Raw genomic sequence first — 72089 nt, 5'->3', positions numbered from 1 at the left:
GTTTAACTTAAGCCCCAAGATACTAAAACCCGATCGAATTTTAATTTTGCTGTTTTAACAACATCAAATCAATGAGACGATTTGACGCTTTGGGGGATAAAAAGCAGGCATTTTGAAAAATTAGCCAGAGAGACTAAAGAGTACCTACTGTCATACAGACTTGCTGACCCTCTCTCAAAAAGGTACCTTTTTCATATGAAACATTGTTGGAGCAGAAGACAGAGATCAATCCAGGAGAAATCTACAGGCAGAGAAAATTCAATATCCGAAGACAGCAACTGGTCTTGAAAGTTGATTTGCTGTAAATTTTATAGGGGCTTTATCGGATCAGTACATTGTTACAGAAGGGGAGGTAGATAACAAACTTTAAGAGAAAGGAGGCTTACACTGTAGATAGTTGTGTAATGTTCTCTTTTGGAATTAAGGAATAAATTGTTAATTGTTTCTTTAAATATTGGAATTTGGGTAGTTCTCTGTTACTCATACTTTAACAGATTACGAGGCGAGGTGAGCTTTTTTGTGTGTTTGTTTTAAATTAGCAGAAGGGTTTTCCCCGTGTTGTAACAGTTTGGGTGCTCATCCGGGACGAAACCAGGACCTCTCACATAGTTTGAAACCACTGCAATTATTCAGAAGCCACAGATTACATTAACTTAGTGCAAGCCAAATCATTATCTTTTCTGACAACAGTAAGCGAAGAATATTTTTCTGTTGATCCATGAAGTTTCTGGTAGATCATCAATGAAAATAAATCACTACTTGCTTTATCCTTTTTGGTTATATCCGAATAAAATATTTTATAAACCAGAAATACTATAAAACATTCATGATGGATAATTTCAAAAGGAATAACAACACAATGAGTACCTGTAAAAAGATTTTATTAAAAATACTAAAAGACATATGCAATATGCAAAAAGCATCATTCAAAATGCAGAAATATCATTGCCTGATGATAGCCAACATTGTAACAAATAATATTTTAAAAACTTCTTTAAAAAAGTACCAATGGCTCTTTTATGTTAATGAAAGTCAAGTTCAATTGACATTTTAAATCACAGAATTTATAAAGCAGAAATAAAACTGTATCATAGGCAGGAAAGACATTGGGTCAGGTGATTGTTGGACAGACAAACTGTTCAAATGTAGCCACTAATGGAACAAAAACAGATCCAAAACCTTAATCTATTTATATGTATGGATATTGACCTCTCATCAGCCAACAGCATTATTGCTAAGGAAGATCCACCTAATACATTCTCTCAGCCGAATCACAGAGACAGGGAAAGTTACAGATTATTTGTCAGAACAGCATGCTTGAGTCTATTTAAAGAATATACATGGAATTATGAAAGGAGACTGAATGGAATATAAAAACAGCAAAGAATGACTGGAAAGAAACTAAGGAGGGAAAAATTAGAGAATAGTAAAAACTCGTTATTTAAAAAAAAATTGTTAATTTTAAAAATACCTAGTGACGAAGTCAGCAATGATCCTAAAGAAAGGTGAGTCTGGAGAATTAATAATAGAAAATAAGATGACAGCAAATGAATTGAACAGGTATTCTGTATCTGTCTTTATTATAGAGAATGCAGGCAACTTGCAGAAATTGCTGCAAAGTATGAAATTAGTTAGAAACAAAAAAAACTGTAGATGCTGGAACCCAAAGTAGACAAGCAGGAGGCTGGATGAACACAGCAAGGAACACAGCACGAGGAGGTGGAGATGTTCAAAGTTCGCATAAAGATTAGCTTGGGTGCCGGTTTCCATAGTTGTGGGCATGTTTGCCAAGCTGGGAAGTTGATTTGCAGATGTTTTGACCCTATCTACGTAATAACTTCAGTGCTTTGGAGCCTCCTGTGAAACACATACGAGACACAGTACAGCAGCACTCTACAGGTGGCTCCAAAGCAATGAAGATGTCACCTAGACAGGGAACGAAATGTCTGCAAATCAACTTCCCAGCTCAACAAACAAGTAAGGTGGAGAAGTCGACGTTTCAGGTATAAGCCTTCTTTAGGAATGGAGGTAGGAGTAAGAGGAGGTGCAGGTAAAGAGGGAAGGGATGAAGGATTTTGGGTAGGAACAGGGGTGGAATGGTGAGGTAGTGATAAGTGAACACAGGCAGCAGGGAGGACTTTGGTCAATGGGTGGGATGAATCAGATTGGTAGCTGGAAGGAAGGGTTGGTAGGTGGAATGGAAGGGAGGAGGTGGGGCTGGAAAGGGAGCTGGGGAATGGGTGGAAAGGTTATTTGAAATTGGAGTACTCAGGGTTGAGCCCTCCAGACTGTAGGCTGCCCAGGTGGATGATGGGTGTTGTTCCTCAAATTTGTAGTCTGATTCATTACAGCAATGAAAGAGGCCGAGGATGGAAATATCAAAGAAGGAATGAGAAGGGAAACTGAAATCGGTGGTGACCGGGAGGTCAAGCTGGCCCTAAAGGCCCCAGCTGAGATGCTCAGTGAAATATTCCCCGAGTTTACGTTTGGTCTTACCGATGTAGGGAAGACTACATTGGGAATACTGGATGAAGTCAACTAGGTTAGAGGTGAGGAAGGTGAACCTCTGTTTCACCTGGAATGATTGTTTGGGGCCCTGGATGGAGGTGAGGGAGGTGGTGTGTTTGCAGGTTTCGCTTTTTTTACGGTTGCAGGGGAAGGTACCAGGAGGGGTTGGGGTTGGTAGGGAGAGTGACGCAAACTAAGGAGTGATGAGAGGAATGGTCCTTGTGGAAGACAGAGAGGTGGGAGGGGAAGATCTTTTGGGTACAGGGTCTAACTGGAGTCAGCAAAGTGTTTTAGGATGATTGGATTCAGAGACGAGTGAGGTGATAAGTGAGGACAAGGGAGACCCTGTCTTTATTATGTTTGGGGGGAGGCTGTAAAGCAGTGGAGCAGGGAGTGGATGAGGTACAGTGGAGGTCTGTCTGGATGATGGTTGGTGGGGTGAAACATGTTGTTTAAATAAGTGGACATCTGGGATGCTTGGGGGTGCAACATCTCCTCATCAGAGCGGATGTGACAGAGACAGAGGAATTTGGAATTGGCAGGGCTGAAGGAACCTAAGGTTACCAATCACCATGAGAATGACACTAAGCAAACTGTTGGAGTTATGAGCTGAAAAGTTCTTGCCTCCCAATGGATATCATCCTATGATCTTAAAAGTGGCTACTGAGATATTGGTTTTAATTTTACCAAATTCCCTAGGATCAAGGATGATTATATTGGAAAATTGCAAACATAATAAGATTAGATTCCCTACTGTGTGGAAACAGGCCCTTCGGACCAACAAATCCACACTGGCCCTCTGATGAGGGTCCCATTTCCTTCTTACTAATGCACCTAACACTATAGGCAATTTAGCATTTACCTAACCTGCACATCTTTGGACTGTGGGAGGAAACTGGAGCACCCGGAGGAAACCCATGCAGAGAATGTGCAAACTCCACACAGATGGTCACCTGAGGCTGGAATCAAACCAGGGACCCTGGTGCTGTGAGGCAGCAGTGCTAACCACTGAGCCACTGTGCCACTCCTTAGAGTCATAGAGATTTACAGTATGGAAATAGACATTGCTATCCAACCTGTCCATGCCAACCAAATATCCCAACCCAATCTAGTCCCACCTGCCAGCACCTGGCCCAAATCCCTTAAAACCCTTCCTATTCATATACCCATCCAGATGCCTTTTAAATATTGCAGTTGTACTAGCCTCCACCATTTCCTCTGGCATCTCATTCCATACACGTACCACCCTCTGTGTGAAAACGTTGCCTCTTGAGTCTCTTTTATATCTTTCCCCTCTCACCCTAAACATATGCCCTCTAGTTCTAGACAACCCCACCCCAGGGAAAATACTTTGTCTATTTATCCTATCCATGCCCCTCATGATTTTATAAACCTCTATAAGGTCACCCCTCAGCCTCCGAAGCTCTAGGAAAACAGCCTTAGCCTATTCAACCTCTCCCTATAGCTCAAATCCTCCAACCCTGGCAACATCCTTGTAAATCTTTTCTGATCCCTTTCAAGTTTCACAACATCTTTCCGATAGGAAGGAGATCAGAACTGCAAGCAATATTCAAACAGTGGCCTACCCAATGTCCTGTACAGCCGCAACATGACCTTCCAACTCTTGTACTCAATACTCTGACCAATAAAGGAAAGCATACCAAATGCTTTCTTTGCTATGCTACCTACCAGCGACTCCACTTTCAAGGAGCTATGAACCTACACTCCAAGGTCTCTTTGTTCAGTAACACTCCAGAGGACCTTACCATTAAGTGTATAAGTCCTGCTATGATTTACTTTCCCAAAATGCAGCACCTCGCATTTACCTAAATTAAACTCCATCTGCCACTTTTCAGCCCATTGGCCCACTGATCAAGATCCTGTTGTAATCTGAGATAACCTTCTTCGCTATCCATTACACTTGTAATTTTGGTGTTATCTGCAAACTTACTAACTATGCCTCTTACATTCACATCCAAGTAATTTATATAAATGACGTAGAGGACCCAGCACCGACCCTTGTGGCACTCCGCTGGTCACAGGCCTCCAGTCTGAAAACAACCCTTTATGTTTACGGGATGTTAAGGGAATCAGAACAATTCCTTAATTAAGTTGCTGTGTCAGGTCAATTAGCTTTCCAATAGTTTAAGTTATTCTAAATTCCATTTTCTTTTGCTCGTGTTTCACTACAGTGTTTAAATAAACACTTTTGCTTAAAGCTGATTGATTTGACCAGCTGCATCACACCTGGAATATCCACTTCACTTCTGTCTTTACAAGTAAGAAAAAGTTAGGGTCTAGGCTGCTTTCTTAAAGATTTTAGGAGGTCTGGCCTGGCCCATAACAGTAAGTACATGTGGCATTTTGGAAGGAGCTACAGCTCCTAGCTGAGATCATCTCTCTCCCACTTTTTCTGCTGTGAAATTCCAGTAAAGCTTTGTACTTTCAATCAGTCTCAGACCTAGACACAGGGAAAGGCAGCATGTCTGCAGTCCTTTTGAAGGATTGCTGTAATTAAGATACTCGTAGGGCTGGTGAGTGGATGAGGCTAAAATGTGGTGATGTCAGCAACTGCATGTGGATGTGGTCAAATCACCAAATGGGTCAAGGATCATCTTCAAATGGGTTGGGAATTAGAGAAGACGAGAGATGGAAGGAGAATCTCCAAGTTTCAAAAGAAAAGAATAACACCTTCCCATGCAGCCACCTGTCCTCTACCACACTGAGGTAGAGCCCACTAGGAAGCAGGCAAGTCTGGATTTAGTGATGTTTAATGAGACAGACTTGTTTAGGGAGTTAAGGTGAAGGACCCGAGATGGTAATGACTGTAACCTGATAGGATTCACCCTGCAGTTTGAGAGAAGCTTGAATCAGATGTCACCGTACTACAATTGAGTAAAAGGTAATGACAAAGGGAGGAACTGGCCAAAGTTGATTAGAAGAGATGCCCCGTAGGGAAGATGGTGGAGCAGTAATTGCAAGAGTTTCTGGGAATAAATCAGGAGACTTGGCAGGAATTCATCTCAAGGAAGAAGAAACATATTAAGCGATGGATGAGGCAACCATGGCTGACAAGGGAAATCAAGGACAGCTAAAACCATACAATTTGTTTAAGATTAGTGGGAAGTCAGATGATTAGGAAGCCTTTGAATACCCAGCAGGGGACAACTAAAAAAGTAATAAGGGGAAGAAGATAGAATATGCCAGCAAGCTAGCTAGTGATATAAAAGAAGATTGCACGTAATTTTTATAGATACCTGAAAGGTAAGAGAGAGGCAATAGTCAATATTGAAGCACTAGAAAATGAGGTTGGAGAAGTCGTAATGGGGGATAAAGAAATGGCAGAGGTATTTGAATAGGTATTTTGTATTACTCTTCACAGAAGCCACTAGTAGGATACTAGAACTTCAAGAGAGGCTGGCAGTAACTGCAGTGGCCATCACTTAGGAAAAAGTACTGGGGAGGCTGAAGGATTTGAAAGTAAGCAAATCATCTGGAGTGGATGGACTTTATCCCAAAGTTCTGAGATAGCTGAGGAGTTTGTGGAGGCATTTGTGATGATCTTTCAGGAATCACTAGAGTCAGGGAGGCTTCCAGAGGACAGGAAATTATACACTTGTTAGCCTGACTTCAGTCGCTGGTAAGATTTTAGAATCCATTACAGGTACTAAGGACAAAATTGCAATGTACTTAGAAGTGTATTGTAAAGTAAGGTTGGGTTAGAAGAGTTTTGTCAAGGGGACATCATGCCTGACAAATCTGTTTGAGTTCTTTGAGGAGGTATTGAACAAGTTAGACAAAGGAGAGGCTGTGGACATGAACTATTCGGATTTCCAAAAGGCCTTTGACAAGTTGCTGGGCAGGAGGCTGCTAAATAAGATTGCAGCCCATGATGTTAGGGGCAAAGTACTGGCATAGATAGACAAGATCTCTCCTGCACAAAGCCATACTGACTATTCCTAATTAGTCCACTCTTTTCCAAATGCAAAAAGATCCTGTCCCTACGAATCGTCTCCAATAATTCCCTTATCACTGACATAGGACTCATCAACCAGTAATTTCCTGGATTATCTCTGTTGCCCTGACAGAAAGTGAGGACTGCAAATGCTGAAGATCAGAAACAAGAACTGTGCCACTGGAAAAGCACAGCCAGTCAGGCAGCATCCAAGGAGCAGGAGAGTCGACGTTTCCAGCATAGCTTATTCTCAAAATGTTGACTCTCCTACTAATTGGATGTTGTCTGATTGGCTGTCCTTTTCCAGCACCACACTTGTTGACAAAGAAATAACACTGATTATTCTCCAGTCTTCTGGGACCTTGCCTGTGGCTAAGAAGGATACAAAGATCTCTGTCAAGCGCCAACCAATTCCTGCTTTCATCCTTTGTACCCTGAGATAGATCCCAACACATCCTGAGATATTACCTACTCAATGCTTTTGAAAATACCCAACAGTTTCTTCTTCTTAATATTAACATACCCTAGAATATCAACATACCCGTCCCTAATCTGACAATCATCCATTTCCTTCTCTTTGGTGAATTCTGAGCTGAAGTACTCATTTCTGCCTCCACACAAATGTTCCCCTTTGTCCTTCAGTGAATCTCCCCTCTACCTAGCTACTCTCTTGCTCCTAATAGCATATAAAATGCCTTAGGATTCTCCTTAATCCTACTTGCCAAAAACATTTCACGGCCCTTTTTAGATCTTTTAATTCCTTGTTTAAGTTTTTGCTGCTTCAATGCTATCCCTTCAAGGGATTTGTCTAATTTCAGTTTCCGAAGCTTCCTTTCTCTTTTTAATTCTACTTTCAAAGTCTCTTGTTATCCAGGGTTCGCAAACTTTGCTATCCTTATCTTTCATCCTTGCAGGAACATGCCGGTCAAGTTTAAAATACTTCATGTCAAACGCGAATTTACCCTCAAACAGCTGTCCCAAGCGAATTTCTCCAGTACCTGCAAAATACTGTTGTAATTAGTCTTTCCCCATTTCAGTGCTTTCGCTCAAAGACCAGTCTTATCCTTCTCCATAACTATTGTAAAACTTGTGAAATGACTCGGCAAGGTGGCAACGATTAAGTAGAAATGCCGTGGACAGCTCTGCCTAACAGCCAAGGCATATTGGTGTTTTTTACCATCCCTGGCCAACTTATATGGAGGAATTATTAATTTAAAAACTTGAAGAACACATATTTGTTGATAATTTGGAGTGGGAAGGATGCCAAAAGAGAAAGAAGGGAGCAAACAGCAACAAGGAAGACACTCACCTGCAGCACCGGGCACGCCAGAGGCCACAGCAGCGGCCTCTCATGAACATAGAACATTACAGCGCAGTACAGACCCTTCGGCCCGCAATGTTGCGTCCACCAGTCACACCAATCTGAAGCCCATCTAACCCACACTATTCCACATACGTCCATATGTTTGTCCAATGGAGGGTCAAACCACAGCTTGGAAGCGGCGATCGGGTCCTCATCCAGACGGATCCAGGTACTGCAGCAGGAAGCGTGGGCCTTGCAAGATCAGATCGACGACCTCAAAAGTCAAGGTCAGAAGACAAATCTTCGGATTGTCGGGTTCCCGGAGGATGAAGAAGGTGGGCAGTCAGTCAGCTTCTTTGAAAACTAGCTGTCAAAGTTTCTGGGCTTTCAAATTGAATCGGAACAGCTGCATATTGAAAGGGCCTATTGGGTGGCAGTGCGCGGGTCTGGGCCAGTACAGCGCCCTCCCGCCCAGGCCGAGGCCACTTCCTAACATACAGAGACAAGCAAAGAGTGATAGAAACCTCCAGATTACTGGGGAAAGATCCACAGGCACTGCTGTACAAGGAGTCAAAAGTCATGTTTTTCTAGGATTTCTCAACAGCTATAATTCCTTCATTAAGTTAAAAAGAGGCTGAGGAACCTGGGCATCCAGTATTCCATGAGGCACCCTGTGGTGCTCTACTTCAGCCACAAGGACTCAGTTTATATGTTTGTCTCGGTGGATAAAGCCAAGAACTTTGTAGACACTTTAAAATTGACCGATTGGTCTGAGGAATATGGTTACTGTTCGTCCTCTTTTCCTCCTTTCCCTGCATTTTCCCTTTTATTCTTTCCCAAAAAAAACAAAACTTTTGGAATATGCTGTTGCTATTATATTTTTATAATTGGATTTTATCTTGGAAAAGTTTGTGGGTGCCCTTTGTTGTTTTCCCTTTTTTTGTTCTTTTTTTCTTTTAGTCACAAGTAGGGGTGACATGGAGCTGGGGATAGATTAGATTAGATTAGATTACTTACAGTGTGGAAACAGGCCCTTCGGATAGGTGGAGTGCTTCTCCTGACTTTATTTCTTTTGCTGACTGAAGGATCATCTCCTTGTTTTTTTATTGCCAAAGGCTAGGGCACAGTCCAGGACTGAAGGAGCTGTACAGGAGGAGATGGGTAGGGTGAGTGCCCCTATGGGCAGGGGGAGAAGAGTCTCCGGTTTAAGGTTTTATAGTTGGTTTTCTTTGTAGCTTTTTGTTAACAACTGTTGTTTGTAGTTATAATATAGTAGTTTTTGTATACACAATTTTGCAACTCTGAGTCTCCATTTACTTGTGCTCGGCACATGGCAAGCAGGTTTCTCCCTCCCGGGGGTTCATGGGTGTCTGAGAGGGGATATGGCTAAGTGTCTTGTTAAATGATGCACCTGGGACATCAAGGAAAGTCATTTGCCTGTTAAAAGGGAAAAAAGTGCTTTCTAGCCTTAAGAAGGAAAGGGTTGATATCATCCTGTTGCAGGAAACCCATCTTGACAATGGGGAACACCTGAAGTTACAACAGGGGGGTTATGATTGGGTATTCTTTTCATCCTTTACTACTAATGTTAGGGGAGTGGCTGTACTTATCTAGAAAAATCTTTCGTTCACATTATTAGAGGAAGTGAAAGATGTGCAAGGGTGATTTGTGATACTTAAGGCCCTGATATATGGGGAGGAATGTGGCATTTTAAATGTCTACTGTCCTCCAGCACATCCTCTCAAATTTTTGATTAGTATCTTTTCTAAGTTGAATGCCTTTGGATCAGGGCACATTATTATAGGGGGTATTTCAATGGCCTTTTGGATCCAACAGTGGACAGGATGCCTAGTGGGCTCACAAATTTCTTTGCAGGCCAAGCAGGTGGCTGACTTATGCGAGGAGTTGGGGCTGGTGGACATTTGGAATTGTCTTCATCCTACCGGCAGGGACTTCACCTTTTTTTCAAACCCATATAAATGCCACACAAGGATTGATCTTTTTTGGCTCCCTCAACCCTACTGGATTCGATTATGGGTTGTAAAATTGGGAACATGGCTATCTCTGATCATGCAGCGGTATATTTGGAGGTTAAGGCCAAAAGAGTGAAGGGCCAGGTTTGCGGCACTGGCGACTAGACCCTTTCTCTTAAGGATTCCAAATTTGTGTAATACTTTTTGAGGGACTTTCAGAAGTTCTTGACGATCAACTCAGGCTAGTTGTCCATCTATACTATGGGAGACCACTAACGCCTGTGTTAGGGATTAGCTATATCCTATTCGGCTAGCCAGAAATGACAGAAGGGGGAGTAGCAGCGTCTACTTGAGACACGGCTGAAGCGGCACATTTTGCGAGGCCTTCGTGACCAAACTACAGTGGATCACAGCCCTTCGGGCTGCCTTGAATTCAATTATACAAACCGCAAAGAAAGAACTTGCTTTTGCTAGACAAAGGCTGTTACAGTATGGGGACAACCCAGGGATGTATTTAGCATATCTGACTAGGAAAAAGCATGATTCCCCAATCCATTACTGCAGTTAGACATAGTTCTGGGGTCCTTACATGCAATGCCAAAAGGATTAATAAGGCTTTTCAGAGTTTTCACTCTGAATTGTATTGATCTGAAGGCTGCGAGGATAGGACAGTCAAGATGGAAGCCTTTTTTGAGAGCCTGGACTTCCTGGTAACCCAGGAACAGGCCTCTTTTCTTCATACCCCTTTGAAAGTTCAAGACATACAGGAGGCAGCTGGGCAACTACAAAGTGGGAAAGTGGCTGGCTCTGGTGGTCTCCAAGGTGAGTTTTACAAGGAGTTTATAGGGATTCTGTCAGGGCCGATGATGGAAATATACAATCACTCCTATATGCATGAATGCCTACCACCATCTTTGACAGAAGCGAATATTTCCCTCATTCTTAAGAAGGATAAGGTTCCTCATCTATTTAATTCAGATTTTGAGATTCTGTCTATGATTTTGGTGCTGATATTGGAGAAGGTGTTGCCCTATATAGTCAAAGAGGACCAGATTGGTTTTATAAGGGCCATAGGTCTTCTAATAATGTTAGAAGGTGGCTAAATATGATCCAAGCATGTCAGCAACAATCGATCCAGGGGTTGTTGATTTCCTTAGATGCAGAGATTTGACAGGGTGGAATGGTTGTATCTCTTTTATGTCTTCGAGTGGGTGGGGTCTTTGCTAGGTGGGAGGAGATTTTACATCACTACCCTCTTGCTGCAGTCATCACCAAAGGGGTGAAGTCGGGGAAATTTAGGATTGGCAGGAGTTGTCGTCAAGGCTGCCCCCTCTCTCTGTCGTTCTTTACATTGGTGATAGAGCTGCTGGCAGAGGCCATTCATCAGAATGTCAACATAACTTCTCCGGAAGTGGGATTGAAATACACAAGATTATAAGATGATGTCCTTCTGTTTTTAATTGGATCCGATGACCTCCATGTCCCATCTGATACGTATTAATTCATTTGGGACGATAAGATCAACTTTGCAAAGTTGTAGGCTATGCTTTTGGGGGACCTCAAGGAAGTGCCAGAGGTTGAAGGTGGTTGTAGGTTCCCCTCTAAGTGGTCATGGGCGGGTTTCCAACATCTAGGTATCTTTACTGCCCCCATGTTTGATTGGTTATTTTGGACTAACTTTGTTCACCTGCTTGACAATATTAGGCAGGATCTTAAGAGATGGGAGGCTCTTCCAATTTCGTGGTTGGGCCAAATAGCCCTTATTAAGATGAATGTCCTCCCTCGCTTGCTTTATGTCATGCGTCTACTCCCTATAATGTTTCCCAGGTCAACGCTGCAGAATCTTATGGGTTTGTTTAGTTCCTTCGTCTGGCGTCGTGAGCAGCACCTCATAAAACTTGCTAAATTGCAACTGCCTCAACAGTAAAAAATGAGGTCTGCAGATGCTGGAGATCACAGCTGCAAATGTGTTGCTGGTCAAAGCACAGCAGGTTAGGCAGCATCTCAGGAATAGAGAATTCGACGTTTCGAGCATAAGCCCTTCATCAGGAATACCTATTTTATAAGATATGGCAGCCCTTTTTGAGTTATTTGGACACAGATCTGTCTGCTATCTTAACTAGGGTGTTCGTTTAACCAGGTTGGTGAGGTTTGCTGAGCCCTGGAGTGGGAACTCCTGAGTTAATACAGGTATATATACAACACTCCCGTTTTTTGTTTGGGAGCTTTGCACCAAGCATTTTTTTAATGTTCTTGTGTGTTCTTTTGTTGTTTCTTTTATTTTATTAGTCACTTACTTATTTATTGGTATTGTTTTGCACAGTTGAAAAATGTGATGCTGGAAAAACACAGCAGGCCAGGCAGCATCTGAGGAGTAGGAGAATCGATGTTTCGGGTATAAGCCCTTCTACAGGACTTATGCCCAACACGTCGATTCTCCTACTCCTCGGATGCTGCCTGGCCTGCTGTGTTTTTCCAGCATCACATTTTTCAACTCTGGTCTCCAGCATCTCCAGTCCTCACTTTCTCCTAATTGTTTTGCACAGTGTTTGGTTTCATTTTGTATTATATAGGTTAGTAGTTAGTAGACAGTAGTTGTATTGTAATTTGCATTTTTTTTGTTATACTGGTATTTGTTATAATTTCAATAACTTTATAATTTTGTTAAATCAAAAAAATTTTTTTGCTAATAAATATATTTTCACAAAAACTTACAAAATTATGATCACTGTTCCCAAAACGTGCCCCCATTGAACCTTTTCTGTCTATTTAAGATAGACATAGACAAGTTCTTGATTCATAAGGGGATCAAAGGTTAGGGGGAGAAGGAAGGAGAATGGGGCTAACAAGAATATTCAGGAGTTCTCCTACTTACACTCACCTTGCAGCCCTAAGTCCTACATACCTTTTGGAATATGCATGCTGCCTAAAAATCCAGAATACCTGGTCAACACAAAAGCTAGTTGGGTATTAAAATGTTATGCTTCACCAACCATAACAGGAACTTGCTTGCTTCAAACCTGCCTGGGTGGCATTCAAAAGGACGAGTTAATGACAGAATGCCAAGCATATTTTGCGCATGTGTGAGAGAGAAAATGAGCGCGTGAGAATGAATGTGTGCATGGTCATGTTTGAGTGTGCACGCCAGTGAGTGAGCATATGCGAGAATGTGAGAGAATGAACGTGAGAGTTTGAATGTGCATGTCTGTGAATGTGAGTGGGTATGTGACTAAGTTAGAATATGTGAGAAACCCAGAAGTAGCCTGATTAACAAGTTAGAGTATTTACAGGTCAGAAGTTTGCTTCTCAGGGTCAAAACCTGCAAGAGCAGATGAGTGTAATGAAGGTGAAATACAGATTGTAGCAAAGGGTTAGGATTAGTGGGCTCGCTTTTCAAACCTGGAGGAAACACTCCTACCCATCCTAGCCCAAAAGTAGTACAGCAAAGGCACTTAGCACATGAATTCTATTCCTCTCCCTTAAGGGCTATTCATTGCCATAGAGCATGTATACCAGTTAGCAGAGAAGAGGCATTTCTATGCATAGAGATCCCACCAGCATGCATGGAGACCATTATGCATCGAGCCTCCATGACTCAGGAGGGAAAAGTATGATGGGAAGTCAAAAAAAATCACAATTGTAATTGAAAGATGAAGAGTAATTCAAAAAAGAACAATGAAAACCAGATGTGGAAAGGAATGAGCACAGGTCTCTGTCAGTACAAAATACCAGGTAAAGCCATTCAGTGCCAGGCTAAAAACTGGGCTATAAAACCAGATAAGTGAACCAAACTCTTTTTTTTAAAACTGCTGTAATTTCCCCAAAATAGTTGTTGCAGCCGTCCATGATTAAAGTTAACACAAAATAGCCCACCTGGGGCTTTTTAGCCGACATAAGAAATAGCAGCTACATATAGCAGATTTTCATAGCTAGACTTGTGGTCTCCATACAGAGTTAGTGGATAAAACAACGAAAGGTCTGGAGAATAATAGGGTCCCAGTGAGAAATGACAAGGGAATTTAATTAATTTCTGTAGACAGGTAGCTCTAAGCACGGATGTATCTTCAATAACCTAGATAAGACACACCCAGGCACTAACCCAGTCCCAAGTTTGTTATTTAAAAAATATAGAATAAAAAGTCTGATCTTACAGTATTTATAACTTTTTAGGTAATTATAAATAGAAATGCAAACCTACAAACTAACATTAAAGGGATGTAACTGAATTCCTTTAAGCGGATACTTGTAGGCAGTAAAGGAAGTTCCTGCTCTGTCAACCTGGATGGGAACAGCAAATGGTGTAAGCAAATTACTTCATAAAAGGGATAGTTAGCATGGTAGGTGGTATAAAGAGACTGTAAAACATAGTCAGCGTGACTTCAAAAGTAACAATAAATTTTACAGCTTAGCAAACAGCCTAGTAGAGCTGGAGATAATCTCGGCAGATCCTTGCATCCAAAAATCAAGGGAAAAGAATGACAGAGATAAATTATATGACAAGGGTGAGAGGGAGGTTATGTCCTATTGTACCTGGAGAATCTAAATAAATTTCTTTTAATGATTTGATAAAGCTGTGCATTTGTTGAATTTCACAGTAATCAATGGAATTTGAATAGATGCAATCTTATTAAGTAAAGAAAACTAGTATGGAAAGTATTCAGAACAGAGGTAGGTAGTAAAGATCATCCAAAAATCAAATTTCTGTTTGATCTCCCAAGCTTGAGTGAAAGAGAAGCTGCTCCCCAATTTCTCAGCTTTATTAAAGGATTATAACATTAAATGTGACTACATAACTTTATATTGTAATTAAAATTACAAATTTTTATCAATTTGTATAAATTAGCATTCTTTTGTATCTCTTCTAAGGAGGAATACGGAATATAAACTGTAACAGAATTAGAAAACATCGTTAGACAAGCAAATGGCCAGTTTATTGGCAATTAATATGATACAACTAGCAATTATCTAGGAAGAAGTATAACTATCAATATTGCAATATGATTGAACAAAATACATTGTAAGATCCAAACATATGTGATAGACATATCTAGTAAACGTCATGAAATCATGGTTCTGGATTAGTGGTGCTGGAAGAACACAGCAGTTCAGGCAGCATTCCAAGGAGCAGTAAAATTGACGTTTCGGGCAAAAGCTCTTCATCAGGAGTAGTAAAATTGATGCCCAAAACATCAATTTTACTACTCCGCGGATGCTGCCTGAACTGCTGTGTTCTTCCAGCACCACTAATCCAGAATCTGGTTTCCAGCATCTGCAGTCATTATTTTTACCTCATGAGATCATGGGAGGACCTAGGGCTATCCATGGAGTTGTCCATCAAAGACCACGTGCTGTCAGGATTAGATGTGTTAGGGGAATGTGGCTAACAATGACATCAATGTAGCAAGTAATGATTGTAATGTGAAATGCTGAAATTGGCTGAGAAAGGCATAGTATTCAGTGAAATCTGTTTCTAAGAACCTTTCCCACACTGCACTGGTGAAGAGCTCTGAATAAAGACTGACTTGTGCTGCTAGATACAAGACTCAAGATTTATCTTGATATTTCTCCCTCCAACAACGTTCAACTGCTACTGAAAAAAAAGAATTATTTTATGTAAATTTCTCTGCTCGGTGATTTATTGTAGTAGGGTTAGGGTTGCTTCCAATAACTGATCATGGGGCCAAACTGCCTGTGAGATAAACAGCAAGGAAACAGAAACATCAACCACGAGTTAACTATAGGGGCAAGTAGATTCCATTTCCAGCAGGTTTTTGAATTAAATATAAGGTTGGCTACAGAGTAGGGAAAATCTCTTTCCAGCAGAATTGAATTAAATTCTGTGTACTGACTATGAGAGTTTAAAATTCTTGTTAATTGAATGACTTAACTAACAGAGAGAAAATGAGATAGACAAAAACTGTTCTGGATGCAAATTTCAAGAAGTAAAGAGCATTAGAACCAGAAGAGTGCTGAACAAAGGTGGCTGTGCTCAGGATGCTGGAGATTACTATGTTGAATCAGGTCCAGAATCATGAAATGGTTGAAGGATTTTTAAAGGGATGATCTTGCTGAAATTTAAGCAGAAAAACAGAGAAATGTTGGGCCCTTCTGAATCTTACAAAGTATACTTATGCCAAGTCGTTAATCTTTTAATTTCTGAGAAGTCTCTGACTTGAATTTTTAGCTGTGTAAATCAAATGGATGGAGAAGGAAATTAATAAGCTTGCTTTAGATAACTATGTTAATTGTATGCTTTAACATTGTTAACACAATTGATTACCTAAGGTAGACTGTAGCTATTAGTGGTCATGCTCTTTGAATTTTGCACAGTAATTTTTGCTTTAAATTATGAACCTTGTGGTTTTATTATTTTAGTAAATACCTGAGATTTTTGGATTAAAAATTCATATTAACAATTCATTGGTCTCTACCAAGATCACAACAATTGAATGATTGATAAAAATGAATACATTGCCATAATATTTATTGCAGTTAATATTTTATAATCATAATTAAGGCCAATTATGTATAACTCTGTTCAAAATATGGATCCAATCATATACTTCAAGCCCTTAAATACTACAAACACTGAGCTTATCATGTATAGTACTGACAAATCTTATGTTGCTGCATATTAATTGCTGCTGTAATTTTAAATTCAGTAATGTTTTATAAACAGTCCTTTAGTAGTTGGCTACGATTGATGCTGTTTATATGGTGGTACCATTACAGCAGTTAACACATGATTTTGGAAAACAAAAAGCTTGATTTTCTTGAAAACCCAGAGAAAAATGAAGAGAATGCTGACATACTGAATCCAAGCAATCTTAATCATTTCCCAGAAACCAGGTCGATAAGTAATTATCACATAATTAAGGAAAAGATAAAAGGAAGTTAATCCCCAACAAGAGAAAATATTTTCATGTAAATTGACTTTATCAAATGCACATATCATTTCAAATCACTTAAACATATCAATCCTAAAACTTGCCTGCAGAAGTGAACATGCACTAACTTCATGCATGCACTAACTCCATTCTCATAATTTAATTCTCAAACCCAGGATTTGTTTTGCTGAGAGCATTTACAGCCTAGTAAAGATTATCTGGCTAGGTCAATGGACTATTATCATTAAAATATCTCCAGAGCTAACCAACAAAGAAGCAAAACAATAAAATAAAATAACTTTGAAAAATCTTTCGAACATAATTAATTGAAGGTTGGGATATACAAATGGGGTGAAGATAGAAGGTAGAATTAAATTTTTAATAAAGAATCATTTAATATTAAAATCTAAACTAATCATTTTACCACCCTCCAAAAATATTCCAGGCCAAATTCAATTGTACATCAAATTCGATCATTACATTGCTGTTGAAAATCAATTCACAACTTACTAAACAAGGCAAAACTTCATTTTTAAAAAAAATAGGATTTCAAATGATGGGCCAAGGAAAGATCGTTAAAATGCTCATTATTTTCATGATTGCATCCTATCCCCAAAAGGTACAGCACAGTCTGTGACAGAATCCTATTTTACTCATTATTTTGAATTTTAAAAAGGATATGTGATTACTTCCACGGGATATCTGATGACAGCATTAAAGACAAATGGGGCATCAGCAGCTCTCCCTACTGTCCACACAGGATACTGATTGGTGAATATCGTTGTTACTAAAACAAGACAGTTAGTGACCAAATTAGGTTTAGAGAAAAAAAAATTGTTCTATGAGAAATATTTTATATTGATATAAATGACATAGTAATGAAAATCTCACCATTTCTATCTTGATATGATGAAATGATTTGTGCCAGGTCAAAGGCACTAGCAAATGGACTGTTATCATTAAATATTGAAACCTGTGGAATAAAAATGATATTTATAAAAGTCTTTGAGTTATTTGTCCACCTAGTAAAAGGTAAAATCACCGTAGTCCCCGAGGATCACTGTGCTGCTTTGTTCATCTATCTGACTGATATCTCATTGATCAATCATCAGCCACATGGTGGTAATCGACAGTACCCTGTACACTGCAATACTACCCCATTATTAATTAGCATACTTCAGAATATGACAGGCCTTGAGTTTACATTTATTTATCCGGTTCCTCTGATTGATTTTAAGGTTGAGCTATTAAATGTTTACTTCATTCTCCAACATTCCACTATTGATACTTAAGTGTTCACATCTATCTAACATGAAGTTACACTTTGAGATTCCGGCATTTAGTATATTTAATTATTCCAACTTCTGTTTTACACATGCTCTATTAATGCTCTCCACTTTTTCAGCCTGTGTACATATCTATAAACCTCCTTCAGTCAATGGACTGTAGCTCATCAACATGCCCCTAAATCCATGCCCCCACCATAACTCCACAATGAAATGTCTACATGCAAACAAGATCACAAGGCTAATATTGTGATCCATCAAAAAAACAAAGAACATACAATATACCAACTTGCTTTTTCTTCAAAGATTCTAAGGAATTTTAACTCCATGATTCACAAGGAAGTATTCTAAAATATTAACTTTCTTTTAGTAAAGAAGAAATTCCTTATAGCAGTCTATACTAATTTGATCTTCTTTTCACCTGATATTCTAATTTTGTTGAAATAACATTCCAGATTTTTTTGTAATTATTTACTATCTAAAATGTGCCTCTCAGTAACTCTTCACAAAGCATAAAATTCTTGTTTCTCACATTTATCTTCATAAAGGAATCCTTGGAGATTGGCTTAAGAATTATGTAGTTACTTTGTGTCGCACCACATGACTAAGTCCAGAAAAGGAAGTTGTTTGGTCCATCTGAATTCACCCTGCCAAACAATTCCGACATTTCTCTCCAATCACATTTAACTGTCTACAGAATTTTTTTTCCCTCAGATTACTATTAAAGCAGAATGTAAGTACCTGTTCCTTAGAATCTTTGAAGAAAAAGCAAGTTGGTATACAAAGGACATTTGCAACACAAAAGTTTTGGTTAGATCATGTACCATTTCATTTTAGAATGCTTCTATCCAGCACCAACCTAAGTAAAATCCTGAGATAAGCACCTAACTGGTGGTGGAAGGTCACTTGAAGTATACAAATTTGGGTGCTACAAGAGATACAAGAATCCAAAGTGCAATTCTGACATATATCAGGTTTAGTGTGTGCCATGCAATATTTGCCTGCTTTTGCAGTGTTACATGGCTTGACCAGCAATCTAGGCAAGACTATTTGGACCACTGTGCTGAAATTTCTATTCATAGTCCAGTCCTTTGAAGATCAATATTCTCCTTTTCAGCATGTAGGAATGCCACTTAATCCTCAGTTCTGACAGTTAGCCAGTTCTGCATTGAACTGTGTCAATTTTCAGCATTCCCCAAATGGAAAGCTACCTCAACGTTTGGTACCTGCAGTTTTGTGATGACAAGGCTAAAGTCAGAATCTTACTTTTGTAAGCTTGAACCATTATTTAACAAACTTCACCCACTGACATCCGGTTGTGTACCTCAAATTAAAATCATCAACTGCTACATGTTCAACATATGATATGTACAGATCATAATATGACCTTCTTCATTGGGAATTTCACAATGAATTAAATACAACTTAGTAAAATATTATTTTTAAACTGTTGATTTTCCACATTCTTTATGAAGACATGAAACTGCAACAAGTGAACATTTTCAGATGTTGCGACTTACAATTGGGACAATTTAGAAATTTAGTTGTAATTATCATAGCAACAATTAGTGTTCATAATCAGCTTCAAAGCAGGAACCCCATGTTCCTCCTCTTTTAAAAAAAGAGATACACTTACATTGTAACGTGTGTCAAGACCTTTGTGTCGAAGTGGCTCTCGCTGATGTAGCTTTAAGTCACCATTCACACTAAGCTGAGACCCAGCTATGGAGGATGAGAAGTAGGTATATGCCATACACTGCATTATAAATGTCGACATTCTCTGCAAACAACATCGTGAAATACTTAAGCAAATAGCATCATCACTGTACAGTTCATGGAGTTGGAAGTAATACTGTTTTGAGGGAATTATCAAATGCAAGGAAAATGCAGCACATTTCCAATGTAAGATTTTAATTATGACTCATTTGTTGGCAACAGCACTTCTTGTTGACACAATGGCTGCATAGATATGCAGTGCCAAGTGACAACAAAATGACAGAACGGCAGAATGGTGAATGACATTGAAACACTACTTCCCAACTTTCACCGGTCTGAGCAGCCCTTCTTTACAGCCTGCAAAAGATGGGATGGGAGTTGAAATCTGATCTTCTGTTTTGTCACCAGTCCATCATCTAGTCCAGGTCAGATCAGAGTGGTGCTGGAAAAGCACAGCAGATCAGGCAGCATCTGAGGAGCAGGAAATCGATGTTTCGGGCAAAAGCCCTTCATTTAGTCCAGTCTATCTGATGTACAAGATAAGACACACCGGGCTGTGTGCAAATGGAGGAGTTGGTCCATTGCTTTCTAGGATTTGCTACCAACGCATTTCCAAAGCAGCCCCATTCAGCTGCTCCCTCGGCCCAGCCAAAATAACAACTGGCAATTCCCAGAACTCACATGGCATGGTCTGATCATTGTTATGCACTGCAACTATGCACAGCTTTCCAAACGGCAAATGGTGGGTCATCTGCAAATGCACCTTGTTATAACCCTGGCCAGACACCCTCAAAACATTTCAAGATAGTAGCCCAGATCTATTTGCTAGTTGCTTTAAGCAGGTGTAATGTGGATATTCCAGGAGGGATGTAGTTGGCCCAACCACTTACTTTTAAACAAAACAGAATTTATTTGCAAGAGTGTCGAAGGCTGACTTTACAGAGGTTTATAAGATTATGAGGGACATGGATAGGGTAAATAGACAAGGTCTTTTCCCTGGGGTGGGGGAGTCCAGAACTAGTGGGAGCATAGGTTTAGAGTGAGAGGGGAAAGATATAAAAGAGATCTAAGGGGCAACCTTTTCACACAAATGGTGGTACATGCATGGAATGAGCTGCCAGAGGAAGTGGTGGAGGCTGGTACAATTGCAACATGTAAAAGGCATCTGGATTGATATATGAATAGGAAGGGTTTGGAAGGATATGGGGCGGGTACTGGCAAGTGGGACTAGATTTGGTTGGAGTATCTGGTCAGCATGGACAGATTGTACCGAAGGGTCTGTTTCCATGCTGTACATCTCTATGACTCTATTATCGAATGAACAAACAAAAAACAGAATACAGAATAACTTAACCTATCCGAACACCCAACAGATTATCCTAACATAATGATGCTGTTCCAAATACTTGCAACAATCACCACAAACACTCCTTGGAATAAAATGTAAAATGAAACACTGGGTCTTACAGAAGAGATGTCAGAGACATTCAGAATGGAACACCTTCTTCCATGTAGCTGTGTACTGTACCAGCAGCCTCAAAACTGACCGACTGCTTGCTCTGGCAGTCAGACTGCTAAAATCCCAAACCAAACCAGGCCAGAGAAAAGTTGAACTGGGAGAACTGGCCACTCACTTCCATTGAAAATGTTTTTTTTAAACTTAAAAGCTTCTACAAGTTGATCAACCCCAGGCATTTCGGAGCCTGTGTCTTTATGACCTCCTGAAAAAAAAACAAACCAAGGACACCTAACCTTGGTAGGAGCACCATCATCACAGCGTAGTGAAAAAGGCTATGTCACGGAGACGAGCATCACCTATGACATCTGCACAAGTGCACGCTGCCATCTTTGCCACCAAAACAATCATATGGAAAATGATAGAGAATTTCAAGAAGTAGCAGACAGTAAACAGAATCTCAGCTATGCATCAATAAAAAAGATTAGACATTGGAGATAACAAAATGCTAAACTAATTGGGTGGCATGTGGCACAGTGGTTAGCATTGCTGCCTCACAGCGCCAGAGACCCGGGTTCAATTCCCACCTCGGGCAACAGTCTGTGTAGAGTTTTCACATTCTCCCCGTGTCTCCACAATTCCTCCCACAATCCAAAGATGTGCAGGTTAGGTGAATTGGCTGTGCTAAATTGCCCATAGTGTTAGGTGAAGGGGTAAATGTAGTGGAATGGGTCTGGGTGGGTTGCTCTTCGGAGGGTTGGTGTGGACTTGTTGGGCCAAAGGGCCTGTTTCCACACTGTAAGTAATCTAATCTCATGGCTCTGTGTATAACAAAGTAAACAAATTGATGATGCATGTTGAAATAAATAAGTACAATGTTATAGCCCATTGCAGAAATCTGGTTTCAGGATTGAGTCCTAAATACTGAGGGACATAAAACATTGAAGTGAAATAGTAAGTTAGATAAATGTGGAGGGTTAGCACTTAATTCAGGATGGTATTTGTGCAATAGAGATGATCTTGGCTCAGGCGATCAGGATATGCAATTTATTTGAATAGAAATTAAGAATAGCAGGGAAAATAAGTCACTTAGGGACTACAACTACAAAGTGGGACAAAGTTTACAAGAAGGGAACATTAGGTGCTTGCGACAAAGGGCTGGCAATAGTCATGGATGACTTTAATCTCGATGTAAACTAGAAAAGTCAGTTTGGCTGTAATAGCCTGGATGAGTTCATAGAATACTTGAGGTAGTTTCTTAAAGAGGTTATTTTGGCCTCAACTTATATTAGAAAAGTTCATACAACCATAGAGTTTTACAGTACAGAAAGAGGCCTTTGGTACATCATGTCCAGGCCAGCCATCAGCACCTATCTACTCTAGCCCCATTTTCCAGCACCTTTGCCCATAGCCTTGAATGCTATCGTCCTTCAAGTGATCAAGTACTTGCCAGCATAAATATTCTGAAGCCCCTTTCACATTGATGGGAAGACAGGGTTGCACTGGAGAACCAACATGCCGTTCAAGGACCTGCATTTGTACCTCACTCTTGTCTGGTTCCACCTTCTCCAGCACTAAAAATCCTGCCAATGGTTTGTTATTTTACTCATGGTGGATAAGCATTTAAACATGATGAAGGGCTCTGGTCCGAAACGTCGAATTTCCTGTTCCTTGGATGCTGCCTAACCTGCTGTGCTTTAACCAGCAACACATTTTCAGCTCTGATCTCCAGCATCTGCAGACCTCACTTTTTACTCAAACATGTATAATCGGCTTGATATATCTCTTCTTCTACAGATAATAAAATAACGTATAATTTTTAAGCCTCACTGCTTGACAGAGCAGTTTACTAGCTATTGTTAAACACTTCTAACGTTATACTCAACAGAATATTGATGAACTGAAAATTAGGCAGGTCCTTCAACAGGCAGGCAATGCATAACAACTGTCCACCACCCAAATAATAGAGCAACTTTAGCACTTTCATATCCCATTAAGTAAACACATTTCTGATTGTGATGTGGACCAGTTGTGCTTTGCACCTGTTAAGGGTGTGCCTTTTTTTAAGTTAAGGTAATTTCACCAGCGTTAGACCTTCTTTACCAACAACATCTTGTGTTAAGCAGACTTTCTACCTGAAAAATATTTAGCTTTACAATTACTTGGTTGGTAGAAAGGGAGACAGTTGTGTCCATGTATTCCTTAAATCCCATGGAGGAGAAAGTGAGGACTGCAGATGCTGGAGATCACAGCTGAAAGTGTGTTGCTGGAAAAGCGCAGCAGGTCAGACAGCATCCAAGGAGCAGGAGAATCGACATTTCAGACATGAGCCCTTCTTCAGGAATGAGGAAAGTGTGCCCAGCAGGCTAAGATAAAAGGTAGGGAGGAGGGACTTGGGGGAGGGGCGTTGGAAATGCGATAGGTGGAAGGAAGTTAAGATGAGGGTGAGAAGCCGGAGTAGGGATGGGGGCGGAGAGGTCAGGAAGAAGATTGCAGGTTAGGAAGGTGGTGCTGAGTTCGAGGGTTGGGACATACCATGGTCATCAGTCTTGCTAACAAGTCTATTATATGGTACTTCTTCAACACATGTTCCAAATCTACTTTTTATAAAACAACCACCCTACACTTAGGCACTCTCGCCAATATTCAGAGAACCCATCCTAGGTAATCAAATAAAATTCAGTGAGAACAAATTTGCTGTCTGTCATTTATTAACCCATATTTTCTCCAACTGTCATGGATTTGGTTCTGGATTAATGCCTCTATATCTCTGCATGTCAACAATCTTGTCAGTACTTGCCAGCAGTCCATCTTACCTTTTCTGAACAGGGCTGTAATATTTACAAGCCTCAAATTATGTGGCAATATTAGTAAATACAAAGATGAGATAGAATTATAACCAGAGCCTTTGCAATTGCCATCCTTTTCCCTGTAGCCAGGGATGCATGCTGTTGACACTTTTAAAAAAAAAACACCTCCTTTACTGTGAGAGTAATGATGACAGATGCAATACTTTTATTTAAGGACCTTAGTAATGCACTTAGCCTTCAAAACAAAATCCTTTTGAATCTTAGTTAGCCTATCTTTGAGTAATTTTTCACTTTTTTAAAAAAAACTGATTTACTTTTACTTTCCCATTCATATTTACATCACCCCACATACTCCCTACAGTTCCCTTTTTGTTTATATTTAGCTTATTTCTCTATCAGACATTAATCATAAGCCTTCGTTTTCTGCTTCAGTTTAACCTTTACACCTGTGGTCATCCAAGAAACACCAGCTTTGATTGGACTATTTAAGGACTACATATAGTTCATTTGGAAATATAAACCAGGAAATGGAAGTCTGGAGTATTAGGCTTTGTTTTTACTACATGATGAAATTTGGGTGCACAGTGGCTCAGTGGTTAGGACTACTGCCTCACAACACCAGGAATCTGGGTTCAATTCCACCCTTAGGCAACTGTCTGTGTAGAGTTTGCACATTCTCTCCATGTCCGTGTGAGGTTCTGTTGGTTGCTCTATTTTTACTCCCACATTCCAGACTAGATGAATTAGCCATGGGAAATACAGCGTCTTCGGAGAGTTGGTGTGGACTTGATAGGCCAAATGGCCTATTGTAGAGATTCTATGATTCTATGAAAAAGCTGACCTGTGCGATCATTTAAATGTTCACACAAGAGCATATAATTTTGCTGGAAGCCAGATTTTGATATTTTTATGCAATATGCTAGCACCAGGTATCATTTTTAAAAACTGCTCAGCATGTTTGTGGATTATTTGTAAATGACAGTTTGTCACTGAACTGAGAGGGCAGTGTGTCTGTGTTGGGTGGGGTGGTGAAGAGAGAGAGAGAGAGAGAGAAAGAAGTTGGAACTCAGACCCTCAAACCGGTGAGCAAGCAAAAACTCCCTCTCTCTCTCTCTCTCTCTGCATTAGAGGAGTAATATTAACACTAAAGACTTCTCAAAAAGAAACAACTGCTATCTGAAGCCAAGCAACTGACTGGCTACCAACTTGAGGATTGCAGCAGTTAACAGCAATGTGATATCACCACCAAGAGCTATAAAAAAGGACTATGAGAAAGTCACCTCACTCCTCCAGACTTTTTGGTTTGGACACTGATCCACAGACATTGTGATCGTTTTGCCTCTGTTTTTCACCTATGACAAATAGTTGGGAGGGAGGTTTCAGTAGCATGAAAAGTTATGAACTCAAAAGGTAAATGAGAAAATAGGATTGCCAGTTAGTGATAGGGTTGATTGTTACCAGAAAACAAAAGGGAGAGACAGAATGTGTGATTGTCACATTGTACCAAGGAGCAACAGAAGTGTAGATAATACTCAATAATAGAACAAACATAAAAGGTCTTGTATCTTAAACAAAAATAAATTGCTTGTGAAATTCAACAGTTCTGGTAGCATCTGTGGGAAGAAAGCAGAGTTAATGTTTTGAGTTGAGAATGTGTTGCTGGAAAAGCGCAGCAGGTCAGGCAGCATCCAAGGAACAGGAAATTCGACATTTCGGGCATAAGCCCTTCATCAGGAAAGGGCTCCTCCTTAATGTTTTGAGTCCAATGATTCTTCATCAGAACTGAGAGCAACCAGGAGAAAATGATATCATTGAAAAGTATAAACTTCTGACATGGTTGGACAGATGAGATAGAGGAGGTCCAGAACAAGGGATATGTTCTCAAGCTATATGATAAATCATAAGCTGAGATGAGAGAGATTTCTTCATTTGAGAGTGGTGAATCTGTGGAATTTTCTACCACAGAAGGTCCTGGAGGTGAAGTCAGCGAATATATCTAAAGAAATAGATAGATTTCTAAGGTATCAAGGGATATGAAAGAGAACAGCAATATGATACGGAGATAGAGATTTAGACTTGATCATGCAGTATGAGGACTCATTGGGCAGAATGACTTACTTCTCCTGTTGTCAATGTTTCTATGCTATGTCACATGAATGTGTTAAAGCAGTATTGTAGAGAGGAAGGCAAGGAAAGGAATTATGTCAGGTGTTAAGAGTAATGCAAAATGGCAGAGACAGTAAGAGTGAGGGAGAAGAAGAGATAGATGGTTCACAAAGCACCCCTCTACAGTCTAGCTAGCCAATATTGAAAGACTGGGACAGTCTGACAATATCCATGTACATAAAGCAAGGCCAACAGGAAGATCTAATAAGGTTACTTAAGAAATAAGAATAAATCTGTAGAGATACACATTGAAAAATATAAATCAGGAACAAGAGAAGGTTATTCAGTCCCTCAAGCTTGCTCTGCCATTCAATAAGAACATGACTGATCTGATTCAGCACTCAAGATCATGGCTGATCTGATTGTAACCTCAAATCCACAATCCTGCCAACCTCGATAACGTTTCAATCCCTTGTTTAATAAGGATCTATCTACCTCTGCTGTAAAACTATTCAAGGACTATGCTTCTATCAACTCTTCAAGGAAGAGCATTCCAAAGATTTGAGACCAACAAAAAAAAACTTTGCCTCTTTTGTTTTCAATGGGCAGCCCAGATTTTTAATCAATGGCCTCTAGTTCTGGATACTCCCATTATGGGAAATATCCTCTCCATAGCACCTTCAAAACTTTATATTTCAATCAAGTCACCAGCAGATACAAGCCTAACATGTCCAAGCTTTCCTCTCAAACAACCTAACATTCTATGTATTCATTTAGTAAACCTATGCACTGCTTCCAACACATTTATGTCCTTTCTTAAATATGTGCACAGTACTCCACATGCAATCTCACCATCGTTGAAGGATAACTTCCCTACTTTTATATTCAATTCTCCTTGCAATAAATGAAAGCACTCTATTAGCTTTCATAATTACTTGTTAGGAGATAGTGAGGACTGCAGATGCTAGAGAGTCAGAGTCAATGAAGTATGGCCCTGGAAAAAGCATAGCAGATAAGGCAGCATCCAAGGAGCAGGACAGTCGATATTTCAGGCAGGACCCTTTATCATCCTGGCGCTTTTTTCAGTGACACACTTTACTAACTCTTGTTACTTGCTGTGTCAGCATACCAACTTATGTAATTCACGCAGAAAGACACCCACATCCTTCATCTTAGAACTCTGCAATCTATCACCTTTTAGATAATAAGCTATTTAAAACATTTCCTGTCAAAATAGACAATTTCCAATATTATACTTTATTTGCCACACCTTTCCTAACTTAACCTATCTCACTTAATCTATCAATATATTTTGTAACGTCCTAGTATACTTTTTGGAACTTCAGTACAACCATAATGCTAGCAAAGAATTATTCAATGCAGTGGAATCAATACCAATAATGCATTATCATTGAAATCTCAACAAACAAATCGCAGGTATAAATGAAAATTCAAAACAGGCTAAACCTCTGGAATTCACTGATGTTAGTTTCTAAGTTGAATCAGTCAACTATATCCTGCATTGACTACAGAAAATAAATGCAACAACAAAAATAAACTGAGGTCCTAATTGCTTGGGAAGAAGATTGTATTGATAGGTTGTTGTCTCTCATTCCTTTCTAAGAATGATTTTAGAATCAGAAAGAGAATTCAGCTTTTGTTACACCAAAGCAAGTCATATTATTCAGGTTTAAAACTTCCCCAGTTACATTCCAAAGACTTATGGGTGAAGCTATAGCTAAAGTGTCTGATTAGGCAACTTATTTAAATTACATCGTAATATACAGTAACATTTGAGAACAACTTGTAAAGCAAGTAGAAGATGTATTTAAGTAGCTACAAATGGCTAGCTTACTAATAAATATTGCCAAACCTGACTTCACAAAGCAAGGGTAATCTAACTAGGATACATTGTAGAGCAAGGGAACATGTCAACAAGATCAGCAAAAGTGAAGGATTTCACAGAATTACCTGTTCCTAAAACTAAATGGAAAAACATGAGATTTATGGGATTGTGTGTTTTAAAAAAAATCATTCAGGTATAACTTTGTAGCGGCACCTTTTACAGATTTATTGCTAAAACAGACAAAGGTAAAATGGCCAAAAAAGACTGCCAAACAGCTTTGGAGAAGCTGAAGGTAATACGAATGAATGAATTGATCTTAGACTCTCCTAGCTTTATTAAACCTTTTAAAATGGGAGTTGCTGCTAATGGATCTGGTCTTATTGCAAAATGATGAATTGGGAAAGAGAAGCCTGTAGGATACTTGTCTAAGAGATTAAACCAGCATCAAAAGGTGGAAGAAATTAATGCAACTGTCACAAGGCATTTCTTTGTACCGAATGACCAGTAGTTAGAACAAATTTTCAATAAAGAGGTATTATTGGCAGATAAGGTTAAGGATAATTCAAAAAGATTCTGCAAATACTTTGAAAGTAAGAAGGTAACTAGAGAGAGGATAGGGGCTCTTAAACATCAAGGAGGTGGTCTTTGTGTTGAACCCCAGGAAATGGAAGACATACTAAATGATTATTTCGCATCAGTTTTTACTGTGGAGAAAGAAATGGAGTCTACAGAATGCAAAGAAATAAACTTTGATGTTTTAAAAAATCATTCATGTTACAGAAGATTAAGTTCAAGAATTCTTAATGAAGATAAAAGGTGGATAAATCTCTGGGATCTGATCTATTGTATCTCAGAAAATTGTGGAAAGTAAGGGAGGAAATTGTGAGACCCCTTGCAGAAATATTTGTATCATCTATAACTAGAGAGGAGATGCCTGATGACTGGAGGATGTCTGATGTTGAACTTTCGTTTAAGGAAGGTCATAAAGGGAAACCAGGGAACTACAGACCTGTGAGTCTGAATTTGGTGGTGGGTAAATTGTTGCAGGAGATTAAAAAAGATAGGATTTATGGTCATTTAGAGAGGCAAAAGTTGATTAGGGATTGTCGGCATGGTTTTGTGCAAGGAAAATTGTGTCTCACAAACTTGATTGAGAAAGTTACCAAAAAGATTGATGATGGCAGTACAGTAGACAGTGTTTATTTGGATTTTAGGTTACATCAGATTCAGAGTGAGCTTGCCAATTGGATACATAATTGGTTTAGTGGCAAGAGACAGAGAGTGACAGTGGAGGTTGCTTTTTGGACTGGATGCCTGTGACCAGTAGAGTTCCAGAAGGATCAGTTCTGGGTCCTCTTTTGTTTGTCAATTATATAAATGATTTGGATGAGAACATAGAAGGCATGATTAGTAGGTTTGCGGATGACACCAAACTTGGTGATATAGTAGACAGGGAACAAGGTATTCTAAGATTACAAGGGAATCTTGATCAAATGAGTTAATGGGCTGATAAATGGCATATGAAGTTCAATCTGGATAAATGCAAGGTTGTGTACTTTGGTATAGCAGACAAAAGTAGAGCTTATACAATTAATGGTAGGGCTTTGGCTAGTGTTGTAGTGTTGGAGGTGCAGATCCTAGGGGTGCAGGCACATAATTCTTTGAAGCTTGCATCACATGTAGACACGGTGATTAAAAAGGTGTTTGGGCATGCTTTCCTTCACTGCTCAATCCTTTGAGTACAGGAGTTGTGAAGTCATGTTGAGGTTGTACAGGACATTGGTGGAATATTGTGGAATACTTCTGGAATACTGTGTTCAGATCTGGTCGCCCAGTTACAAGAAACATGTTATCATGCCGGAAAGGGTTCAGAAGATGTTGCCAGGTCTGGAAGGTTTGAGTTATCAGAAAGGCTGGATAGGTTGGGACTTTTTTAACTCAAGCATAGGAGGTTGAGAGGCGACATGATGGAAGTTTATAAAATAGTAAGAGGTATAGATTGAATTAATAACATTTTTTCCCCTAAGATGGGGGATTTCAAAACTGGGGGCACATTTTTAAAATTTGAAAAAGACATGAGAGGCAAATTTTTTACACTGACAGTGATTTATGTGTGGAATGAACTTCCTGAGGAAGTGGTGGATGTGGGTACAATTACAATATTTAAAAGACATTTGAATAGATACATGAATAGGGAAAATTTGAAGGGCCAGGAACAGGCAGGTGGGAATAGTTTAGCAGGTGGGACTAGTTTAGTTTGGGATTATGTTCAACATGGACTGTTTGAACCGAAGGGTCTGTCTCCGTGCTGTATGATTCCCTGACACTAAAGTGAATTGGTATACTGCAAAAATTAAGTCCAATGGGTGAAAGATCCTTTTCATCCCAAGTTACCTTATGATCTAAATTAATCCAACAATATAGAAACAAAAAATAATTGTTTCTAAATTGAAAACAGATGTAGTCAACAATTGTAAATGCAACATTATCTCATTGAAAAAGTTATGCATTCAGAAATGTAACATGATTCTTAAAAAATAAAGCATGTTCATATATACAAATATAAAAGTATATTATCAATGATTAGGTTTCTTGAAAATTAGAAACATCCTCTTTAACTGCACTCCAATGGGAAGAATGAAAGACTACATGAAATACTTACAAAAAGCTGGTATGAAAATGTCAGAATAAATTGTACACTGTACACTTGCTCAGATGTTTGGAGTGGTAGCTCAAGGCGGAAATTCAGACGATCCATTTTCCCATCCTGATTTTGGTCTTCTTCCATAGCCTGTGAAGAGAATATGTAACATAAAACAACTATAGTTTCTATCACAGCATGCTTTGATTTATTAAAAAAAAACTACATCCAAGGTAAATCTTGCATTTATAGAACATTATTGGTTTGAAAAACATTAGGAGGTCAGAGAGAACAATAATCAAAATCTGTGATGACTATTCAATGTCAACATTGGAAGCAGAGAATGAATGCAAGTATTAACGTTGTTTGGGGGCAGATATTTGCAGGTAAAGGGATGACTGGAAAATGGGAAGCCTTCAAAAATGACGTAACAAGAACCCAGAGACAGTATGTTCCTGTTAGGGTGAAAGGCAAGGATGGTAGGTGTATGAAATCGTGGATGCCTAGAGAAATTCAGTTTAAGAAAAAGAAGGAAACCAATGTTAGGTATAGACAGCAGAGATCGTATAAATCCTTAGAAAAGTATAAAGGCAGTAGGAGTATACTTAAGGGGGAAATCAGGATTGCAAAAGGGGATATGAGATAGTTCTGGCAAATAGGGTTAAGGAGAATCCAAAGGGATTCCATAAGTACATTAAGGACAAAGGAGTAACAAGGGAGGGAATAGGACCCCTTATGCCTGAAACGTCGAATCTCCTGTTCCTTGGATGCTGCCTGACCTGCTGCGCTTTTCCAGCAACACATTTTCAGCAGGGAATAGGACCCCTCAAAGATCAGCAAGGCAGCCTGTGCGTGGAACCGCAGGAGATGGAGGAGATACCCAACCAGTATTATGCAAGAGTATTTACTGTGGAGAAGGACATGGAAGATACAGAATGTGGGGAAATAGATGGCAACATCTTGAAAAATATCCATATTACAGAGGAGGTGGTGCTGGATGTCTTAAAATGCATAAAGGACGATAAATCCCCAGGACCTGATCAGGTGTACCTTAGAACTATGTGGGAAGCTAGGGAAATGATTGTTGGGCCCCTTGCTGAGATATTTGGATTATTGATAGTCACAGATGAAGTGCCTCAAGACTGGAGATTGGCCAACGTGATGCCACTATTTAAGAAAGCTAGTAAAGAAAAGCCAGGGAACTACAGGCCTTGGCTATAGAGGTGGGCAAGTTGTAGGAGGGAATCCTGAGGAACAGGATTTACATGTGTTTGCAAAGGCAATGGCTTTGTGTGTGGGAAACCATGTCTCACTAACTTGATCGAACTTGGAAGAAGTAACAAAAAGGATTGATGAGGGCAGACCTATATGGACTTCTGCAAGGCATTTGACAAGGTTCCTCATGGTAAACTGGTTAACAAGGTTAGATCATAAGGAATATGGCGATAACTAGCCATTTGGATATAAAACTGGCTTGAAGGGAGAAGACAGAAGGTGGTGGTGGAGGGTTGCTTTTCAGACTGGAGGCCTGTGACCAGTGGTATACCAAAAAGATCAATGCTGGGACCACTATTTCTCGTGATTTATATGAACGATTTGGATGTCAACATAGGAGGTATAGTTAATAAGTTTACAAATGACACCGAAATTGGAGGAGTAGTGTACAGCAAAGGTTACCTCAGATTACAATAGGATCTTAACCAGATGGGTCAATGGCCAAGGAGTGGCAGATGGAGTTTAATTTAAATAAATGTGAGGTGCTGCATTTTGGAAAGACTAATCAGGGTAGGACTTACACACTTAATAATAAGGTCCTGGGGAGTATTGATGAACAAAGAGACCTTGGAGTATAGGTTCATAGTTCCTTGAAAGTGGAGTCGCAGATAGATAGGATAGTGAAGAAGACATTTGGTATGCTTTCCTTTATTGGTCAGAACATCAAATATAAGGGTTGAGAGGTCATGTTGTGGTTGTACAAGACATTAGTTAGGCCACATTTTGAATATAGCATGCAATTCTGGTCTCCCTCCTATGGGAAGGACGTTGCCAGGGTTGGAGGGCTTGAGCTATAGGGACAGGCTGAATAGGCTGGGGCTATTTTCCCTGGAGCATCGGAGGCTGAAGGATAACGTTATAGAGGTTTGTAAAATCATAAGGGGAATGGATAGGGTAAATAGACAAGATCTTTTCCTGGAGTGGAGGAGTCCAGAACTAGAGGGCATTGGTATAGAGTGAGAGGGGAAAGATTTAAAAGGACCTAAGGGACAACTTTTCCACGCAAAGAAAGGTACAGGTATGAAATGAGCTGCCAGAAGAAGTGGTGGAGGCTAGCATAATTACAACAGTTAAAAGGCATCTGGAAGGGTATATGACTAGGAAGGGTTTAGAGGGTTTATGGGCAAAGTTCTGGCAAATGGGACTAGATTAATTTAGGATATCTGGTTGGCATAGACGAGTTGGATTAAAGGGTCTGTTTCCATGCTGTACATCTCTCTGACTCAATGTCCCTATTTTAATTCTGCACAAGTCCACCAAACTCTATCCTTCCAAATTTACCATCCAAACACACACAGAACATACATGCGTATGAACAGGATTCCAGAAATTTTTGAATATTATATCATAGTTGACTTTTAAAGGAGAGTAATTGAAAATAATTTTTAAAAATCTTTTTAATAAATCCCATGATGGGGGATCCAAGATGGCGGCGATCTAGGAAGATCACGCTGCAGAGCTCCACACTGCACTGCAAGCGGGACAAAGTCCTAGCCGCCCTACCCAGGCCACTGTGATACCTTGAGACTTAACTTGATTTTAGCTGTCCGGGAATACCGAAGAAAAGAGGAGGTACGTCCGAGGCCAGGCCTGTGGCCCCAGCTGCAGAATCCTCGGACTCGATTTCTTACAAGGTCCTGGTGAAGGAGCTTGCAAAATCTCGCGAGATGTTGGGCAAGCAGATAGAGGAGAAGCTGGCCCCAATCTCTATCATGCTGCAGAGCATGAACAGCAGCTGGGAGACATGGAGAAAAGGACGATTGAGTGAGAACACAGAGTCACAGTGGTGCAAGCTGACACTGATTCCTCCAAGGATAGGATCCAGGCCCTGGAGATGCAGATCCGTAATTTGTTTAACCAGGTTGATAACCTCAAGAACAGGGGCAGGAGAAAAAATATTCAGATCACTGGTCTGCCGGAGGGTAAGGAGAATGAGCGCGGGTGGAATTTACTGAGGACTGGTTGCTGAAATTCCTTAACTTTGAGGCTGGAATGCAAAGCTTGAAGATGGAGAGGGCTCACCCAATCACGGCGCAGAGGTCAGGACTGGACCAATGTCCTCATTCTATCTTGGTGTGGTTTCATCAGTGTGGAGATAAGGAGAGAATTGTGGAAGCTTCCAGAATCCAGGGGAAGGATTTGAAGACCCTACTTTACGAGGGCTCTAAGACCATGTTCTTCCAGGACTTCCCCACGGTGGTGATTCACAAAAGAAAATCCTATGACATCATCAAGAGAAGACTGAGGGAGCTCAGGATTCATCTGAGGTATCCAGCGGTGCTACGATTTACCTTAGATGCATCTGTACTTCGCTTTGACACGTCGGAGAAGGCAAGAGACTTTGTGGACAAATTAGCTTAATCTGAACAATTTAGTATTTACAAGTAGTAGTGCTGTTTGGGTATATTTCTGTTTTTCATTTTATAAAAGAGAGCAAGTCCAGTCAGGGCTTTCTTTTCCCTTTTTATTATTGGTAATCTGGTCTAAACTATGTTCAGGGGTGGTTGGGATGTGTACTTTCACTTTGTAAGTTATGTTCTACCAAAGGACGGGTGGGGTACTTACCATTTTTCTTTTCAAAATTTCTTTGTTCACATTATTCTTTCATGGTGTACGTTTTTTCTTTGCTGCTTGTGTTTGTGGTGCAGCTCTAGCTAGGAGGAGGGAAAATGGTTGTGATGGTTAGATGCTTACTTACGGACAGTTTATGCCCGGTTCAGGCATTTAAATGCCCTGGCTGCATAAGTAAGTTGGGTTTTGGGATGTGTAGATGCCCCCTTTGGGCAGGGGGTGCGCTCCCTTATTCAGTACCACTGGCGTCATATATATTGGTTTGATTTTTTGGTTTTTGTTGTATATAACCTTTGATAGTTTTGTAAATTTGTTAGCTGTAGTGGGTTTAGTTTATGTGCTTTTTATATTCAATGGATCTTGCAACACTAAAGGCTCGGTGGTTTGTAATTCAACTTCCTCCTCTCTGGAATCTAAATGTTACTGCAAAAGGTTATGGCTAATGCTTCTTTACCTGGAACATCAAGGGGAGTCACTCACCAATTAAGAGGAAGAAGGCACTTTCGAGTCTTAGAAAGGAAAATGTGGAAATTGCTTTATTTTAGGAGACACACTTGGATAATAGGGGACATTTGAAACTACAGCAGAATGGCTTTGATCGGGTTTACTTTTCATCTTTTAATACCAGAAGTATGGGAGTGGCTATATTGGTTAGGAGGAATCTCCCATTTAAGTTACTGGAGTGTGTTAAAGACATACACGGGAGGTTTATAATCCTCAAAGCCCTGATAAATGAGGGAAAAATTGAGTTTTAAATGTCTATTGCCCTCTGGCCCATCCCTTAAAATTTCTGGTAGATGCATTCTCTAAATTGATCATTCTCATGTCCCAGCATATCATCATAGGGGGAATTTTAATTGTCTTATGGATTCCACGTTAGATAGGTTGCCCAATACCGTCTGCACAAATTAAACAATTAGTGCATCTGTGTGGAGTTAGGGTTGATGGACATCTAGAGGAGTCTCCACCCTTTAGGCAGGGATTTTACATTTTTTCCAATCCATACAGTTGTTACATTAGGACTGATATTTTTCTGACCCCCGTGGCAACCCTGGACTTGGTAGCATCTTGTACCATCTCTGATCATGCTCCACTGTACCTGTTGGTTAAGATTAAGGACGCTATAGTTGGCCTGAGGCACTGGCAAATGGATTCCTTAATTCTTAAGGATAATAAAAGTTTGTGGAGTACTTTTCTAAGGAATTTAGGGCGTTTCGAGACATTAACTCAGGCTCAGTTAGTAGCCTGTCCATCCTTTGGGAAACTGCCAAAGCTTAGGCCAGGGGTTAGTTATTTCCTACTCTGCCAGTAGGAAGTGGCAAAAGGGCAAGTAGCAACGGGTCCTCAAAGCACAATTTAAGGCAGTCAAGAAAGCTTACTTTGACAGGCTCTCATTGGCCAAGCTACAGAGGATTACAGCGCTGTGGTCTGCATTGAATTCCATGCTCACACAGACAGCAAGGAAGGAGATTACTTCTGCAAAACAAAGGTTATATGAGCATGGTGACAAGCCAGGCAAGTACCTAACATATCTCGCCAGGAAAAGGAGTGCCCCTCAAGCCATTACATTGATTAGGGAAGGGTCTGGGAACCTAATATGCGATTCCAAAAAAGATTAATGTGGCATTCCAGAGATTTTACTCTTAAATTATACCAATCTGAGGGTTGTGAGGAGGGGCAAGCCAAGATGGAGTCTTTTTTCAAGGATCTGGAGCTCCTGGGTGTGACCCCCAAACATGAGTCTTTTCTCAATGCCCCTTTATCAGAGCAAGAAGTGCAGGAAACTGTGGAGCAGCTTCAGAGTGGAAAGGCGCCCAATTCTGATAGACTTAACATAGAAACATAGAAAAATATAGTGCAGTACAGGCCCTTTGGCCCTCAATGTTGTGCCGATCCAAGCCCACCTAACCTACACTAGCCCACTATCCTCCATATGTCTGTCCAATGCCCATTTAAATGCCCATAAAGAGGGAAAGTCCACCACTGCTACTGGCAGGGCATTCCATGAACTCACGACTCGCTGAGTAAAGAATCTACCCCTTACCTATCCTATACCTATCACCCCTTAATTTAAAGCTATGCCCCTCATAATAGCTGACTCTATACGTGGAAATTCACTTCCCAGTGAATTCTATAAGGAACTTATAAACACACCGTCAGGCCCAATGCTCAACATGTTCAATGACTCGTACAGTCATGATCGTCTCCCGCCATCTCTAAGAGTGGCCAATATTTCACTTATTCTTGAAAAAAGGGAAGAACCTAGAGAGCTGTGCTTCTCACAGGCAGATTTCACTTTTAAATGTGGACTTTAAAATTCTCTCTAAGACTCTCGAGTTAAGGCTGGAGACTGTGTTACCTTCTATTGTTAAAGAGGACCAGACAGGCTTCATAAAGTGCCGCAGATCCTCCAATAATGTTAGGAGACTGCTTAATGTAATTCAAGCATGTCAACAACAGTCAATACAGGGATTGGTGATTTCTCTAGATGCAGCAAAGGCATTTGACAGAGTTGAGTGGCCGTAGCTTTTTTATACTCTGGAGCGGTTTGGCTTGGGCAAAACCTTTATAAGACAGATAAAGGTTCTCTACAGTTACTCTCTCGCTGTGGTACCAATGGTGTATGATCAAGCAATTTCAATAGTTTTAGGGGCAGCCGGCAGGGCTGTCCCCTTTCGCCACTGCTTTTTACATTGGTGATTGAACAGTTGGGTGGAGGTCATTTGTAACGATCCTAACATATTGGCTCCAGAAGTGGGGTCAAAATTACATAAGATTGCGTTGTATGCGGACGATTTTTTTGTCAAATCCAACAGTATTAGTGCCTCGCCTGATACAATGCATCAGCTTGTTTGGCACCTTTTCGGAGTACAAGATTAATTTTGCAAAATCAGAGGCTATGCCTATGGGTGTTATTATGAAGGTGCTAGGTCTTGAGGGTGATGGATTCAGGATTCAAACATTGGGCAGCTAGGGGTGTGTCTTGCATGGGTGCTTTATTAGAGGGAGACACAATAATGTCTTTTGATCTGTTAGCACATAAATAGAAGCTATCTAACAGGGACCTCTTTTGTTTTTTTCAAGTTAGGGATTTTATTAAAAAAGACTAGACCTTTGATTGATCCCTACAAATCAGACATTGAGAGGAGAATGGTCAGTGCTAAGAGTACACTTTCTGTCAGCACTTTATATCATCAATTGAGGGGGCGGACCCTCAGATGAGTTTGATCAACTTTGCAGGGTGTGGGAGAGAGAGCTAGGCATTGAGGTCTCCTCAGAGGCATGGGAAGATAGTTGGGAAAATACCAGAAAGATATCAATTTGCAATAGGACCTATGCTTTACAGTTGAAGATTCTCCACAGGGTCTATTGGCTCTGGACTGTTTGTCAAAATTTAAACCAGGGTATCTCCAACATGTCCCAAGTGTAAGGTTGGTACGGGCACTCTTACCCATTGTCTCTGGTCCTGTGGTAGGCTTCAAACATACTGGAACGCTGTGGCTGGTGCAGTGGAGGGGATTTTGGGTGTAAGGGTGGAGAAGGACCCAATCTCTCTTCTTCTTGGCTTGCCCAGTATGTTCCCTGTAAATGCGCATAAGAAAAAACTTTTCAACATCCTCACTTTCTGCGCAAGAAAGAATATCTTGCGAGGTTGGGTGACTGAAAATCCCCCGGACTTGTCGGATTGGTGGAAGTTTGCTATGGAGCATATCCCCTTGGATTTTCTCACAAGTACGGTACACCACAAAACTGAGAATTTCTTTAAGACATGGCAGCTCTTTCTGGAATACCTGGACACAGATTTGTCTTCCACACTAATATATAGCTGTAACAATTGTGCTTTATAAATTATAAGAGGGGGGAGCCGCAAACATACGAATAGGTGAAGATTAATGCTCATGATATTCAAGAGTTAGTGTTTTGTTTGGCTTTGCTATATTATTGTTTATTATTATTTATTAGTTTGCTGTTAGTTATTATTTATTTAGTTAAGTAGTTGGGGCTTTTTTCATACATTTGTACATGACGGTGGTTTGGGGTTTTTTTACTTTTTCTTGGTGTTCTTTATTTGTATTGTTTTGTATTTGCAATATTAAAAATCTATTTTTCAATGAAAATGTATTTTTTTAAACATCCCTGTGACAATTTAGGATTACTTGCCAAGGTACATGAATCAATTATTCATGATGAAAAATGCTGTCAGCACCTTTTGGCAATTAGGCAATATTATCGACCTGACCAGATGCCCTCAAAATACATGAAAAAAAAGCCTAGACCCTAAATTTTTGTTATTTTTAAAGCAAGTGCTCAGCATTTTGTTCCAGATGCCATTCAATTGATCAAACAACTGGATTTAAAACTATTGTTAAAATACAATAAAAGAAAGAAGAAATTGGTATAACTTAAGTCTACTGGAAAACTTAACAGAATATAGGAGCTGGGAGATCATGTTGTGGCTCTACACGACATTGGTTAGGCCACATTTGGAATATATGTGCAATTCTGGTGTCCCTGCTGTAGGAAGGATGTTGTGAAACTTGAAAGGGTTCAGAAAAGTGTTACATGGATGTGACCAGGGTTGGAGGGTTTGATACATTGGGAGAGGCTGAATAGGCTGGGGCTATTTTCCCTGGAGCGTCAGAGGCTGAGGGGTGACCTTATAGAGGCTTATAAAATCATGAAGGGCACGGATTCGGTGTTTTCTCTGTGGTGGGGAAGTCCAAAACTAGAGGGCATAGGTTTAGGGTGAGAGGTGAAAATATAAAAGGGACCTGAGGGGCAACGTTTTCACGCAGAAAGTAGTGCATGTATGGAATGAGCTGCAGAAGAAGTAGTGGAGGCTGGTACAATTACAGCATATAAAAGGCGTCTGGATAGGTATATGAATAGAAAGGGTTTAGACAGATATGGACCAAATGCTGGCAAATGAGTCTAAATTTATTTAGGATATCTGGTTGAGAGGGGTAAGGTGGACTGAAGAGTTTACTTCTGTGCTGTATATCTCTATGACTCCAGGATAGATTATTAGCTACTACTAATTAACCGTTCCAATATAGTAACATCCCATTAAATACACCCTTGGCAAAAGACAACTTCAGAAAATAGATTATCTTACATGCAACAACATCAGCAGGAAGAGAACCCCCATCTTTTAGCTGTAACAGAGAGGGAAAAAATAACTTCCAACTCTTCAAGATCCCAGCAGCAACTGCTGAAAGCTAAAACTAAAAATCCTGGTTCTGTTGGGCTGCTTCAATTGTTACAACCCTAAACAAAAACACAAGGCCTCACAACCTATTTATTTTATGAGTTTTCAATTGACAGTTCAGCGCTTCTGACTTAAAACCTCTCTTCAAACCAAAAGCAGGACAAAATACATCTCTTAAAGCCATAGTATCATCACAGAAAAGAATAACGCTGAAAATTAAATGTACAATTAACAGGAAATTAGAGATAGAATGTATTGAAAATTTTGCTTGAACAACAAGCTACTTTAGTTATTCTGATATTTGTGCTTGGATTTACCGAGATTTTTATAGCATTGATCACATTTTCTGCTTCATCTCTACTTTGTAAAGAAAATAATTAAATTCAACAATTTGGTCCTCCAGGTTTAATACTAAAATATATACTTTTGAAACTGCATGAATTCTAGTACTTAATCTACAAGCAGAAATCTAAAAACTTTTATGTAAAATTCATGGAGACTATAAGCCAAATGTCCAAACTACAGCCAAGACAAGATGCATTATTGAGATATCTTTACAATTGACATATACACAAAATGGTAGATGTGAAAAATTTGTTCATACTTCAAAGTACCACTGCAAGAATATTGATAAAGCAAGTTAACGTTAGAAAACAGCAGATAACAAAGATAACATTAACTTGACAAATTGATTGTAAAGTTGACCACATCCAACAAGTGCCAATCAGGCTTTTGGACAAAAAGACAATAATCGCTGCCTTGTCAATGCATGCATAAAATTAAATTACATAAATAATATTCCCTTTGTTATCTATAAACTATCCCTCTGTAAGATCCAATGCTTTTAGTCTGTTTAGATAATTAAGCTGTACTAAATTAGGTTACAGACTGTAAATCTATAAAACGTAGAAACATAAATAGGCTATTCAGCCCATTCTTCTCTGCAATTCAATGAGATTATGTCTGCTCTGATAGTCCACAGCTCTACTTACCTGCCTTATCCCCATTAGCCTTGGTTCTATTACTGAATATAAATTTGTCAATCTCAGACAAGGAGGCGATGGCCTAATGGCATGATCTCAAGATATTAATCCAGAGACTCACCATCGCAATTTAAAATCAATAAACAAGTTTATGGAATAAGAATCTATTGATGACCATTAAACCATTGCTGATTGTTGGAAAATCGTATCTGGTTCACTAATGTCGTGTAAGAAAGAAAATTTGACATTTTAATCTGGTCTGGTCGACACGTGATTCACAGATTGACTCTCAACTGAGCCTGGGCAATTATGGATGGGCAATATACACTGGCCTGACCAATGACATTTGTATCCCATGAATGACTCAGCCTCCATAGCCTCTCTGGTAAAGAATTCCACGGATTCACTACCCACTGAGATTGTGAAGTCAGTTAGCTCAGTTGGCTGGATCGCTGATTTGCGATGCAGAATTGATGCTAATCGCTCAAGTTCAATTCCCAAACACTGACCCCTGCTTGAGGCATTATAACCCTCAGGTTAAATTCAGCAACTGTTATTTTAGTCTCTCATGAGAGAATAGCATTGTGGTCATCTAGGACTTTGGATACTACTACCTAAGAAATTTCTCCTCATCTTTGTACTGAGTGGCTCCTTATTCTGAGATTATACCCTCTGAGCCTAGCCTCTCCAAAAGGGAAAGACAACCTTTCCACATCTAGCCTCATGAAGTCCTTGAAGAATCCTGCCATGTTTTAATAAAGTTGTCTCATTCTTTTCAATACCAATGAGTACAGGCCTAATCTACTTAGTCTCTCTTCATAAAATACTCCCTCCATATTCAAGGTCAACCAAATGTACTTTCTCTGGACAATCTCCACTGCCAGTATATCTCTCATTAGATAACAGGCCCAAAACTGTTCACAGTATTCAAGCTGTGGTCTGACTAATGCCTTGTATAGTTTCAGCACATTCCCCCTCTTTTTTTTATACTTCATTCTCTTTGAAATAAAAGGTCAACATTCCATTTACCCTCTCTTTTACCTGCTGAACTTGGACACAATTTATACACAAGGGCTCCCAGTGCTATAGCCTCCTGCAGTCTTTTTCCATTAAATAATATTCAGTTTCTATAATTTTCCTGACAATGTACATAAGCTCAGATTCCTTTCCATCTTCCAAGATTTTATCCTGATTACTAATTGCTCAGCAGACTCTTCCAGTCTCGCACCTTGCATTTTCCCACCTATTTTTCTGTCATCCACAAACTTGGTTATAGAACATTGTCTTTCCTCATCTCAGCCATTAGTGCATAGTGAAAATAATTGTGCCTCAAGCACTGACTGCTCCAGCACTTCTGTCCAGAAAAGTGCCCTTCCATTCTTAGCCCAACTTTCTGTCTTTATTAGTTAGCCAGTCCTCGACCCATACTAATATATCATGTCCATCACCATGGGGTCTGACAATACTGAATAGCCTAACATGTGGTATCTTAGCTCAGCCCTTCTGGAAATCCAAATATATTATCCATTGGCTTCTCATTACCTATCCTGCTTGTTAACTCTTCAAAGAATTCTAATGAATTGGTCAGTCATGCTGTTCCCTTCATGAAGCCATGCTGATCCTGCTTGATTACCTTATGTACTTCTAAATGCTTTGTTGTTACATCCTTTAGAATGGACTAATATTTCCTCAATAACAGATGTTAACTTAAGTGACCTTAAGTTACTGGCTTTTTGTTCCCTTTGCTTTTTGAATAAAGGTTATACATTCAGTTTTCCAATCCTCTGACACTTTTCTAAATTTTAAGGATTCCTGGAAGACTACTACCAGTGTATCCACGATCACTGCAGCTTCTTCTGTTAATATCATAGGATGCAACCCATTAGTTCCAGAGGTCTGGGTCGGTCAATGTGCCTAGTAGTTTCCCTTGTAGTTTCATCCAACAATAGTCATTGTATTTATTTCCTCTCCACTTTCACTACTTGATTATTCAGTAATTTCGCAATGCCATTAATATCCCCCATTGTGAAGATGGAGCAAAGTATTTATTCAACCACTCTACCAGTTCCTGATTCCACAATATTATTTCTCTATTTTCATTTTAAACATGAATGTTTTGACTTTCATCTGTGCCCTTTTCAGAGTTTGAATATTTTACACAACCATTGTGCTAAATTGATCAAATTTGGCACCAACCTAACAGCCCAAAAATTAACATTGTTGGGGTCTCGCGGACCATCAGTAGCAGCAGAATAGTACACCATTACAATCCATAACTTTGTGGCTCAGCACTTGTCAATCTTTAATGGAGAGGCTACATTTTCTTATTTTCATTAACTCATTTATTAGGTGATGTGGTCACATAATAATAAATCTGTATATGTGTTGACTGTTAGGGGTTCATATAGAAGCAGATTTAGAAAAATTCATCAATATCCCCAATAATTATCAACACCCTATTAAACAAAAGCCATATTATGCAAAATAAGCCTTAAATTCCTATGCAGAATGTTTAAATTGGCACAGGACAAAAGGTAAATTTAACAACAAGACATTTCTATAATAAGTGAAACCCATGAAACCTAGTTCAACACACAAAAGACAATTTCTAGCTCAGAAGTAGGGCCTCAACCACAACACAAGAGGCCCAGATATAGGTATTTTCTAATCAGATTGCTCAGCGATGTTATAACACACCTCTGGAGCAGGTGGGACTTGAACCCAAGCTCTTGACTCAGAAATAGGTCATTATCACTCCACCACAGGAGCCTCATTTTTACTACTTTTTAAATAAAACCCATCACCAAATTATTAGTTTTTTTTAAAAGAATCACCAGCTCTTATTTTCTAATCAACCTGTTCAGAGATGTTAACATATCTCTGGAACAAGATGGTACTCGAACCTGGGTCTCCTGATCCAGAGATAGGGACACAATAACTATGCCACAAGAGGCCTTACAAAAGCTCTAATTATTTCTAACTTTTAAAAAAAACTTACTTTTCTAATCAGGCTATACAGAGATGTTATTACACACATTTCTGGTTCTGGGGTGGGTCTTTAACACAGGCCAGGGGTAGAGACATTTCCATTGTGCACAAGAGACCTCACAAAAGTCCTTTTTATTAACCCATTCTTCTAATCAACCTGGTCAGAAATGGTATTGCACACCACTGGAGCAGGTGGGATTTGAACCCAGGTCTCTTGATCTAAGGTCAGGGATTCTACCACTGCACCTCAAGAGGGCACAAAAGCCCTATTTTTCTAAGCAATCTACTCAGAGAGGTTATTACACTTCTCTGGAGCAGATGGAATTTTAATCTGGGTTTCTTGGTCCAGGGATAGGGACACTACCACTGCATCACAAGGGCCCTGTGGCACAAAAGCCCTAAACCATATGCTCCAGCATGTCCTGGTCAACTATGAAAGAAATCACCATTTACAACACTGTCAATAATGGCCTCCAAATAGCTCATTTTCAAGGGTTAATTAATACAAAGTTGTATTAATACAAAGAAACAATGGTGTAAATAATATGCAGCCAGAAGTTGGAATACACGACAACAAAGAAACTCCACCAACTTGTCCAAACTGGCACTGAAAAATGCAGAAATTCCTACTTCATGCAATTTTGGTCTCCTTCCCATCAGAAGAATGTTGTGAAACTTGAAAGGGTTCAGAAAAGATTTACAAGGATGTTGCCAGGGTTGGAAGATTTGAGCTATAGGGTGAGGTTGCATAGGCTGGGGCTGTTTTCCCTGGAGTGTCGGAGGGTGAGGGGTGACCTTATAGAAGTTTATAAAATCATGGAGGGGCATGGATAGGATAAATAGACAAGATCTTTTCCCTGGGTTGGGGGAGTCCAGAACTAGAGGGCATAGGTTTAGGGTGAGAGGTCCTTTTTACATCTTGCACCTAAGGGGCAACTTTTTCACACAGAGGATGGTGCCTGTCTGGAATGAGCTGCCAGAGGAAGTGGTGGAGGCTGGTACTATTACAGCATTTAAAAGGCATCTGGATGGGATATGAATAGAAAGGGTTTGTTTAGAGGGATATGAGCCAAGTGCTGGCAAATGGGATTAGATTAGGTTAGGATATCTGGTTGGCATGGACGAGTTGAACTGAAGGGTCTGTTTCCATTCTGTACATCTCTATTGCTCTATGACTATGACACTAAGTTGGGTATGCACGTGTAAAGAACATATTTAAAATTAACTTTAAAATGTAAGTTGTATACAGAATATTACAATTATATCAATTTGAATGACTTACTGTCACTAATGGGAAACGAAGATTGTCCCCTTGCAGATTATTAAAGTTCTCAAACGTGCTCCAAGCCACAAAGTCACCACTTGTGCTAGTTCCAACAATCATCAAAACTTGGTACTGGAATCTAACATTTGGCTGTTCTTCGTATGTGTTTATTTTTAACCAAAAACCTATGGTAAGAAAATCAGAATAATTAAGAGAACATGTATTTACATAAGCTTAAAATGGATGTCTTTCATTCAGTACCACCCTTCAAACTATATAGTGCTACACATTAACATACATCATGCTGCACGTTACAATTTCTGTGATTATTTCATATACTGTATGATTAAAGGAGATAATTGTTGTTATCTAACCAAAATCCAAGTGCCTACACTATAACAGCTAGATAATCTGTGAAGAACAAGCAGTAACTAATTAACAATTCAGCCAGTAGGGTATCACTAAACAATTAGCCAGGAAAGAAATGGGAATATTTGCAGTAATTGTCACTTCCATATCTTTTCTTCTCTCCGCCCACCCCCACCAAATAAAACCCTTGTCCATAGAACATTAAAAATAATACTTGTTTCTTGAACTGGACAAATGCAAACACAAATAAGTTCACCAGGACTAAATGGTAGGGCCCCTGTTTTTCTTGATCGATATTAATGATCTTGACTTACTGGCTGTTTGCTTAGGACATAAATAGCTTCACGCAGAAAGTGGTGCTGGTAGAAATCATCATATCGAATGCCACACAGTATAGGGATAGAGGAATATTGCAGTCATTTGTTTCCAGTTTACCAAATGCTGATTGATGGACTTTAGAAGCAAAGTATTAAATTTGATAGCTTTATACCAAGTAGCCTTTGATCAACAATGTCTATTGTTGCATGTAGTTTGTGTCTACTAATGCTGAATGGGACTAGCCCATATTTTGGCAAAGTGCAGAATCTGACAAGTTCTAGAACACCATACATCTAGTCATTGGCAGTTCCTTGCAGTAAATCATAGTTTTCCTAAGTGGAAAACCACAAAAGCATCCTTTATTCATACTTGCTTCATCAGCATTGAAGGGTTTCCTGCAAGGCAAGCCAACATTCTCAAGGTCAGCTGACTGTTACCAGTTTTTCCAAATTTGTCCTGCTTATCTACCTTTAGGACAACCAAACTCCCTATTGAAATGTATTACGTTCATGATTTTACCTTTGTGGGCACATCACAACGATTTCTGTTCTGCAAAGATCACAGCTGAGATCAAAACCAAGAATTCGCAATTTTCCAAAAATGGCTCCACGAATGGATTCATAAAATGGCTTCAGGTAAGAATTCATGCATAATACTTGTTCATGAAACCAGAAATCATCAAGGATGATACCATGCAGCTTCATTCTCATAGTATTAGGGACTTCGCTGGTAGTAAAATAAGTCAATCGCAAGTTCCCTTAGCTATTAGTGAGCAACACTGCCCCATCACCATACCACATGAAAGAAATGCGATTAGAGTTGGACAAGAATCCCACAAGGCTGGTATAATGTCCCACCATAAATGTCACTTCAGCTATTAAAGTCTTTATCCCCCTAGCAGCACAGTTATGCAGATGATCCTGATGAAAATTAGGTCTTTTGATCACGTTCTTCAACAGTTCTTCCAATGGTACACCAAGAATGAACAACAACTCCTGCTAATCACACATCTTCTTACAGTTAGGAATAAGCGCTAACAAAATCACTGTAGTCACCTATGTACATGTCACAATGATTGTCTAAACCTGCAAAACTGGAGTAGAAATTTCAGTCCAGTGAAGGGGTTCAATAACTTGTATTGAATTTTACTGCAAGAGTTCGGTAAAGGACAGTACAGAGGCAAAACAAATTGCCCAGCTAGCCCCAGGGAAGGTCTGTAGCTGAGTGCAAGGGTTAATGTTAATAATGTTTTCTCCAAGGCTGTGTTGGAAGTACCTGCATGGAGAAGGGGTTTGTCTTCAATAACTATGCAATAAGAAAAATTCCCATTTGCGAGATTTAGTTCCTCTTCAGTAAAGGGTAGTTGCCTCATATTCCACTAAGCACATCTTTTGTGTCAATTACTTCAACAGAAATGGTTGAAAGCAAGCACATGTTGAAAGAAGTTATCATCTGCCATATTTCTGACAGAGACTTGATCAAGGGAACAAATAGGAACATAGAACATCAAACATAAAAAAAGGCCATTTCATCCATCGAGCCCACTCCACCACTCATTAGGATCATGGTTAATCCCCTATCTTATTCCATGCCAACCCCAGTAATCTTGAAGTCTTATGTTTTAAATATATTCAATGACTTTGTCTCCACAGTCTTAGAGAATTCGGCAAGGTTGCCACCCTCCGTGAACAAATCCTTCTCATCTGAGTCCACAATGGTATCCTCTGTTTCTTGAGACCATGACCCCTTGTCCCAGACCCCTCAACTACATCCCTGCATCCAGTTTGTCCAGCCCTGTCAGAATCTTATACTTCAATGAAATTTCCTCTCATTCTTCTAAACTTCAATAAATATACTCAACCTGTTCAACCTTCTGTCATGAGATAATACCTTCAAAGGAGGATTCAAGTAGTGAAACTTCTCTGAACGACCTATAGTGCAAAATTGTACTTTTTTTAAGTGGAGATAAAAATTGCACCCCAATGCCCTAAACAGTTGCACTAAGATCTCATTTATAAGCAATGAAAGAAGAATAGCACCAACAGGAAACAGAGGCTAGATAAAGAAATTGTTTTCAGGTTGGCAAACTTGATTTTTCTTCTCTAGTCCCCTTACAAGACAGGCTGACATTGCATTCACCTACCTAATTGCTTGCCGTACCAGTATGCTGACCCTTTGAGATTCATGTACAAGGATACCAAATTCAGTTCTATACTCTTTCCCCATTTAAATAATATTCTGCTTTTCTTTTTTTTACAATATATTTATATTACTATCAATGAGGACAAAGGGATCCATTTGCCAGTACCTTGAACCCACTATAACATCCTTAGTCTTAACCATAAGGTACACTGGAGCATGATCAGAGATGGTAATATTACCAATCATACAAGATGCCACCAGATCCAGGGTTACCGCAGGGGTCAGAAAAAAATCAATCCTCGTGTGACATCTGTGCGGATTGGAGAAAAACGTGAAATTCCGACCTGTATGGTGGAGACGCCTCCAGGCGTCCACCAATCCTAATTCCCATACAGACCCACTAACTGTTTAGTTTGTACAGAGGATATGGAGGGATCTTTGGGCAATCTGTCTACAGTGGGATCCGTGAGACCGTTAAAATCTCGCCCTATAATGATGTGCTGGGACTTGAGACTTATCAATTTAGAAAAAGCATCTACCAAAAATTTAAGGGGATGAGCTGGGGGACAATAAACATTTAAAACACCGTATTCTTCCCCATTTATCAAGGCTTTAAGAATTACAAACCTCCCAGATGTGTCTTTAACACATTCCAACAATTTAAATGGAAGATTTTTCCTAACCAATATGGCCACTCCCCTACTTCTGGTATTAAATGATGAGAAATAAACTCAGTCAAAGCCATTCTACTGTAGTTTCAGATGCTCCTTGTCATCCAAATGTGTCTCCTGTAACAAAGCAATATCCACCTTCTCCTTTCTAAGACTCAAGAGTACCTTCTTCCTCTTAATTGGTGAGTGACTTCCCTTGATATTCCAGGTACACCATTTAATCAAATCATTGGCCATAATTTTCTGCAATTACATTTAAATTCCAGAGAGGAGGAACCCAAACCACAAACTGCTGAGCGTTGGTGTCACATGATCCACCAAATATAAAAACTACATAAACTAAAACCAATACATTTAACAAATCCACAAAATTATTAAAAATAAAAAACAAAAAACAAAAAACAGACCAACATATAAAGCGCCAACAGCGCTGAGTAGGGGAACTCACCCCCGTCAGGAGGGGGCAACTACCTATCCTGAACTGCCCATAAGTAGGCATCTAACCATCCCAATCACCGTCACTTCTCCCAGCTAGAGCCACACCGCAAACACAAGCTGAAAAGAATAAACACCCCATAGAATATCAATATGAATAAAAAAATTCTTTTATATATAAAAAAGGGGGAAATAAATACCCCACCCACCTCTTGGTATATCCTAACTTAGAAATTGAAAATGTATATCTTAACGCCAGACATAGTTTAAACCAAATTGTTATCAATAGAGGAGAAAAAAAGGAAAAATAAAGCTCCAACCGGATTTCCTCCATTTCTTTTCCAGAATGATAAACACATGCCCAAACAACAATATTTATACATACAACAATTGTTCAAATTATGTTAGTTTGTCCAAAAGTCTTTTGCCTTCTCCGATGTGTCAAAGAAATGCATGGATTCAGCCAAGGTGAGCCAAAGCACTGCCGGATATCTCAGGGAATACTGAATCCCAAGCTCCCTCAGTCTCCTCTTGACACCGTCGTAAGATTTTCGTTTCTGGATCACCACCGCTGAAAAATCCTAAAAAAACATGATCTTAGAGTCCTCCTAAATTAGGGCCTTCAGATCCTTCCACTGGAGTCAGGAAGACTCCATGACTCTTTCCTTATTCCAGTGATGATGGAACTGCACCAGGAGAGGATGAAGACGTTGACCGAGACCTGATCTCCGCCCTGCGACCCAATGAGCCCTCTCTATCTTCAATCCTCTCATGCCAGCCTCCAAATCAAGGAATTTCAGAAGCCAATCCTCAAAACATTCTGCAGGCCGCTCATCTTCCTTACCCTCAGGCAGACCGATGATCCAAATGGTTTTTCTCCTGCCCCTGTTTTCAATATCATCCACTTGGTCACGCAAATTATGGACCTGCATCTTCAGGGCTTGGATCTCACCCTTGGATGAACTGGCATCAGTTTCCACCACTGCGACCCTGTGCTCCACCTCATCCATCCTCTTCTCCAGGTCTCCTAGCTGCTGTTCATGCTTCTGCAGTATGAGAGAGACTGGAGCCAGCTTTTCTTCAATTTGCTTCCCCAGCATCTCACGAGAGTAATCGGCTCCGAGGCTGTTGCAGGCTGAACTGGAGACCCGGCTTCCAAAGTCCCAAGAAATCCCGATGACCTGGGTTGGGCGATGTGAAGCTCCGTAGTGCGATCTTCTCAGATCGCCACCATCTTAGATCCCCTCATATTCTGCTATTCTAATCATCCCACCAAAATGAACGGCTTCACATTTTCCCACATTATATTCCAGCTGCCAACTGTACCCACTCACTTAACCTACCCATTTTGCTTTGCAAATGCTTGGCATCCTCCTCACAAAATGCTTTCCTACTTAACATGATTTCAGCAAATTTGGTTTCAAACAGTCAGTCCTTTCATCCAAATCATAAATATTGATTGTAAATAGTTGTGGTCCCAGCACCGATTCCTGCAGCAGCACACTTGTTACAGTTTGTCAACCTAAAAACAATTTATTTATCCAGATTCTGTTTCCTGTTGGTGCAACTCCCCTTTCATTGCTTAAAAATCAGCCCCATGAGATCTTATGTTGTGCAGTAACCTTTGATGTGATATCGTATTGAATACCTTTTGGAATGTACTCAAACATGAAATCTTCTGTTCTAGGTATTCCTTGTGATATGCTTCCCAATTCAGATACATACTTTGTTAGCAGACAATACCGACATCTAGTAGTGCCAAACTAAGCATTTTGCATAAGTGAAAAGCAGCAAGCCAGTGCATGGCAAGAGACTGTTCCCAGCAAGGTGGAGTATGCTGAGCAAGTGCCTTCGGAATTATGTTGCAAGGGATCCCATTAGTGTGTTGGTGTGCCCCTGTACGCTTCACATTGCTTTTTCTGGACAGTGTCTCTTGGTACCTGAAAAATCTTTATTTTTAAACTGAATCTTTACCAGCCCCAGGAGACAGCTTTTTCAGTTGTAGCAGTCATCTGTTCCCCATGAAGCAAGCCTTCCTGTATCCTGATGGGAGACTGAGGAGAGGAATCCACTGTATCTGGCATGCTACAACAAATCCTAAAGTCTCAAGTAAAGGGCATGAGTCAACGTAATACATTTATAACATTAAGGAATGCACAGAACAACAAGATTGTGCCTCTGAGAAATTTCACTTACCTTTTAATTCCACGCCCATTTCAGTCAGCAGGCAAGCTGATTCAATTATGTTGATGCATCACTGACAATTTGGAGCACTAGCAGTTTAGAGTTTCCCTACATGACTAGTCATCTTTTCCCTGGACATGGCAGAGAAGAAAAGGTTTGCCTTTGTGGATAAGGAGCTAGATGGCTGGTTGACAGAGTCGTACAGAGGAGGTATGACCTCTTCCTCTTTGACCAGAGCAAGCTATGCCTTCAGACCCTGCCAGACATGTTCAAAGTCACCACCAGGGTCAGTGCAGTCTCCACAGTCTAGCGAAATGACCAGTTGTGTTGACCTTCTCTGTTCCACCAGGGTAATTGTCGCCATCTTCTTTCTGCTGTCTCACACTCATTTTAATTCTACTATGCCATGGACCTCCCATAAAGGTTCACAATCTACCACTCTCATTGTTGTATACAACATCTTGCCTCACCTACCTGCCCCCAATACCCTGACCTCCCACACTACCACTGCAGAGATCTTGCAGGGCTATCTACTCACTCACTCAAGTGACCTCACCATCTTATCTTTTTGAGTGCGAGCAGCAACGGAGTTTAAACGAACCCGGAAGACTACAGCTAAGGTAAAACAGTTTGTTTTAAAATTACTTACTGGTAGCGGACAGCGGTGCTTTTTTATTCTTCACAGAAGAAGCGGGAGCAGCAGGGGAAGTGACAACGACCAGAGGGGCAGCCGGGAAGGAAAGCACTGAGTATAAATACTCACCATGAGTATATATATCAGCAAGGTGGCTAAACCCAAGACTCTACAACTGTAGTGTCTCCCACCCGCCCTCCTCCTCTAACCTCCTTAATAAGTACTCTGGTTTTTTTTAAGGGAAGGATTTTCTATTTCTCTATCAGTGACTGGTTAAAAATTTACTTTTTTGTTTATCTATTAATTGGTTTTTAGAAAGACTATAGCAGAGAGGGATCAGAAAGTATTTTAACTCAAACCTGTACAAAGTAATAAAGTAATTAACTAAGCAGAGATGGCTGGGCAGGTGATGTGCTGTAGCTGTATGATGTGGGAGCTGGCTGATCCCATTGTGAATGGCAGTGACCACATCTGCAGCAAGTGTTGGTTGCTGGAAGAACTCCGGATCAGAGTTGATGATCTGGAATCTGAGGTTCAAATACTGCGGCACATCCGGGAGGGGGAGAGTTACCTGGACGCTTTGTTTCAGGAGGCAGTCACAGCTGGGAGATTAAGTAATTCACATTCAGTTAGTGATCAGGGACATCAGAGTGTGACTATAAGTGAGGCAGGTAGGGGGAACCTGAGTTCAGGAGTGCAGGAGCCTCAGCCCTTGACCTTATCCAACAAGTATGAGATTCTTGCTCCCTGTACAGATGAGGAAAAGGGCTCTGGACAGGATGAGCCAGCTGACCACGGCACCATGGTGCAGAAGGCCATTCAAGAAGGGGGAGCAAAAAGACAAGTAGTTGTTATATGGGATTCTATAATTAGGGGGGACAGATGGTATCCTTTGCAAGCCGGATCGGTAGTCTTGCATGGTGTGTTGCCCGCCCAGTGCCAGGGTGCGGGACATCTCGGACCGGCATGAAAGGATATTGGAGTGGGAGGGGTAGGATCCAGTTGTTGTGGTCCACGTTGGGACTAACAACATAGGCAAAGCTAGGGTGGAGGACCTGTTTGGGGATTATCAAACACTAGGAAGGAAATTGAAGTACAGGTCCTCAAAGGTCATAATCTCTGGATTACTGCCCGAGCCACGTGCCAATTGGCACAGTGATAAGAAAATTAGGGAAGTAAATACGTGGCTAAGGGAATGGTGTGGGAAAGAGGGATTCCACTTCATGGGGCATTGGCATCAGTTTTGGAACCGGGGGGATCTGTACCATTGGGACGGTCTCCACCTGAACCGATCAGGTACCAATGTTCTAGTGAAGCGGATAAATAGGGTGGTCAGTGGGACTTTAAACTTCTGAGTTGGGGGGGAAGGGAAAGTGAAAGCGACAAGGAGTATGAAGTTAAACAGAAAGATAAGCAACAGGCTAGCATATGTGCAGGCTGATTTAAACTCGAGGCAGACTGGGAATGCAGCAAAAAGGAAGGATAACTTAGGACATCTTATGACCTCCAATATCTCTAATGATAAGAAAGTTAGCATTAAGGCACTTTACCTGAATGCTCGTAGCATTCGTAACAAAGCAGATGAACTAATGGCGCAGATCATCATGAATGATTATGATGTGATAGGCATCACAGAGACGTGGTTACGTGGGGGGGGTCAAGACTGGCAGTTAAACATCCAAGGATTTTCAACTTATCGAAAAGACAGGGAGGTGGGCAGAGGGGGTGGGGTTGCCTTGTTAGTTAAGAACAAAATTAAATATATGGCACTGAATGACATAGTGTCGGATGATATGGAGTCTGTGTGGGTGGAAGTGAGGAACCACAAAGGCAAAAAAACCATAATGGGAGTTATATACAGACCTCCTAACAGTGGTCAGGACCAGGGGCGCAACATGTACCGGGAAATAGAGAAGGCATGTCAGAAAGGCAAGGTCACGATGATCATGGGAGATTTCAATATGCAGTTGGACTGGGTAAATAATGTTGCCAGTGGATCCAAAGAAAGGGAATTCATGGAATGCTTACAGGATGGTTTTTTTGGAACAGCTTGTCATGGAGCCCACAAGGGAGCAGGCTATTCTGGACCTAGTGCTGTGTAATGAACCAGACTTTATCAAAGATCTTAAAGTAAGGGAACACTTAGGAAGCAGCGATCATAATATGGTAGAGTTCAGTCTGCAGTTTGAAAGAGAGAAGGCAAAATCGGATGTAATGGTGTTACAGTTAAATAAAGGTAATTATGGGGGCATGAGAGAGGAACTGACGAAAATAGACTGGAAACAGAGCCTAGCAGGGAAGACAGTAGAGCAAAAATGGCAGGAGTTTGTGGGTATAATTGAGGACACTGTACAGAGGTTCATCCCCAAGAAAAGAAAGATTATCCGGGGAGGGATTAGACAGCCATGGCTGACAAAGGAAGTCAGGAAATCTATTAAAGAAAAAGAGAGATCCTATAAAGTGGCCAAGAGCACTGGGAAATCAGAAGATTGGGAAGGCTACAAAACAGAGGATAGCAAAGAGAGAAATAAGGAAGGAGATGATCAAATATGAAGGTAGGCTAGCCAGTAATATTAGAAATGATAGTAAAAGTTTCTTTCAATACATAAGAAACAAACGACAGGCAAAAGTAGACATTGGGCCACTTCAAACTGATGCTGGAAGCCTAGTGATGGGAGATAAGGAAATAACAGGAGAACTTAACAAGTACTTTGCATCAGTCTTCACAGTGGAAGATATGAGTAATATCCCAACAATTAAAGGGAGTCAGGGGGCTGAGTTGAGTATGGTTGCCATTACAAAAGAGAAAGTGCTAGAAAAGCTAAAAGGTCTTAAAATTGATAAATCTCCTGGCCCCGATGGAATACATCCTAGAGTTCTGAGGGAGGTGGCTGAGGAAATAGCGGAGGCTTTGGTTGAGATCTTTCAAATGTCACTGGAGTCAGGGAAAGTCCCGGATGATTGGAAGATTGCTGTTGTAACCCCCTTGTTCAAGAAAGGATCTAGACAAAAGATGGAAAATTATAGGCCAATTAGCCTAACCTCGGTTGTTGGTAAAATTCTAGAGGAGAAAGTGAGGTCTGCAGATGCTGGAGATCAGAGCTGATAATGTGTTGCTGGAAAAGCGCAGCAGGTCAGGCAGCATCCAAGGAACAGGAGATTCGATGTTTCGGGCATAAGCCCTTCTTCAGGAATCAGGAAGAGAGCTTCCTCAAGGAAGGCATCCTTGCAAGAGGATTCACAGTAGGTTAAAATCTTCGAGGAGAAAGTGAGGTCTGCTGATGCTGGAGATCAGAGCTGATAATGTGTTGCTGGAACAGCGCAGCAGGTCAGACAGCATCCAAGGAACAGGAGGTTCGACGTTTTGGGCTTAAGCCCTTCTTCAGGAATCAGATCCTTGAAGAAGGGCTTATGCCCAAAACGTCGAATCTCCTGTTCCTTGGATGCTGCCTGACCTGCTGCGCTTTTCCAGCAACACATTTTCAGGTAAAATTCTAAAATCCATCATTAAGGATGAGATTTCTAAATTCTTGGAAGAGCAGAGTCTGATCAGAACAAGTCAACATGGATTTAGTAAGGGGAGGTCATGCCTGACAAACCTGTTGGAATTCTTTGAAGAGGTGACAAGTAGGTTAGACCAAGGAAACCCAGTGGTTGTGGTCTAACTAGATTTCCAAAAGGCCCATGGTGTTCGAGGTGAGCTACTGGTATGGATTGAGGGTTGGCTGTCTGACAGAAGGCAGAGAGTTGGGATAAAACGTTCTTTTTCGGAATGGCAGCCGGTAACAAGAGGTGTCCCGCAGGGTTCAGTGTTGGGGCCGCAGCTGTTCACGTGATATATTAATGATCTGGATGAAGGGACTGGGGGCATTCTAGCGAAGTTTGCCGATGGTACAAAGTTAGGTGGACAGGCAGGTAGTACTGAGGAAGTGGGGAGGCTGCAGAAGGATCTAGCTGCAAATGTGTTGCTGGTCAAAGCACAGCAGGCCAGGCAGCATCTCAGGAATAGAGAATTCGACCTTTCGAGCATAAGCCCCAGAAGGATCTAGACAGTTTGGGAGAGTGGTCCAGGAAATGGCGGATGGAATTCAATGTGAGCAAATGCGAAGTCTTGCAGTTTGGGAAAAAGAATACAAGCATGGACTACTTTCTAAATGGTGAGAAAATTCATAAAGCTAAAGTACAAAGGGATCTGGGAGTGCTAGTCGAGGATTCTCTAAAGGTAAACATGCAGGTTGAGTCCGTGATTAAGAAAGCAAATGCAATGTTGTCATTTATCTCAAGAGGGTTGGAATATAAAAGTACCGCTGTGCTACTGAGACTGTATAAACCCCTGGTTAGGCCCCATTTGGAGTACTGTGTCCAGTTTTGGTCCCCACACCTCAGGAAGGACATACTGGCACTGGAGCGTGTCCAGCGGAGACTCACACGGATGATCCCTGGAATGGTAGGTCTAACATACGAGGAACAGCTGAGGATCCTGGGATTGTATTCATTGGAGTTTAGAAGGTTAAGGGGAGATCTAATAGAAACTTACAAGATAATACATGGCTTGGAAAGGGTGGATGCTAGGAAATTGTTTCCGTTAGACGAGGAGACTAGGACCCATGGACACAGCCTGAGAATTAGAGGGGGTAAATTCAGAACAGATATGTGGAGACATTTCTTCAGCCAGAGAGTGGTGGGCCTGTGGAATTCGTTGCCGCAGAGTGCCGTGGAGGCTGGAACGCTAAATGTCTTCAAGGCAGAGATTGATAGATTCTTGATGTCACAAGGAATTAAGGGCTACGGGGAGAATGCAGGTAAGTGGAGTTGAAATGTCCATCAGCCATGATTGAATGGCGGAGTGGACTCGATGGGCCGAATGACCTTACTTCCACTCCTATGTCTTATAGTCTTACCTTCACCTGCATGGCACTAACTGGTGTGCCATTACTTCCATTATACTCAATCACACACTTTGTTCCATTCCACGAGAAACAGTCCAAAATAGGGCAGAAAGGGCCCGGACGAGGTGTGGGTGCCTTACATTAAACTCTTCACACCCCCATGAGGAGCGGATCTTGGCCCTTGAAGACCAAACTACTACTGCAGGAGTACGAAGATATCCATGTCCCATCAACTGAGTAAGTGCCTTTCTGCATTCTAATGCAGTCCTTACATTAACACCTCAATGGGTGTCTTTCATTGCACATGAATTCCATAGATTCACCCATGTCTGGCTGAATAAGTTTTTCCTTATCTCCATTCTAAAATGTCTTCGCTTTACTCTGAGGTGGTTCCCTTGGGTCTTAGTCTCTTCTACCAATGGCAACATCTTCACAACATCCACTCTGTCCAGGCTATTTAGTCTTCTGTATGTTTCAATTAGATACCCCCTCATCTCTCTAGGCTCCATCAATTATAGACTCAGAGCCCTCAAATGTTCCTCATTTGTTAAGTTTTTCATTCATGGGACTATTCTCTGAACACGCTCCAGGGCCAGTGCATCCTTCCTGAGATATGGGGCCCAGTACTGTACACAATACTCCAAATGTAGCCTGACCAGAGCCTCAGAAGTACATCCTTGCTTTTGTACTCAAGTCGTCTCAAAATAAATGTCATCATTGCATTTGCCTTCCTAACTACAGACTCAACCTACAAGTTTACCTTGAGACAATCCTGGACTAGAACTCCCAAGTCTCTTTGCACTTCAGTCTTCTAAATTTTCTCCCCATTTAGAAAATAGCCCAAGGCTCTATTATTCCTACCAAAGTGCATGATCTCACACTTTTCCACGTTGAACTCCATCTGCCACTTCTTTGCCCACTCTCCTAACCTGTCTAAATCCTTCTGCAGCTTCCCCACCTCCTCAATGCTACCCGTCCCTCTACCTATTTTTGTATCATCTGCAAACTTAGCCAGAATGCCCTCAATTCTTTTGTCTAGATCATTAACAAATAAAGTGAAAAGTTGTGGTCCCAACACGGAGCCTTGTGGAACACAACTTGTCACTGGCTGCCATCCTGAGAAAGACCATTTTATCGCTGTTCTCTGCCAAACAGCAAAGCTTCTATCCATGCCAGGACCTTACTTTTAACACTATGGACCCTTACCTTAATCAGTAACCTCCTGTGCAACACCTTGTCAAAGGCATTCTTGAAGTCCAGATAGATAACATGCATTGGCTCTCCTTGGTCTAACAAGCTCATTATTTCCTCAAAGACTTCTAGCAGATTTGTCAGACATGATCTCCTCTTGATGAAACCATGCTGGCTTTAACCTCTTTTACCATATACTTCCAAGTATTCAGAAATCTCATCCTTCACAACGGATTCTAGAATCTTGCTCAAGACTGAGGTTAGGCTAATCGGTCTGTAATTTTCCATCTTTTGCCTTACTCCCTTTTTAAACAGGGGCGTCATGTTAGTGATTTTCCAATCCTCTGGGACACTCCCTAACTTGATTGATTCCTGAAAATCACCACTATTGCCTCCACTATCTCTTCAGCTATATCCTTTAGACCTCTGGGGTGTCGTCCGTCTGGTCCAGATCAATTATCCACCTTCAGGTCATTCAGTTTTTCTAGCACCTTCTCCTTGGTGACAGCCACCATACTCAGCTCTGCCCCTCACTCTCTTGAATTTTTGGGATATACTGCTGAAGAATAAACAAAGTAATTATTCAGTTCCTTGGCCATTTCCTTGCTCGCCACTATTATCACTTCAGTGTCATTTTACAGTGGTCCAATGTCCACTTTTGCCTCTACTTTGCCCTTTATAGCTTTCCCTCATATTTAATCTTTTCCCTCCTTATTTCTTTTTTGTTGTTGCCCTCTGTTGTTTTTTGTAAGCTTTCTCATCCTCTGGTTTCCTACTGCCCTTCACCACATTATATGCTTTCTCTGTTAAGGCTCCTGCATCATTCCTTCTGCTATCCTTGGTTTCCAGTTTCCCAACTGATCCTGACCCTTCAGAAGTCACTGCTACTAAACAGAGGGAGAGCACAGTGGCTAAGTGATTAGAACTACTACATCACAGTGCTAGAGACCTGGGTTAGATTCTAAACTTGGATGTCAGTCTGTGTGGAGTTTGCATGTTCTCTCCCTGTGTGTGTGTGTCTTTCCACCAGAGGCTGCAGTTTCCTCCCACAGTCCAAAGATATACAGGTTAGGTGAACTGTCCATATCAAATTGTCCAATTGTGTCAAGGGATGTGTAGGCTAAGTGGATTAGCCATAGTAAAAGTGGATTAGCCATAGTAAATGTGCATTAGCCATAGTAAATGTGGAGTTACGAGGGTAGGGTGGGAGGCAGGGTCTGGGTGGGATGCTCTTTGAGAGTTGCTGAATGGCCTCTTTCTGCACTGTGGGGAAATTATCAATCTGCTGCTCAAGCTTTCAGTGCTTGTTGAGCAGAAATTTCTTCCCATTAGATATTGGGAAGAATGAAATCATTGTATTCAGTCCCCACTCCAAATTCCTTTCTTGAGCTAATGACTTTAACCCTCTCCCTGGCAACATGCTAAGATTAACTTAATCTGCTCACAACCTTCATCATATTTGACCGGAAGATGAGCTTCTGACTTTGTAATGATCAGTTAAAACAGCCTATTTCTACCTCTGCAAGCTAGCTCGGTTACGATCATTGTAAAACACCATAAGGTTTACAGAAATAAAGAAGAAAACTTGCTGTCCTCGCCTGGTCGGGCCCAGCATTAGGAAGCCTCCCTTAAAGGATGCTAGTGTCATTCCAGTTGAGGTGCAACTCATCTGTCTTGAATAGGTCCCACTAATCCAAAGGTCCCTCTACACCATCTCGCTAGCTATGTACTCATCAGGACTAATCTTCTATCTCTGTACTCATGAACATGTGGCATCTGAAGTAATCCAGAGATTAACTCATTTTGGGTTTTTTTTTTAAGAACCTATTGATTCCCTTAACTCTGCTTGCAGGTGTTCATCTCTTTTTCTACATATGTCATTGTGGTGCATACTGTTACCCAATGTTTTTCCTCCTCCTACTCAATGCCATGCAGCCAGTTAGTGGCATCTTTGACCCTGGCACCAAGGAGGGCAACATACCATTGTGAAGTCTCTTTTGCAACCACAGAAATGCCTGTTTGTTCCCCTTACAATGAAATCTCCTATCACTATAACCCTGTAGTTCTTCTTTCTCCCCTCCTGTGCAGCAGAACCATCAATAGTGTCATGGAGTTGGGTCCCACTGCTTTCACCTGCACAGTCATTCCCCTCCCCCACCCCCACCCCCCCCCCCTGACCCCCACCCCCCCAACACATCCCACCTCCGCAATACTAACCAAAATAGTAAAGCCATTAGAAAAGGGAATGGCCAGAGGACTACTGCTCTCCCTGCCTTTCTCGACTCTGCCTGAAGGTCTCCCATGCCCTGTCGTTCAGCCTTCACCTGTGAAGTGATGACTTCACTAACCATACGATCCATGAAATATTCAGCATCACATATGCTCCACAGTAAATTCACGTACAGTTCCAGATTCTAAATAGTTATCCAGTAGCTGCACCTGGACACCACTTCCTGCACATGCATCTACCAGGGACAACTGAAGCTTCACTTGGCACATTGCACAGGAAGAGCGTACCACAGGTACAAACTCTCCTGCCATGACTTTCCTTAAGTCCTTTAGTTACTACCTTCTTTTAAAAAAAAATTACGCTTACCTAATAATATTATAAAATTACGTCCCTTGGACTAACTTTACTTATTACTTTATTACATTGGTCCTGACTTCCATTTAGATTAGATTAGATTTCACTGTGTGAAAACAGGCCCTTCGGCCTAACAAGTCCACACCGACCCTCCGAAGAGTAACCCACCCAGACCCATCTCCCTCTGACTAATGCACCTAACACTAATGCAATTTAGCATGGCCAATTCACCTGGCCTGCACATCTTTGGACTGTGGGACGAAACCAGAGCACCTGGAGGAAACCCACACAGCCACGGGAAGAATGCACAAACTCCCCACAGACAAGTCACCCGAGGCTGGAATCAAACCTAGGATCCTGATGCAGTGAGGCAGCAGTGCTAACCACTGAGCCACTGTGCCACCCTTTCTTAAACGCTGCAACACTTAACACACTGAAGTGCCATTGGCGACTCACACAAATGGCGGCCGTAGGATTTACTTCTAAAATAAAACAAAGAACTGAGGATGCTGGAGATCTGAAACAAAAACAGAAATTGCTGATGAAACTCAGAAGGTGTGGCAGCATCTGTGAGGAGAAAGCAGAGTTAATGTTTTGAGTTTGATGACTCTTCATCAGAATTTTGTTGAGAATCCTATTGCTGCTTTCCACTCTCTGCTAAGCTGAAGTTAGGGAAGAAAAACTGCCATCCTTATTTGGTCTAGCCTATATATGACCCCGACCCTTATAAGTGTGTATAAGCTCTTAACTGCCCTCTAAAAGGGCCTGGCGAGCCATTCAGTAATATCAACTTGGGGCAACATGGTGGCTCAGTGGTCAGCACTGCTGCCTCACAGCACCAGAGACTGGGTTCAATTCCAACATCGAGCAACTATCTTTGTGGAGTTTGCACATTTGCTCCGTGACTGCATGGCATTCCTCTGGGTGCTCCAATTTCTTTTCACAGTCCAAGGATGTGCTGGTTAGGTGGATTCACCACAGGAAATGCAGGGTACAGGGATAGGGTAGTGGGGGGTGGGTCTGGGTGGAATTTTCTTTGGAGGGTCAGTATGGACTCAATTAGTCAAATGGCCTGCTTCTACACTGTAGGGATTCTATTAATCTAACCAATAAAATGTCTCAAAAAGGAAATAAACTGGACATGGCCTTGTGTGTGGGAAATCGTGATTCAATAACCTAATTGAGTTTTTGAAGAAGGAACAAAGAGGATTGATGAGGGCAGAGCGATGGCCTATATCGACTTCAGTATGGCATATGGCAAGGCTCCTCATGGCAGACTGGTTGGAAAGGTTAGATCACAGGAAATAAAAGGGAGAACAAAACTGTCTCGAAGGTAGAAGACAGAGGGTGGTGGAGGGTTGCTTTTCACACTGAAGGCCTGTGACCAGCAGTACGCCACTAGATTCGATGCTGGGTCCACTGCTTTTCATCATTTATACAAGTTATTTAGATGTCAACATAGGAGGTATGGTTAGTAAGTTTGCAGGTGACACCAGAATTGGAGGTGTAGTGGACAGCGAAGTAGGCTACCTCAGAGTCAATAGGATCTTGATCAGATGGGCCAAAGGGCCAAGCAGTGGCAGATGGAGATTAATTTAGATAAATGTGAGATGCAGGATTTTGGAAAGGCAAATCAGGGCAGGACTTATACACTGGAGCAGGAGAGTCAACATGTCGGGCATGAGCCCTTCTTCAGGTTCCTGAAGAAGGGCTCATGCCCGAAACGTCGACTCTCCTGCTCCTTGGGTGCTGCCTGACCTCCTGCACTTTTCCAGCAACACATTTTCAGCTCTGATCTCCAGCATCTGCAGTCTTCACTTTCTCCTAGGATTATACACTTAATGATAAAGTCCCGGGAGTGTTATTGAACAAAGAAACCTTGGAGTGTAGTTTCATTGTTTCTTGAAAGTGCAGTCTCAGGTAGATAAGATGATGAAGAAGGTGTTTGGTATGCTTGCCTTTATCGGTCAGAGTGTTGAGTATAGGAGTTGAGACATCATGTTGCAGATGTACAGGACATTGGTTAGGCAAGTTTTGGAATACTGCGTGCAATTCTGTCTCCCTGCTATAGAAAGGATGTTGTGAAACTTGAAAGGGTTTAGAAAAGATATACAAGGACGTTGTTAGGGTTGGGGGGGGGGGGTTTGAGCTATAGGAAGAGGCTGAATAAGCTGGGGCTATTTTCTCAGGAGCATCAAAGGCTGAGGGGTGACCTTACAGAATCATGAGGGGCATGAATAGGGTAAATAGATTAGATACCCTACAGTATGGAAACGGGCCCTTCAGCCCAACAAGTCCACACCGACCTTCCGAAGAGTAACCCACCCAGACCCATTCCCTGTATTTACCCCTGACTAATGCACCTAACACAATGGGCAATTTACCATGGCCAATTCACCTGACCTGCACATCTTTGGATTGTGGGAGGAAACCGGAGCACCAGGAGGAAACCCAGATAGACACAGGGAGAATGTGCAAACTCCACACAGACAGTCGCCTGAGGCAGGAATTGAACCTGGGACCCTGGTGCTGTGAAGGCAGCAGTGCTAACCACTGAGCCAATAGACAGAATCTTTTTCCTGGCTTGGGGATGTCCAAAACCAGAGGGCATAAGGTAAGGAGGAAAGGTTTAAAAGGGACCTAAGGGGCAACTTTTTCACGTAGAGGGTGGTGCATGTATGGAATGAGCTGCCAGAGGGAGTGGTGGAAGCTGGTACAATTACAACATTTAAAAAGCATTTGGAGAGGTATATGATTAGGAAGGGTTTAGAGGTATATGAGCAAAATTCTGGCAAATGGGACTAGATTTATTTAGGATACCTAGTTGGCATCAACAGGTTGGACCAAAGGGTCTGTTTCTATATATCTTTATGACTACCTAGCATCAATTGGAGGCTTGGGACTCGGATAATGTGGGGGGAAGGGAAAATGAAGAAGTTGTGAAATCCACATTTATCCCGTGTGCTATATATCTCTATGACTACCTAGTTTCAACTAAGTCACTAGAAATGGTATTGAAAAACACTGGAGATCAGTAGGCATCCGAGGAGCAGGAGAATCTCGGAAATGACCCGCAAGAAGGTGTCCTGTCTCCCCGATGTAGAGGAGACCAATATCAACTGCATCCGTTGCATCTGGTGTGGTCTCCTCTATATTGGGGAGACAGGACACCTTCTTGCAATCGTTTCAGAGAACATCTCTGGGACACCAGCACCCACCAACCCCACCACCCCGTGGCTGAACACTTCATCTCCCCCTTCCACTCTGTCAAGGACATGCAGGCCTCCTTCACCACCAAACCATTACCACCCGATGCCTGGTGGAAGACCACCTCATATTCCGCCTTGGGACTCTGCAACCACACGGGGTAAATGTGGATTTCAACAGTGCCCCCATTTCCCCTCACCCCCACATTATCCCAGTCCCAAGCCTTCAAGTCAGCACCGCCTTCCAGACTGGTCCATCACTCCCCCCTCCGACCTATCACCCTCTCCCTCACCTTCATCCACTTATCACTTTTCCAGCTACCTTCCACCCAACCCCACCCCCTCCCATTTATCTCTCAGCCCCAACCCACAAGCCTCATTCCTGATGAAAGGCTTCCACCTGAAATGTTGATTCTCCTGCTCCTCGGGATGCTGCCTCATCTGCTGTGCTTTGCCAGCACTACACCCTCGACTCTGATCTCCAGCATCTGTAGTCCTCACTTTCTCGTATTGGAAAACACTGTCTTGTCAACTCTGCTAAGCTCCATTTACCAATATCTGGGGGCTAATGTCAAAATTAAGAAAGCTATCTCACAGATTGGGCAAGCAACAGCCTGACAAACATACTAAGGGAATCATATTGACACACACACACACACAACCCCAAGTGTGTCCTATCCCAATGGCAGGACAGACACAGTAGAAGTGAGGGTGCAGTAATATACAGTTGGGAAGAAGTAACCCTAGGAGTTTTCAACATTGCCTCTGGATCCCAAGAAGTCTCATGGCATCAGGTCAAATGTAGGTAAGGAAATTTCTTGGTGATTACTATATACTGTCATTGTTTGGCTGATGAACCAGTATTCCTCCATGTTGATAACCACTTGAAGGAAGTATTGATGGTGGCAAGGGTGCAGAATTCAGTCTTGGGGACTTCAAGAGTGGCTCCATATTTCCAACTGTGGACAGAATAACATTCATTGCCCGAAACGTCAATTTTCCTGCTCATCGGATGCTGCCTGACCTGCTGTGCTTTTCCAGCACCACATTCTCGACTCTAATCTCCAGCATCTGCAGTCCTCACATGCCCAGACACTTTAGCCACTCTGCCACATATCAAAGACATCTCAGAGATGACAACCAGACTATTCCAGCCCCTACGCATCATAGTGGCCCACAAACCTACCACCACATTGAGATAGCTCCCGATGAATTTAAAGAACCCCATGCCAACAATCAGCAGAACAAAATCATATACAAAATACCCTGCAAGGACTACAACAAACATTACATTGGGCAAATGGGCAGGAAACTAGCCACCAGGATGCATGAGCACCAACTAGCTACCAAACGACATGACCAACTATCACTGGTATACAGACACACAGACGAAGAGGGACACCCGTCGTCTGGGACAATACATCCATCCTGGGACAGGCTAAACAAAGTCACGCACAGGAATTCCTAGAGGCTTGGCATTCAAACCAGAACTCCATTAACAAACATATAGATTTGGATCCCATTCACCAACCTCTCAGACACAGAACCGGAAATGATATCATCTACCACAACAAACCGAGACAGATAAATAGCAAGCGGGACAGAACACTAACACTTTACCGAAGGCTCACTAATGATGTTACCTAGCCTGGTGACGAAATGTCTGAGAAACATCTACTGGCTCAGCGAACAAATTTACAACCTGAACTACAAATCTTCTCCAATGTCCTTACCCCAAACCCAAACCTTGTTATCACATAAGCTGCTACCCTTTCTGATGGAGGGCTTTTGCCCGAAACATCGATTTTCCCGCTCCTCAGATGCTGCCTGACCTGCTGTTCTTTTTCAGCACCACACTCTTGACTCTAATCTCCAGCGTCTGTAGACCTCACTTTAACCCTGCTACCAGAAACAACACACTGTCAGCCACTAATGGTCCCCATTAGCAACTATTGATTCTCCCAGGCTGACCTTTAACCATTCTTTTGTCTGCCCAACAGTTTTTCCAATCAGGTAGGCCAATGGACCAAGGATGGACAGATAGTATTTAATTTAGGTAAATGTGAGGTGCTGTATTTTGAAAAGGCAAATCAGAGCAGGACTTATACACTTAATGGTAAGGCTCTGGGGAGTGTTACTGACCAAAGAGACTTGGAGTGCAGGTTCATAGTTTCTTGAAAGTGGAGTCGCAGGCAGATAGGATAGTGAAGAAGATGTTTCGTATGCTTTCCTTTATTGGTCAGAGCATCGAATACAGGAGTTGGGAGGTCAAGCTGCGGTTGTACAGGACATTGGTTAGGCCACTTTTGGAATATTGTGTCTCCCTCCTATCAGCAATATGTTGCGAAACTTCAAAGGGTTCAGAAAAGATTTACAAAGATGTTGCCAGGGTCGGACGATTTGAGCTATAGGCTGAATAGATTGGGCCTATTTTCCCTGGAGTGTCAGAGGCTGAGGGCTGACCTTATAGAGGTTTATACATTCTTTTAAATACACAAAGTATTTTCCCCGGGGTGGTGAGTCCAGAACAAGATTTAGGGTGAGAGGGGAAAAATTTAAAAGGGACCAAAGGAGCAACTTTTTCACACAGACGGTAGTGCATGTATGGAATGAGCTGCCAGGTGAAGTGGCGGAGGCCAGTACAATTACAACATTTAAAAGGCATCTGGTATATGAATTGGAAGGGTTTAGAGGAATATGGGGTAAGTGTTGGCGAATGGGACTATATTCGGTTCGGGATATCTGGTCGGCATGAACGAGTTGGACCAAAGGTCTATTTCTGTGCTGTACATCTCTATGATTATGACTCTCTTTCTCACCTTCATCTTCACTTATCATTACTCCTTACTCTAACTTTCAGCATATATACCAATCTTTTCCAAACTACAATTAGTTCTGAAGGGTCACTAGACCTGAAATGTTAATTCTGCTCCTTGCCACAAATATTACCAGATCAGCTGAGTTTTTCCAGCAATTTCTGATTTCCAGCATCTGCAGACGTTTTTCTATCAATCCCTGTCTTCTTTCACATAACAGTGACTAACTACACTTGAAAAGTGCATAAACAGAAATTGCTGGAAACGTTTGCCATTCTTTTGGTCTTAAAAAGTACATAATTGGCAGTAAAACACGTTGAGATCAGGTGGTAATGAAAAGTGCAATGTGAACACGAGTTTTGTTTTCTTTTAAATGTAGTCAACAACTCAGCATCAACAGCCCTTAGGATATGCATCAAAGATCCAAACATTAAAACCATTGGTTGCAATATAATTTCACTTCAAATCAGTCCTAAATATTCAATCCCTTATTCTGAGATTGTGACTTTGAATTCCAAACTTGCCAGCAAGGGGAAATCATCCTCCCTGCACTGAACGCATCTCTGACAGATTTTTGTATATTCAAATGAGATCTCATTCATTTAAATTCTAGGTAATACAACCTATTAATTATTCCTCGAGGTAAATCCGTCAACCCGGGGGTCAATCTAAATCACCCTCCAAAGCAAATATATCCTTTCCTTAATAAGGAGATCAAAATTACCACAAAATTCTCCAGTAATGGTCTCCCAAGGTTTTATAAATTGTACTATTTCCCTCACAAACATAATACGATCACAGTTTACAATTAGCTTCATGTACCCGAACAGTATAAACAACAATAAAAATTACACTACTCAGATTTCTAATTCGAGCTTTCCTAAGAAAGTACTGAACTAGGCCAATGGTCTATCACCAGATTGAATTAAATTTCTCACCATGACTCCTGTAGGCAACCAAAAGCGGCGGGATGTATGTAAGCGCCATAACTATCAACAAGAACAACGTGGCTTTGGTGAAAATGCTCGTTTTGTAACGAATTAATGAGGGGTGCGAATAAATTTCGTACATGGCCATTGGTGACAGAGCTCCTGGGGAAACCGCCGCTTCGGTTCGACTTTGGTGTCAGGTTCCCATCGCTTCCCAGGGCAACCGTCGTCAGGCCGCGGTGTGAGGCGGGGCTATCGCGACTGACAGCAACATCACCCAACCACAGAACGACGCGGTCCAGCCGTCACCCAGATCCATCCAATGGGAACAGGAGAGTGAGGAGGCTCCACCCCCCCCAACCTCGACCAGAGCTAAGGTTGGTCTTTCAGAATCGCATGTTGGTCCATGCTGGAGGAGGGTACGTGTCCTATTTTCTAAAGGAACAATTCAGTTGAGTGATATTGCCCACTTGTTTCATGTTTTTCAGGCAATGCTCTAATTCTTGCTTGAACGCATCAATTGAACCGGTACTTTGCCATAATGGCAGTTCACACCACATTGCCATTCCAAAATCACATGTAAAAGAGTTTCTTCATGCCATCAAAAGTCCTCACCTCATCAATCACTAATAATTATGATTGTCTACCTGCAAAATTCCGTGTAGCTGTTTATTGGTCCTGTGGATTTTTTTTTTAGATTAGACTTACAGTGTGGAAACAGGCCCTTCGGCCCAACAAGTCCACACCGACCCGCCGAAGCGCAACCCACCCATACCCCTACATTTACCCCTTACCTAACACTATGGGCAATTTAGCATGGCCAATTCACCTGACCCGCACATCTTTGTGACTGTGGGAGGAAACCGGAGCACCCGGAGGAAACCCACGCAGACACGGGGAGAACGTGCAAACTCCACACAGTCAGTCGCCTGAGTCGGGAATTGAACCCGGGTCTACAGGCGCTGTGAGGCAGCAGTGCTAACCACTGTGCCACCGTGCCGCCCCTTGGATTCTTGCATGGCTGATGAATCCAATTCTAGATTAGAGTGGTGCTGGAAAAGCACAGCAGGTCAGGCAGCATCCAAGGAGCAGGAAAATCGACATTTCGGGCAAAAGCCTTTCTCATTCTAGAATCTGCTGTCCAACCACACAACTGGAAGCTGTTTCTGGGTGGTGGAATTGGTCCTTGGCTATGTGTTCGCTGGCAATCTATCTTTAGTTCCTTTCCACACTTTCTCCTGTTGACGGATATTCTCAAAGTGTTGTGTTCCTTCATACAGGACCTTAGTCAGTTACTTCTAAGTAAAAAGGGAGGTCTGCAGATGCTGGAGATCAGAGCTGAAAATGTGTTGCTGGAAAAGCACAGCAGGTCAGGCAGCATCCAAGGAACAGGAAATTCGACGTTTCGGGCATAAGCCTGATGAAGGGCTTATGCCCGAAACATCGAATTTCCTGTTCCTTGGATGCTGCCTGACCTGCTGCACTTTTCCAGGAACACATTTTCAGCTCAGTTACTTCTAAACAAAGGTTCTTCAATGTATTGACATATATACTGCATTTCTTGGGAGAAGTCTTCAGGGAGCCTTTGAAATGCTTCTTTTGCCCTCCTCTGATCTGGGCAAAGATGATTTGCTTTAGCAGTTAAAACTCAGGCATCTTAAGCACATGACAGTTGGTTTTGGATCATCATGGTCTTGATGCTGGTGCTATTGCTTCAAGGATGTTGACGTTAGTAGACTTGTCCTCCCAAATGATGCAGAGAATCCATCTCAAACGAAATGTGTAGTACTTCTCAAGGACCAAGGACCAATTCCACCACCCAGAAACAGCTTCCAGTTGTGTGGTTGGACAGCAGATTCTAGAATGAGAAAGGCTTTTGCCCGAAATGTCGATTTTCCTGCTCCTTGGATGCTGCCTGACCTGCTGTGCTTTTCCAGCACCACTCTAATCTAGAATTGGATTCATCAGCCATGCAAGAATCCACAGGACCAATAAACAGCTACACGGAATTTTGCAGGTAGACATAATTATTAGTGATTGATGAGGTGAGGACTTTTGATGGCATGAAGAAACTCTTTTACATGTGATTTTGGAATGGCAATGTGGTGTGAACTGCCATTATGGCAAAGTACCGGTTCAATTGATGCGTTCAAGCAAGAATTAGAGCATTGCCTGAAAAACATGAAACAAGTGGGCAATATCACTTGAGATGATGTCTATTTGTAATCCAAGTTTTGGAGCCATGTAGAAGAGCCAGAAGGATGATATAATTATACACGAGGATCTTGGTATCAGCACAGATGTCACGGTCATCTGTGTTGAATTCCTCCATCCATGTCAACTATAGATGAGAGGAGAAAGTGAGGACTGCAGATGCTGGAGATGAGCTGAAAATGTGTTGCTGGAAAAGTGCAGCAGGTCAGGCAGCATCCAAGGAGCAGGAGAATCGACATTTTGGGCATGAGCTCATGCCCAATTCATTGATTCTCCTGTTCCTTGGATGCTGCCTGACCTGCTGCGCTTTTCCAGCAACACATTTTCAACTATAGATGAGAGCTAGTTTCCCAGCTAGGAGAAATGTTCCATGTTTGGGAAGATTCCTCTGTTGTTCTTAATGGACAGATGGACAAGAACTTGACTTGGGACAGATAGTAAAAGATTTGAGTTATCTTTAGGGTGAGGGTGAAATCAATTCTTCAGTATGCTTCCGCAAAGACATTAAGCAAGGATTGAAGATTCTCTTCCGAGAGAGTGAAGATGACATTGTCAATTAGCTGAGGTTGAAAGTTTCTTATCCAATTTGTTGACAGTTTCCACACCACTGGGAATCTTGTTCTTGACAAGACGAAGAATGTCATCATTACTTCTTCTAATAATTACTTGAAATATGTGCTCTCTGGTCCTCAAACCTCTTTTATTGTGTGATTTGACTCCACGTGGAGTTTGGATTCAAGACAGACTAATCAAAGAGAAGACAAAATCAAGGACTTGTCTTCAGGCTTAGATCTCAAAGTAACACAGGTTATTATACTTTCAAATTACACATTGCTATACTTGATAATCATAGATATACCAGGCTCTGATCTTAGATAATGACTAATCTAACTTTTTTCTGTCATAAAGTCATGAAGGTCTATAGCACGGAAAAAGGCTTTCAAGTCTGCACTAGTCAGAAACAACCACCTAAGTGACCTAATCCCATTTTTCAGCACTTGGTCCATCGACTTATATGCTTTGGCATCACAAGTGTATGTCTAACCACTTCTTAAATGTTATGAGAGTTTCTGCAAAATGTTACCTCACATCCCATCAAAACAGCCTGTCCCTTACCTTAAATCTATGTCCCTGGTCACTAAACCCTCCACCAAGGGAAAAGGGTTTTTCTTAATTGCATTTTCCCAAGTGTCCATTACTTTGCCTTTGCTTATTATTTCTAAAAGCTTTCCCACCACTGCAATTAGGCTTCCTGATCTATGGTTAGTGGGGTTATCTTTACTCCCTTTTTTGAACAAGAACGTAGCATTTAGATGTGGGAATTAAATGTAATTTTGCTAATTTGAGATGAGACAAAAATGAGTTAGATTTGTGAGTTGTGAGAAAGTTGTAAAGGCGCTTCAAGAGAATCCAGAGAGGCTATGTTACAAGGTAAAAAGTTGGGAGATGGAATACAATGTAAGGGAATGTAATGTCATCCAGATTCATGGTTTAAAAAGCAATACAGACTATTTCTGAAATGGTGAGAGGCTTAGTTGTATTGAACTTCAAAAGGATTTCAGTGTCCTTACTCATGAGACACTGTAAATTGATGTGCAAATACAGGAAGCAATTAAGGCAAATGATATATTGGTTCATATTACCAAAGAACTTAAGTAGAGGATTAATGATGTCTTACTACAATTATAAAGAACCTTGGTGAGAAACACACCTGGAGTACTATATGCAGTTTTGGTCTCCTGATCAACAATGAAATGCATTTTCCACAGGCAGCATCAGCAGCCCTTGTCCTTCTAAGTTAAAAATCACACAATACCAGGTAATAGTCCAACAGGTTTATTTGGAAGCATTAGCGTTACAGCACTGCTGCTGCTTCCAAATATACCTATTGGGCTATAACCTGGTGTTGTGCAATTTTTAACTTTGTCCACCCAGTCCAACACCGGCTCCTCCACAACTTGTCCTTCTAGGTAGTGGAGGCCACAGGTTTGAAAGATTCTATTGAAGGACCCTTAATGAATTTTGCAGTTGGTACACATTGCTGTTATTGTGCGTTCGGTGAAGGGAGTGAATGTTAAAGATAATAGAGGTGACGCCAATCAAGCATGCTGCTTTGTCATGGATGGGATCAAGTGTTGAGTGTTTTGAGTATTGTTGGAGTTGCACCTCCGGGCAAGTGAAAGAGTATTCCATCTGACTGCTGATTTGTGCCACATAGATACTGGACAGGAATGGGAATATAGAAAATGAGTTACTTGCTACAGAATCCTAACCTATGACCTCTTCACATAACCACAGTATGTATATAGCTGGTCCAGTTCTGTTTCTGGTCAATGGTATCCCTGTGGATGTTGACACTTTGGGATTCAGTAATGATAATGCCATTAAATATTATGGGGCGATTGTTGGATTCTCTCTTTTTGAAAATGATCATCACCTGATACTTGTGTAGCATGAATATTACTTGTGTTAAATCCTTGTTGACTTTTTTTTGTTTTTTGTTTGGATTTGTGAACTGTGAGCTGAAAGCTACAGTGATCTTTGGTTTAAAAAGAGAATAAATACACTGATATTTGTTTATGAGGCAAGAACTGAAGGTTAATTGCAGGTTGTTTCTTGTTTAAGGTGCTCCAAAGATGTTTCAACTCCAGAGAGACCTTATGCTCAAACAGATGGCAAATGTTGAATGTTGACTGGATCTCATAGGAAACAATAAATCTAGTAAAGGCA

General features: G+C 41.1%; 1 protein-coding gene across 1 annotated transcript; it reads right to left on the bottom strand.

Annotated features, from left to right (window-relative positions):
- Positions 1 to 14696: 14696 nt before the first annotated feature.
- tmem231 (transmembrane protein 231) lies at positions 14697 to 67371 on the bottom strand. The gene is made up of 7 exons (XM_060837629.1): positions 67155 to 67371; positions 44796 to 44962; positions 30509 to 30637; positions 19549 to 19692; positions 17518 to 17599; positions 17308 to 17413; positions 14697 to 16596 (listed from the first exon to the last, which is right to left on the bottom strand). The coding sequence occupies exons 1-7, from the start codon at positions 67291 to 67293 to the stop codon at positions 16434 to 16436; spliced, it is 930 nt and encodes a 309-aa protein (XP_060693612.1). The 5' UTR covers positions 67294 to 67371; the 3' UTR covers positions 14697 to 16433.
- Positions 67372 to 72089: the final 4718 nt, after the last annotated feature.

Source organism: Hemiscyllium ocellatum, chromosome 17 (assembly GCF_020745735.1).
Source record: "Hemiscyllium ocellatum isolate sHemOce1 chromosome 17, sHemOce1.pat.X.cur, whole genome shotgun sequence".
NCBI classification, from domain to species: Eukaryota; Metazoa; Chordata; class Chondrichthyes; order Orectolobiformes; family Hemiscylliidae; genus Hemiscyllium; species Hemiscyllium ocellatum.
This window is presented reverse-complemented; position numbering and strand designations above follow the sequence as displayed.

Excerpts from the sequence above, each read along its gene's own strand:
- tmem231 (XM_060837629.1), bottom strand. The coding sequence starts at position 67,293 with ATGGCCATGTACGAAATTTATTCGCACCCCTCATTAATTCGTTACAAA. Across the intron at positions 44,963-67,154 it reads GGTTGCCTACAGGAGTCATG|GTTTTTGGTTAAAAATAAAC; the intron begins GTGAGAAATTTA and ends TTCTTACCATAG. Across the intron at positions 17,600-19,548 it reads GTCTTGACACACGTTACAAT|GTTTCAATATTTAATGATAA; the intron begins GTAAGTGTATCT and ends TTTATTCCACAG.